Genomic DNA, 52,477 nt, shown 5'->3' with positions numbered 1-52,477 from the left:
TAAGATAGCATAGTGCAAAGAAAAAAAAATTTGATTTTATTGACGTTTCAATACCCTACGCACGGGTAATAATATTACAAAGGATATTAATTTTCATTTACATAATATTTAAGCAATTTTTTACTTACTTAGTTGGGAATTAAAGGCGTGATTCGCGGCCAACGATAAAGTAGGCTCCGCCAGCTAGCCTAATCAGTGACTTGCTGTAGTCAGTTGGTGGTACCGTACCTGCTCCTTCCAGCGAGGATGCACACATCCTCTAACCCGTCTTCCACCAGTGAGTATCGATATTCTATTAACTATTCTGTTTAAATTGGCATTTCAAAACCAATATTTTATTAATTATCTTATATGTAGTGGGTTTGTTAGGTGAAAAAATCTAATAATTATTTTCTAAATCACAACTATTAGTCCAATATTTTTGCAAATGATATTTTATATTACTTTTTCATCATAAAATTTTTAAATTGAATGGTATTATATTGAAAAATAAAACAGTTAAGATTTGCATCAATGAATGTAATTTTAAAATTAGACAATGCTATACATTAACATATATTCTTTGATTATTCTCATACGTCCACAAAGTGTCATTCTTATGCATAGAAATAAATTTTAGTTTAGACTACGTAAGCACTATAACCTAAGAATGTTTTTTGGGTTCCGTTAGTTTACTGTGACAGTCAGTCTAATAAACAAACTTATTTAGACTCCACTCTATGATACCACTACTTAACATGGACTCTAACTGTTAGTTTATTTTGGAAACACTTTGTTTTTTTATACAACGCAGGATGTTTTTAATCTTAGCGCTGGGTACTACTATGAGAAAGGTAACTTAAGTTAGGTTGAAATGATGACTTTTTTTATTTTGGATCTATCACTATACCTCAACTGTTATTCCTTCTTTTCATTACTGTATAATTTTAACTTCATATTTTGTATAGTATTCAACCATATCTTGGTTCTCAATTCTTATTATCTTCCATTTTGGATCCAATAGTACCTCAATTTTGTGACTACATACTTGTTATTGTTATATGATTATTTATTCATACTACTTGAATACATTCAAAATGCATAGTGATGTGGTCACATCTTTTAGAAAAAACTGTTTTCCTCTTTGGTATTGTACAAAATAGTAATTTTAAGTTTTTTTTGAAGAAGATTGGAAGTTTTATGAAAATTCATTGCATATTTCACTGATCAAATTTATCATTATTAGACTGATTTATTACCTAGGATACTTTTCTTCAAAACTTCTGTCTTTTATTAACATATGTTGCACTACTTCTTCATTATTATAGAAAGGTTAGATTAGGTGAGTTATACCGGCAATTCCAAAGATCCATTAAGGTCAATTGGTCTATTGTATTACTGTATAAGAAATTCAGAGGTTGAAAAACCACTTTGAATCTTTGGTCAATTATTATACTTACATAGGTATATGTAATTTATTTGCAAAATCTTCAGTTCTTTCAGTTAAAACTCCAACTCTTTAGCTTTAACTTCGTCTTATCTATACAATAATACTTCGAAGCTTTTATTAAATATATGCAGACCCTATTAATTTAATGAATATTTAATTATTTATTATATTTTCTGTACTTTATTACTCATTTCTATTTCTATTTCTATTTTTATTTTAATTTATATTTTTCATGTGTTAGAAGTTAATTACCCTCACGAGAATTTTTCTAACCGAGCAATTTAAATCAATACTAAAATTTCATTTATAATTTTTAAAAATAAATGCTGACCTTTTTATTTTTCAAATAAAGTATCTATTTGCATTTAGAGAAACAATATTTCTACGGCCATTTGTCATCACTCTCAATTTTTTTGTACTAACTAGTGGGTGACTTAACTGAAGGTAGGACTTCATTTTACTGCTTTAACATTGTCTATATTTTAGGAGTGTAAAATGTAGACAACATTTACTCACGCTATTGATATATATTACACACATCATTTCTATACATACATATACATGTATCTATGTCATGGGTGTAGTCAGGATAGGGATAAGGGGGATAGGAACAATATATTATTCGGCTGATGTAATCAAAAAACAATTTTCTAAAAAAAAGAAGAGCATTGTTTAATAATATATATTATTCCACCACTTACGAAAATAAATCCTTTATAAATAAACTTAAAAAAATGTTTACACAGAAAACTAATAATAAACTATTACTGAATAATATATCAATTATTCAATTATTCTAAAACATTCACTAAAAAGTCCCGAGGCTAAGTTATAAAAATATGTGTCAAAAATGACAAAATATTGACAAAATTCGCCTTTATTCTTTAGGCAGAGCAGTTTTTTCTTTTTTTTAATCATTTATGAAAGAAAGGTCCTCTTTAAACAAATTACTACTTATTAATATCTATTATTCCATTATTTACAAAAAAGTTTCTCTATAAAATAATAAAATAATTTATTGCACTTAAGCTATCCATAAACTACCAATTAATAATAATATAGTGAACTGTTCACTCAATAATTGTAACTACTAATTAATACTATCTGTTTTAACAGGCCATAGGACTATAGAATAGCATAAGGCCAAGTTTGGCCAACCCTGTAGTATCCCTTGTGGTACCTGGCTAACGGCGCTCGTAGAAAAGACACCAGAACATTTGTTCTGGCTTAAGCTAAGATATTACGTGGCATAAGATAACATGACCATTATATTACACATCATCACGAAGAATTGGTAATCAAAACGGCTTTTTAGCTAATTGAGGACGACTCATTCCTGCCTCCATTTCACCTAACCTAACCTAATCAATAATATATAGTCAACTGCTCTATTATTTGTTCTATCAATATACTAATACTCATTAAAATGTATTGTTCTACCACTTACGAAAAAAGGTCCTGCACAAACAAATAAATTCTTGTTAAATTTATTGCACTAAATACTATCAATAAACTACTAATTATTAATCAAAGTATATTGTTCTATCAATTGTTCTATCATTTGTTCTATCAATAAACTATCGCTTAATAATACCTTCTTCTGCTTCTTATTTGGCACTACAGTCCAGTTTGAACCTTGACTTACCTCAATAATATCATATAATCAATAATTTTCAAATAATAGTCCTCTATACATAAACCACACAAAAAGTTTTAAAACTATAAGCTATTAATTAGTATTAATATTAATTAATATTACTTTACATATCATATACAATATTTTGTTAATTAATCAGTCTCAAAAAATTATTTACGAATAATTAATTACAAGAAATAATTCCAAAACTACTGATGATAGGTATTTAGCAATACTCGAAACAGCTGTATGGTCAGTCAAAAATTTACTTAATTAAAATAATATAAAAAAAATTTTTTTTTTGTGTTGTAGTTCACTACATTTCGAAAACTCTGTATTAATTAATCAATACATAAAAAATAAAATAAGGATTAGTGGCTGCTTTAGTCTCCATGGAACTATCTTTACTTATAAAATATTAGAATAACACAGCACACTAATGACCCCTCTCTTCTTTGAATTTTCCTCTTTGAATTTGTATCACTCATACGCTATGGATAGCAAATTACTCTAAAGAATGATTATACATTAAATTGTATAATTAACTTATCTAAATTATTTTTTTTATCGTCAATACTATGACAGTAGTGACTATTTTTACTTTGACAGAATTATTTGGGAATAATTAAACACAAAAAATAAATCTGAGGCCACTGATAATGGGTATTTGGCAATACTCGAAATAGTTGTATGGTAATTAAAGTAAAATAAAAAGAAATTTTTTGTTGTAGTTTTCTACTATTCGAAACCTCTATATTAATATAATAGTTTCTATTAAAAAAAATAGCCATCATAACCGACTTTAAGATTAAATATACAATTATAATGGAAATAAATATGAATAAAAAAAATAAAAATTCAATTAATTAAAATAATATAAAAAAAAATTGTTGTTATAGTTTACTAGTGTTTGAAACCTAATCTCTAATAATTAACTTACCTTATAAACAGCGAAAATAATGAAATAAAAGTGCAATTTCGACTTTCCACAAAAAACATGTATTTTTAGTTTTCCATTTATTAGTTCTGTTTTCTGAGCTATTATAGTTTTGGTTTTAGTTTGTTTTCTTGCCAAACAATAATCATAAATTTTACGAAAATATATGCAAATACATTTCTAGGGGAGACTTGCGATTTCCCATTGTCAACTTCATAAGTATTCGGTACAAAGTCGAATTTGGCTTACAGTTTGACAATGTTGTTGTTGTTGTTTGTGTTTGTGGTACTGTAAATGATAATCCAATGTATTATACTTAATATAAATGTTAGTAAATAAATCATAACGAACTAGATACTTATTGTTTTGGTACATCATTGCTTTGTAATTGTTACAATGTTTTAGGTTTTAGGTTTTGCACGAATCGCAAATGAAACCACGGCTAAAAGAACCGAACTCTGCGCTACAAATCTTAATTTTTTTCTTTTTTCAGTTTAAATATTGACATCGAAATATTATTGGCTTTTAGATACATTCAGGAAATCAATCGTTTACATTAATGCGATTTTATTTAATTTTGCTAATTTACATTAATAAATACTTTTTTAATTACTTTTCTATTTCTATTTTTATTTTTATTTTATTTTTTATTTTTTTTTGTTTGTTTTTGCTTTTGCTTTTGGTTTTTGTTTTTATTATTTAATAATTTATTTTTCTCTTTAAATAAATTGCAGTTTTCGTATATCTTTATTCATTTTATTTTAATATATTCATTAAAATGTTTTTTGTTAAGTTTTTTTCTTTTGTTTTGTAAATACATAAAGAAGTATATAAGCGTTTCATTTACTTTGAGCTACAATTACAACAACACACAAAGACATCGACCGACGACGCAGTTTAATTAATTTTTACTAAAATTGCCAATAAAATGTTTGCAACGGCAACGGCGACGTGACGCAAACGCAGCGGTGCCTATTAACGTCTTGTGCACCAAAATTATTGGCAATTTCAATGACAAACTAACTGACTTACTAAACTCTACACACGTAATTTTTTATTTATTTATTTTTTTTTTTAAATGAACTTATACTCTTTAATTTATTTATTTATTTTTTTCTATTAAATTTGCCATCAAAAGTCTATATTCGGTATTTTTTGTATGTGAATTGTTTTGGTTTTTTGTTTTTTGTTTTTTGTATTAAAATGACATGTAATTCGTGTTGTCTTTTTTATTAAATTGAAAACTGAATTTCAGAATTAAGTCAAATTGCATTTTTCTAAAGATTTATGGTTTCATTGGTGATGGCTTCAAAACTTTATGACGTTTCGCAGAACAAATTTTAACGATTTTATACGATTTCTTATATACTTTGCGGTCAACGATATTGCATTGACATTTGACGATTTTTGTTCTGTGGCTTTAAAATTGTAAATATTTTTTCTTTTTACTTTGTTATGTATACATATATACATACATATATATATATATATATATATTAAATTTATTACTACAACACGTTTTTAAAACTATTTTGCGTAAATTCTATACATCTAACTACATAAAACTATACACTTTTTCTCGTTTATGTAAATATATTTTTGTTTTTTTTTTGTACATATAAATTTTATTAATTTATACTTTCTTATTCTTTTCAATGAGTTTGTATAGTGAGGAATGAGGAGTGAACAGTTAACTTGTAAATCAAGCGAATTATTAATAATATTATTAATATTAAAAAAAAAATAATAGCTCAGCTCTTCAGCATCAATGAACAGAATTTCTATAAATATCAGTTGATTCAATCAGAATTCATAATTATTATTAATGATTACACATTTTGACGTTTTAGTGATGGCATTTGTGTGGTAATCGGATATTGTTGAAATGGAGTTATGTAGTGTACATGGCCATTTTAGAGCGTTTAACATAATCTGTATGAAGTTACAATGATCGATTTTGCCAAGGACTAATTCAATAGCAATTAGAATTACTTAATTAATTAATTGAAAAATTACACAATCCAGAGAAGTCGAAACTTCAATGATAGCAGAAGTTATCATTGAAGTTAATGATCAATTATTATTAAATAGACAATGAATGAGAAATGGAAATGAATAGGCCATACACTTAGACAATCGAGAGATTACATAGCGAGGCAAGCGTTGGCATGGAATCTACAAGGTAGCAAAAAACCTGGTGCACCAGCGAAAATGTGGAGAAGAATGGAGGAAAGTGAGCTACCTAAAGCACGATATATATGGAACGACATCTATAGAGAAGCATTAAATAGAGTCTGGTTTAGAATAATTATTGAGGTCCTATGCATCACTGGAAAATTGAATTATAGTAGTAGTAAGAATGGTCTAAAGTGCGGTAGCTGAAGTATGATATACATGGAACGACATCTACAGAGAAGCACCAAATAGACTTAAATTTAGAAAAATTACTAAAGCGTATACGGCTTCATTGCGGGAAATTGACAATAGAAGTAGTAGTAGTAAACAATAAATGAAATACCATTATTAATTAAATATTATATTTTTAAATATTACATATTAAAGTTAAATTGAAATTATTTGGATATTCAAAATATGAATTCAATTTAAAAAATATTTTGCTCAATATTTTTGTATAATTTGGTTATAATTATTGCCGCCCTTTTCTGTTCGAAACAGATTTCCTGTCAAAAGATATATGGTTTTGAACTATAATTCAAACAACACACAAAGACATTATGAATTATTATTTTATACTGGATTCACACGATTTTTTTTTTAATTTTAACTGTCAAAAATGTTCATTTTACATTGAAAGCAACAACAATTGTCAGCTAAAATTACAAAAGATGACAGCTTGAATTACAAACAAAACTGTCGTGTGAATTTAATATCAATTGTAATTATTTTTAAATATTATTAAAAGGACTTAAACAATGTTCAAACAATCCAGCGCGTGTCTTCTCAAAGCTTGTCAACGAAATTTAGATCTTCTTCAATTGTAAGTTTGGGACTACGTAATCCTAACACTATTTAATATTGAAAGAGTGAAGAACTCCAACAAATACATTCTGAAAGCTGATCGATAAAATTTAAATCGAATTTAATAGTAATGTAGTTGTACTAAGTATGAAAGAGATGAATAAGTGACCCTTTACTCTACACTTGTTGTCTAAGTTTGTAACCACGGTTGCCACTTATGGTACTTTAGTACCAAAATTGGTACTTTTTTTTTTATTTTTTTCGTTTGGTACTCATGTTCAAAAAATGGTACATTTTTGACGACCCAACTTTATTGTGGATATTTCCAATTAATTTTTTTTATAAATGCAACTTTGCACTATTTTATATTTTGTTCATTTATAACACTATGGAAAACACAGAACGAAAAAACAAAAAGGTCCAAAAAAATTTTGGAAAATTTTTTAAACCAATTTTGGTACAGGAAAAAATTTTCAAGTGGCAACCGTGTTTGTAACTGCCTTACTGTATTTTGCATTAAATAGTTGATTGACTGATTAGTTTTTGACTCTGCAATTCCACCCCTTCAACTCCTCTCAATGTAGGTTCAGAAAATTTACATCTATTTTACTTTTAAGTTTAAAATAACCTAAGCTTAATTGACTTAACATTGAAGAAGTGAATAACAGAATCTACACAAGTTTTTTTAAAGCTGATTCATGCCATTTAAATCTATATCTTTTGTAAGTTTGGAACTATTTAAGTCTGTGTTTAGCCAGTGTATAGCATGGAAGATGTGAAAAATTATTTATTTACTCTACAATCACTGATATATATCTTGAAAACTGATTGACAAAATTTACATTTGCGTTGAGAATGCATTAAATTTCAATATTACTAAAGTATCTCTGAATTCATCATGACTTCTTAAAACATATAAAACAATGTCCCGTTTTGATAGAGTTAGCTAGTGTACTTTAAAATTAATTAGAGTCTGGAATAAAAATCGATAAAATTTGATATTGTTTGCCTGATATAATATATTAGGCATGTATCATGATAGAATTAATAAGTCTTTTTATCTACAGAGATCAGATTTTACCTATCGTATTTTCTCAGGTCATACTACTAACGGGTTTCCTAATATGCTATCTCTGTCTACGCTGTCATTTTAACAGTCTTCTACATTGTTCATGATCTTGTCGTAAAAAGCAAAAACTTCGTCAGTAGGAGAATCAAAATAATAAATATATATTATAGATCATCTTATAGAACAATAGATAAAAAATTTTAATTCTCATTTCTGATCCTTACATCACTCCACTGTTCAAATATAAGTATAACAAAAAACAATTAGTTACTAAAGTATAATATCAAAAGAACTCTCAACGATAATAGAAGGTAGGAAAACGTCTTTATCATAAATCTACAACTCTATTATTGTCGAAGATGAAACCTAAACTGATGTGAACGAGTCTTGAAACTTGAATTATATTTTCTTTTTTTTGGTCAAAAATATCTAAAATAGGATTGAAACTTCGAAACCAGGGAAACTGACCTAAACTGATGTGAACGAGTCTTGAAACTTGAATTATATTTTCTTTTTTTGGTCAAAAATATCTAAAATAGGATTGGAACTACGAAACCAGAGATGGAAGTTTAAGGTTGCAGAAAAACCTTAGGATTATTATTATAAATTCCACCATCTTCAAGATAAGAGCAAAAATGTTAAAAATGCTTTTGGACTTTTGAAAGTAACAATAGTTTATTGTTATTCAGATTTAGCTCTGAAAATAATTTGTGGTAACAAATACAAGAAATATGAATACTAAGGGCTTCAGAATAGTATCAACAAAATTTTTTTTTGAGTTTAGCTAATATTATGTATATTAAAACATCAGCTGAATACGTTATTAATGAATGCAAACTATTTCATATAAAAACTTAATAATTTTAGTTCTGTTATACTTAAATTATTAAGATTAATAAAAAAAACGTTGGATCATTTTGGTGCCTTTTGACTACTGATCCCGATATATTTAACATCTGCTCCCATATTGTCTTCAGACATTTACCATCAACGTCTGTCTGTATGTATGTTTTGGCAATTATATTTTAGTTACATTTTCAATTATATTTACTTATCGAATTATTTTATAAAATATCATATTTGTCACATAATTACCAGTATTTGTTTTGTGTTTAATTAAATAATTTGACAGCTTCAATAAATTATTTGCGAGTATAAAAACACATTATTATATCGCTTTTGGGGGCTTTTAGAACCCTCATTACATGTGGTCTCATGTAGGTGAGAAGATTGTTGCTACATTATTTTGAACGTAAGCAGAAAAGACAAGATTTCTTCATTTAAGTGAAAATTAAAAAGAAAAAAGAAAAATTGTAGTACAAGAAGTCACAGTGCTGAAGGCCAAAATGGACAGTACGCATAAAAACTTTCTTAATACTGCAGCTTTTACTGCTTCATTAATATTTTTTATGTTTTTGCAAAATTCTGTTCTCGATAGTAAAAATGCTATAAATTATTCGCTTAAAAATTTGCTAAATTAAATGTATGCATTAATTAATTAAAATTAATTATTATTATAATTGTTTTCTTTTTAATTATTTAAGTATGCATGATTGTCGGAGATATTTTGTTCACAATTGTTGTGCGCGTATGTGTGCATAAATGTGTGTAAGTGTGACTGTGTGTTCTTCGAGTGTATTTCGTGTCTGAAAGTGCAATAATTTTTGCTATTTTAAATATAATTTTTTTTTTGTCAATTTTTGTTTACTTTTTTTAGCTTTACAATTTTTATTGCTTAAAACTATATAAAAATGAAGGTAGTCTATATAACTACACACATACGATTTTTTTTATAAGTTTTGAATATTTTCTTCTATTATTTTTTTGTTTTAGTGTTATTTTTAGTATTAATTTTTTTAGGTTCTTTTTTTTTTGTTTTGTAAAGCCAACATTTAATGCTCTATTTTAACGTCATTTCGACAATTGCTTAAGTCTTTTAGTCTACGAATTTACATTAACAATTAACCTATGTGAAGTACTGATTTCTTTGGTTTTTTAATAAATTTTAATTTTATTTTTTCAAATTTGCTTCTTGTTAATTTCTTTTTAGTTTAAATTAAATAAAAATCTTTTGTATATTTAGCAACTATTACGACCTTTTAACACTAATACATTTACAATTACACTAACATCGACAAATACATTTATGAATGAACATTTACCACTTAACACTACAAATTTCAAAAATGGCGGATTTTTTCAAAACGTCTGCTGGCTTTGAGTCTTCAAGTCTAGGAAGAGTTTTGAGATTAACAAACATTCATTTTTGTTACTAAGCATATTGGAAGTATTTATTTTTACTAATTTATTTGAAATTTTTTTAAGCAAATTTTCTCATTCAATTTAATTTATTTAATTAAAATTTTGAAAAAATGCAAACTTTTCAAATTTACTTTAAATTATCAGAAATAAAATGTATTTATTTTGGACTGAGATTAAGTTGATGTTCGGGGTATACAGACATATAACTATTAATAAAAGTAAGCCATCATTTGGAATTGGCTTACAAATTTTTAAAATTGAAAATACTTTTTATTATAATTAAAAAACATCTACATTTAGTAAAGAATTTATATCAATTTTTCCCCACAAAGTTTTTTTTTATAAAATTGATGAAAATATTGACCACACATTCATTAAAAAACCAATCATATAAATTTATTTCTTCATAATTCTTTTTTTTTTGTTAAAATTTGGTTCCTCTAATATACTAATATAGATTATTTTACCTTCTTGAGTGGTTGACAATATATCAAGCTTAAAATATTTACAAGTATTCCCCAATCGTCTTATCAAATCTTGATCCTTAACTTTTATACAAAGTAAATATATATCAATACTTCAAATTTCATAATAAAAAAGATTTTGACATTTTTCGATGTCTTATCTTATCTTCTTCTTCTTCTTGAGTTAGTGCATTACGCACTTTTACTCTATAATGACTGGGGGGTTAATCACTACCCCACACTAGGCTTTAACTAGGCTAAAAAATCATATCATTTATTTGTCTTTTAGTTGATGACGGACCTTAAATCAGCATATCTTCCTGAGAATGGCGGGGTTAAGTAGCGTATCAACTTTAGTGAATAATTTTAAAGCTCTGTCTCTGATATATTTTTTCACTGAGTCAATCCTAAGATCTCTATGTATGTCCGTAGATCGATGTGCAACAATTATTAGGAAATGTATTTACTATGCATATTAAGTGAAAGTAGAAGAGAAGTAAACTAAGGTCATGTTTGAATGCTTATCAATTACTAGGGAACGGATTCACTATTCACACCCAGTGATAGTATGAAAAGTATGTCTTCAAAGTATATTACGAAGAGTACTGTACGATAGTACTGTTCCCATCTAGTGATAGTACGAATAATGTGATTCTATTTTGTCATTGCCTACCAAATTCACAATTTTTCGGCATTTTTTATTTTTTTTAATTTTTATTAGGGAACAGTTTTACTATTCACATCCAGTCATGGTACGAAAAGTATATCACTGGAGTACATTATGAAAAGAATAGTACGATAATAATATTTACATCCAGTGATAGTACGAATCGAGTGAAATGTGATTAGTTTATTTATACCCTACCAATTATTAGTGAACAAATTCACTATCCAGTGATGGTACGAGGGAAGTTGGTAGAAAATAGATATTGCCGTTTTTCAATGAGTGACCATTATTAGGGAACAAATTTATAATTCACATCCAGTAATAATATAAACGGTGTGAACAACAGTCAAATTTAAATAATAGCCAGTGTTTAACAATTACTAGGGAATGTATACACTATTCACATCCAGTGGTGGTGTAAGGAAATTAGACAAGGAACACTAACGGAAATTTTTATTTATTTAACTTTTATTAGGGAATAGTTTTACTATTCACATCCAGTGATAGTACGAGGGGAATGAACTGTGATTAGTTTTTGTCAATGCTTACATATTAGTAGAGAATTAATTCCCTGTTTACATTTAGTGATAATATGACGAAAGTTGGCAGGGAACTCATTTTATAATTTTTGCATAAGTAATATTATCAAGAAATAAATTCATTACTTGCAACCAGTAATGGTAAGTGAAGAGTATGCAAAGGGAACATTCTATAATTTTTGGGTGTGTAACAATTATAAGAGAACGAATTTATTAATTTTATTACTAAATTCCAGTGATATATGTAGAGTGTAAACAAGTAATAGATTTTGACAATTTCTAATGTCTAGCAATGATTTGGGAAATAATTCATTAAATTCAATATTCAAAAATAGGTTAGCAATTCAACTATAGTTAGCATTACAACTACCTATAGTAGTTCAGTTGTGTTAGTAAGTAACCGTAACCGAACAAAAGACAACGAAACAAATAAAAGGAAATGTATATTTCCGGTAAAGTTTGCTAATGTCAGATGGAGGTATGGAGTAGTAGGTGGCGTATCCTTAACTAACGCAGATCAAAAACGGATAGCCGTATACAATATTATTAAAAGTCTCACCTATTTATCATCTATAGAACCACATTATTGAGATAGCAGCTTATATTGATACAATATATAGATGATGTAGTGTCAATATATATATTGATATATTTATGTAGACTTAGCATCTACATATAGATGGTAGATGCTACGTTGACACATTTAATAACCTTCCAATAGCATCTATCTTTGTTGTATTGAAGAGACAACTCTTATGTTAGTTATAAGAAGTAATCAGCTTTTTAGTCTGGCGATTATATTATCGAGATTAGGTAAATTTTTTAGAAAATTGGAAATTGGAAAGAATTATGTATAATAAAATGTCATATAAACAAATTATGTTAAAATAAATAACCTTTATGGGTAACGTACATAGAATATAATATGAATATATATAAACGTTTTAAGACTTAACAATTTTGGGAATACTCATGAAGATAAACAGAGTAGCGGTGATAATATATAGTAAATAATGGGAAATATAGAAAAAGAAATTTTATTTATATGTATTATATTTTTAAAATTATTTTTTTTGTTTTGAATTTAATATTTATTATTTACCAGATTTGTTTGTGAGGAGTAGATCATTGAGACCTAATCTTGAGATTGTATCAGAATGATATTGGTTCTTTAAAAGCCATTCATTGTTAAAAATTTTGATTTATTAAAATAATTTTTATTTATAAATTTTAAATATACTCAATTATTATTTTTTATTTAATATTGAGTTATTTTTGAAAGTACTAAACACTTTTCCTACACCAACTTAGTTTTAAATTATTATTCATATTATCTTGATATTTTTGAAATTTGTTTGGAACTATGGCGGGCGATTTGTCTTGGCATCAGTACGGGTGTGCACGGGAAGTTTTTATTTAATTTCAACTCTTTGTTTTTTTATAATTTTTAACTTCACAATTATTTATAGGAATTTTAAATTTCTCATTTTAAAACTACATTTTATAAATTTGACAATTTCTTTAGGTGTATATATTGTTTTATAAATCAACATAGAACATTTCCAGCATGTTCCATTTTAAATGTTTTACAATTTAAATATATATAATTTTTATATTCTTATTTTTGGTTACGTAAAAATGTTATAAAATAAAAAATCGAAAAATTATATCAAAAATTTCATAATACTTCAATTCGACATCTCAAAAAAAATGTTTACAATTGTTGATTAAATGTTGTTGTTCTTTTTGTCCTTCTTGCTTAAAACAATTTTTGGCAGATTGTGTTTTTCTCAATAATTAATTTGTATATGTATATAATATATGTTTCTTAATACTATACGGATTTTACTAAATAAACGCGCTGATTTTCATAAATTTTTCTAAACGAAACTGCACATTTTGTGATTTAACACAGAATTTTTAGATGTCAAAATAAATCGTTAATGCCGACGATTTTCGCAATCAAAAGTTTTTTTTTCGTGTATATTTTTGTTTTTTTAACTCTCTTTGGACTACTTTGCGCTATGATTGGTTACTTTAAACTTAGTTTTTAGTTTTTTTTTATTCAACTACGTGTACTTACACAACGACTTATATATTTCTAAAAAAATCTTTGCTTAATTGAAACTATATATGCATTTTAGCCAACTTCTCTTCTACGTGATGATCTATCGATTAATGATTTCAAATTATTTAATAAAAAAATTAATTTTGTGTATATATAAAATATATATAAAATCTACAAAATTATAAAAAATTATTTAAAATATATGTCAATATTGTCATTCGATATAATATAGAAATAAAATAATATTTATATATTTTAAAACACTTAGTTCATGTTTTGTTTATTTTTAACGCCTTCGATCCTTTATGCATATATAGTTTTATTCTATATTAAGGGTGGGGTAGTTCACTTAGCAGGTTCATATACTCTCAACAACAGTTTAGAGTGCAAAAATGGCTTTTCTTTCAAATTTAAAATATAAAATCGCCACAATCCATAGCATAATCAAAATCTTCTCCACCAAGATCTTCAACTCCAGTTGAATGAAAATCAAAACCACCAATGTCAGTGTGATAAACAGCACCACTACAACCGGTGTCTATTAAATTAGTGCAATGAGTTGTGGGCAGCGCATGTAAAGTGAATGTATCTTCACATTGCGACCAGGTTAAACCTTATAAATAATTTAACATATATATTAAACATTAATATGTATTTAAAAAACTTGTTATGGTGTGCAACTAATAATGTTATTTACCTCCACTCCAAACTCCATTTGGCAAAGTAGCCCAACCCCAACCATGTCCCCACGGCAATACACAAGCCAAGGAGGCTTTTGAATCAGGTTTTTTGCTGAGTATGGCAACAGCTGCATCACTCTTTACCAAAGGATTTTGACTGAACAATGCTCGATGACTTGCCAATGCTGGATGGGAACTATTATTAGACAAAGCTTTTCGTTGCTTAACTTCGGAAGACGTAGCCGCTGTAAGAAAAATGCACTAAATTAAATTCATATAAAAAATGATTTAAAAATCATTTTTACAAAAGAAAAATTGAAAGAATAGGATATTATCTATTTCGGAAAACAGTACTTCGAATAGCAATTATTTCTATTTGAATGGAAAGGAAAGATATCATTCTTATTCCTTACAAGTATTTATTGTCACTTGACAGGACTATTTTTTTTTGTAATATGACATTTTTGTATCTGTTCGTATCTTTACATTTACATTCAGCTTTATTCATTCATTTTTTCATCAGATACTCTAAAAAGTTTCTGTTTTGTCTTTGCAATGTGAGACTTATTATCCTTAATTATTTGTTAATTATCACAGAAAAAATATGTTGTTGAGAATATGAAAGGGAACGTAAAAGTTTTAATAAATGATAATTTTTGTATTTAATTGATACTGAGTAATAAATTTACATAGTAGTTCTTTATAGATATTATCGAGAATTTTTATCTAATTATCTAATTAATAAATATTATTTAAAAATAATTATATTTTATTTTTATATATTATTTTTAAAAAATAAAATTGTTTATAGATAATTTTATTTTTCCTATATATATAACTATATATTAAATTATTATATTTAAGAATTTTTTATATCGTCTGCATAACCAAGGGATTAAAGTCTGCATGTTGAAGATAAGGATTTTGACTAGTTTTCGCATTTGACTAATTTGACACTTTCAGATTTCAGATGCTCCATAGCAAAAATTTCTTAAGTCTGATATTTCAAACATGTGCAGTAATTAATTAATCTTACTTTCCTTGGCAAAGGTATACTGTATATATATACTATATACTATATATATACTATGTATATATATAGTCTATATATATGTATATATATATATATATATTTACTATGTATATATATAGTCATATGAGGTGAACCCACTTGACAACAGTATACCAACAACAGTATAACAGTATATATATATATATATATATATATATATATATACTGTTATATATAAATATATATATATATATATATATATAATATATATATATATATAATATATATATTATATATAATATATATGTATATATATGTAAATATATAAAGGTATACTGTTGTCAAGTGGGTTTACCTCATATGACTATATATATACATAGTAAATATATATATATATATATATACATATATATAGACTATATATATACATAGTATATATATAGTATATAGTATATATATACAGTATACCTTTGCCAAGGAAAGTGAGATTAATTAATTACTGCACGTGTATATATATATATATATATATATATTTATTTATTTATTTATTTGTATATATGTATATATATGCAAAGTCTGCATATATACATATATATATATATATATGCACACATCAAAATTTTTTTAAATACCATAGAACGTGACTATTATTTTAAGTATCTATTTGTTTTTTTTTGATACTATTTAGTGCTACATGATATGGGAAAAACATTTTTTATAAATATTTCCAACATTTTATCCATTATATCATGGCTGTCCAAAGCATTATGTCAGGGCTGCATGCGACCCGCGACATGTTTTCTAATCTAATCTACGCAAATTTTCCTTGGGTATATTTTGTTGTTATATTATTTTATTTTTATGGCATTCGTATTTCTATGAAAGTGGGTTTTCTACTATGAGTTTTATAAAATCAAAATGCAGATCATCGGTCTTCACCTGGCCTGGCAACAACTAATATTAATAATATTAATTATAATAGAATTGTAAGAGATGAATTAATGAAGAATTGAGATAATTAAATTTAAGAGTATTGCCGTATTTTTATTTCTTTCTAAAAAAGAAAGCATCAACGTCTTAAATTTGTTTCTGCGGCCTTCCAATCTATACAGTGATTTATATTGGCCTGCAATCGTATCAGGACTGGAGAGCCCTACATTATATGATTGTATTGGCAATTAGTACAAGTACAATTGCCTTTCATTTTATAAGTCTAATAACTGTAAATTTAGTTTGCTTATTAATACATAACATGAAAATTAATGAACTTCATTAATTAAAACATTTTAACATTGTTAAATGATTTAAACTATTTATATGAATTTTATCTTCATTATATGAAATATCTTCACAAGTGTTATATACTTCTCATACAAAACAGTTTAAAACATATATATATGTATCATGTTGGTTTATACAGATAGTATCTTTCAGGCCCTATGCTCCACTTAGGAGAAAAAGATGGCAGTACCATAAGTAAGTACGTAAGTATCTTTCACACCACTTTCTGTCCAATTATTTATGTGAATGATATTGGGTCTCATTGAATTCGTTGGTACAAGTTGTTTAAAAATAAGATTAAATACAAATTATGATATTAAAATTGTGAGCAAAGATTAATATAAAAGGACATCTTGTACATGTCCTAGTGAAGTAAAATAAGCAAAAATTTCTACCCAAAAATAAATTTAATTTTCTAACCAATAATAAAATTAAAATGAAAATTCATTTCTCCACACACAATGTCTTTTTCTCTTCTAGTTAAATCAGTTTAAATTACACGTATATGATATATTTTTATGGATATACGAGTACGCATAGCCATAGTCATCTCGTAGATATGGTAGTACCAGTACATACAAGTATGTTACTTAATGGAACAAAGTACTATTAGTATAATTTCGTTCATGCACTCATGTCGGTAATTGAATTTTCATAATATACTTACGTCGTATGCGCACCAACGGCCTACGTAACACATTCATTAGGTGTGGCTTATCAACGACTAGTTCTATCTGTGGTGGTGGTGGTAGCTGGAACGAAAAATGCGGCCAACAATTAAAATCAAACTTCGACACATACATAAAAGCACACAAATGTGCATTGTTAGATACATTCCAAAACAAAGATCAATATTTCACTTACAGTTTTTGTGATAGCATCAATCCATTCACTGCAATTACAATAACAACAAGTAGGAGAACAAAAATAAAAAAATGGAAAGTGTACAACAATGTTAACAAGGACATCAATGCTTCATATTACAACGCGAAAGTGCAAATGTTTTATTACCTAACTTCCTGTTCAGATTTCGCCAGCATCCAATAGACTTTTGAACGTTTTCTGCGTGAACCTAATGCAATCAATTGTGAAACGCTACAACCTTCTGGCAATGGAGGACGACGCGGAATTTGGCCAGTCCAATGTGCAATGGCAAGCATTTCCGGTGCTTCCTTAACTAGTATTTTACCAGCAGGAGAGGACCTGCCTGGTTCCTGAAGTTAAAATATTTAATATATAGTTTATTGAAATGACGTTACTAAGTATATTTTGAGTAGAACTTACTGTAAACCAGGCCATAGTAGAATCGTCATATAAAACAACCCATTCTTCTGACCAGCGATTCCAGAGAAGTTGCTCTATTAATATTTAAATAAGAATTAATGTTATGTATCTAATATTTTTACTGGATTTAAAACTATTATTATTATGTTAATATATTTAGTAAATGGGAATGGAAATAGATAATTAATTTCAAATTTATGATATCGTTTCAATATAACACAGCAAGTGAATTTGTTAATAAGCTTTCACAGCAAATTAACAAAACTCCAATAAAATGCGCGAACATACGAGTCAAGTACGGTTTTGGGTCAATTAGTTAAGGTGCGCTGACTCTGAGCTTTAAATTTGGCAGGGCACGAGTTCATTCCTTAGTCCTTGCAGTCTCAAAAAATTATTTACGAATAATTATATACAAAAAATATTTCCAAGACCACTGATAATAGGTATATAACAATACTCGAAACAGCTGCATGGTCAGCCAATTAATTAAAGTTATATAAAAGCATTTTTGTTGTTGTAGTTCACTACTTTTCCAAAATTTCTTTATAATTAATTTCTTATAACTAAACCTTTAACTTTTATTATTATTATATAAATAATATGTTTGGGAACTATAAGAAAAAAGATTTTACCGTATGAAACCATTAATTATATACTATACATTATGCTTCAATACCTTTTAGATCGAAATACCGAGTCTAACGATCTTTCAACATTTGGATACTTTTTAAACAATACGATTTATCAAGTCCTCTAAAATATACCTCAATTTTTTATTCTACTTTATCATGTGATGGAAATCTCTTTTCCTGGAATAATATTTTCAAACTTGAAAACACATAATAGTCACTGGGAGCCAAATCTGGAGAATAATGTGGGTGAGAAAGCAATTCGTACCGTAATTGATTTCAATTTTTTCATAGTTTTCATTGACCTGTGAAAGGTGTGTTATCCTGCAAAAACAAAAGTTTTTTCTTCGACAAATGTGGTAGTTTTTTCTTATTCTCCTTATTCAATCGATCCAATAATATATAGTAATCTGATATTATTTTGCCTTATTCCAATTAGTCTATAAAAATTTTATTTCTATTTAAACCCCAAAAGACGGAAGCCAAAACTTTTCCTGCTAATTGTTGCGTTCGTGGTCGTTTGGGAGCTGTACTCCCAGACTCTACCCATATTCTGGTTTGTTGTTTTCACTGAGATGTGAAGTAATCACAGGATGAAGTAGTTTCATCAATTGTCACTACTCGGCGCTCACAGTTGGCGCAATATACCGATGCGTGTGTGAAGAACACCGTGGTGTGGAGCCTTCACAGCAGGAATCCACGTAAAATTCTGGACCTTTATGTCAGCTATATTGTGCATAAACATTTTCAAAGCAAATTCAGCACCCATCAGCTTTTTCATACCCAAATATTGTTGTAAAATATTCAATACACGTTCATATGATATATTTGCCATCTATACTATCTAACGCAATTTAATTTTTGAATCATCCAACAAAATATCGTGAAGTTTTCAATGTTTTTTTCAGTTGTGATCTGTTTTGGACGACCCGGACGCTCTTCATCAAAAACACTCGTACGACCACATTTAAATTCAATTTTTCAATATTTTATTGTTGTTAACGATGGTGGCAGATTGCCGTAAGCAGAATAGTTTTCCAATTGAATTGCATCATTGTTCATTCCTTTTAAATGGAAGAATATTATTACTGAACGATATTCAATTTTTTCCATTTTATAAAAAATCCCCAAGGTGCACGCACTATCTTAATTATTTGCAAAATGCTAACCAAACATCTGATAAAGTCGAAAGTTTCACAGATAACATTTAATACTTGCCCGATACACAAAATATAATTGATTTTGTTCTGGCGTTGCCACCTATTGTGAAGTCAGGTAATTATCAATACATAAGTAAATAAAAGCAATACTTCAGTACTATATTGTACTATAGTATTGTACTAATATTGTACTATATATGTATCAATAAAGTTGATTTATTGTATGAGATTTGTATTAAGTAGACTAAATGGTTTATTGCGACTTTGCAGAATGACGCTGAGCAATACCCGTAGCTCCGTCAAGGTAGGATCGAGTCTCTCTGAACCTTTTGATACCGTGCGAGGCTTTAGACAAGATGATTCCTTATCATGTGACCTCTTCAATTTCGTCATGGAAGTGATCATGCGCAGGGCAGGTGTTCATCGTAATGGAACAATATTCTACAAATGTGTCCAGCTCCTTGCTTACGCCGACGTAAGATCTTTGGTCCTCTACAAGTTGGCGACGAATACCGCATTAGAATGAACCACGAGCTGTACGAGCTTTATCACGACATTGATATAATTCAGCGCATTAACATTCAGCGGCTTCGCTGGCTTGGTCATGTCGTGTTAATGGATGAAGACGCTCCGGCGAAAAAGGAGTTTCAAGCAGTAGTTGGCGGAAGAAGACGTAGAGGTAGACCGTTGCTCCGGTGGAGTGATCAAGTTGAGGGAGCACTAACTGGACTTGATATACGAGACTGGAGAAGGCGCGCACGCAGCAGAGGCGAGTGGGGAGACATGCTGCGTCAGGCCGAAACTCGGTAACGGGTTGTTATGGCCACATAAGTAAGTAAGTAAGTAAATGGTTTATTGAGAGCTGAGGTTTTTGGGTCTCGCAGATATTGTGTGGCATTACAACGGGTCAATACGACTACCGATGTATAAATGTATAGTATCTTAACAATTGATAATTGATGTATAAACTTAATAACATATTAGAGCCATGTTATATAGGCAATCATATGACGAATGATCACGGCAATTTTATACTTTCTTTGCTCATGATCACAAGGCATTTTATGCACAGAGTCATATCACAATCGTCAATTTGCTAGCTTTACTACTACTTTGGTACGTTTTTATTCCGCCTAATTTTAAAGAGTAATAATTTTTGTATTGCATGTCCAAAAATACTCATGTATTTAGGCACGCATTCTAGTTTTTATTACTGAGCAATACTATTTTGGACAACGTGACTAGGCACAGAAAATCTGTTCACCGTAACCAACTTCAATTTTCTGTCTCAATTGACGAAATTTATGTTTTCCTATAATTTAAAATTTTTTATTTTACATTAAAAACAACAACAATTTCACAATTGAAGTGATTATGACTGTCTACAAGACATAGCCTTCATCGATATCGTGGTCTAACACTGTTTCGAGAACAAACCAGAACTGTCATCGAAGACATTATATATTTAGGTTAAAGTTTTCTATATTAATAAGATTATTAAAAGTAGTAATAATACAAAATGTTTAAAGTTAATTAAATGAGTTATTTTACTTACAGTAAAAAATTACTGTATAAGTGATGTTTCCGTAGTCGACATACCTATTTCGAATTTGAATTTTTTTCAGTGATAAAGCTTTTCGCATTATGAATATATCAACAATTAAAATTGATAAATATAACAACAAACTACTCCAACAATCATCAGTAGGAGTGAACATCTACAACCAAATATCAAAATTTTGAAAATACGGAAAATGTGGCATAAACCGTCAATTCTTATTGATATAGCAATAAGATGATGACATTCTTTTTTTTTTGATGATGAAGTTGAAGATATGAATGTGGAAGTTATGCAATTTAACTGGTGCCACCAGTCATACACATCCTATTCGGGTGTGAGAAGTTTGTCTGATCTGTAAATTCATGTTTTGATGATGTGAATCAGCTATCAAGAATCTGTAAGTTTTTACCAGTGGACTTTTTTGCTGTGGGTTACGCGAAAAATCTCATATTAGCAGACAATCATCTAGCTCTCGATGCTTTAAAAACAAATATCCGTTCATTTTTGGCCAAGTTATGTGCAGAAAGATCAAAAATTCTGAAACAAAGCATGAGGAGATTATTCAAAAATACAGATATGTCTATATATTATAGATAGATCTATAAATTAACACAATAAGAAAGTACGTCGGAATTACAGTTATTTATATAGTTCTACAAATTAACATCATAGAAAGCGAAGTTATTAAAGACAGAGCATGAAACCATAAAAAAAATATCTCTAAAATTGATGAGCACTCAAACCCTATAAATACAACATTGAAATATCTAAATAATTATATCAATGAACAACTGACTGTATGCCGACATCTTAACACTCATAAATGATAAAAAAATTAATACAGTATTCCAATACATCTTAAATGAGGTATGAATAAATGTCGACTTATATTCGTAAGTAAGAATAAAAGTTCTCAGGAAGACTACTTCAAAAAAACCACTTAATCATTGGTAATATATAAGTTAAATCACTATATCTCCATTTGTGGTAAAAAGTATATATAGTATATAGTAGCGATCTTGACAACTTATTAAGTAAATATTTATAATAATTTTTAGTACAATATGTGACATTGTCACAGGAATGACTTTTTCAATTTATCATAAGTAGACATAAAGTTGATCAGAAAATTAATTCTATTAATTAAAATGTTTCCTTCTTAAATAAAGAAGTTTGGTGATTCTCTGTAGTGGCCGCGAAGCCCTAAAAATAGTTTTCATAAAAGTAATATAATCTTTATCGCAGCAGTTAAGTTGTATTCCAATGGGTTGCTTTTTGCCAGTTTTTGTAGAAAACTGTAAGCAAAAAATTGCCTCTTTATCTGTAAGGAACTGCTGTGTCATGTCAGTGTGAATTGCACTTATGCTGATTTAGCAAATTGTCACAAAATCCTGCAAAATTGTGAAAAAAAATGATGAAGGGCCATTTGAAGGTAGTTTCGAAAGCATAATTGCACAAGTAGTGAAAGTAAAATGAATGAAATGCAACTAAATGGCGGAACCGTAGATGAGAAGGGCTTTCGCGAAATTTGCTTCAGTTGTCAGTTTTGAACGCCTTACAATCAAATAATTTAAGGTGAAATATAAGATGCGGACAAAGCTAGCCATAAATAATTCACACATAAGTTAGAAAATAACTGCAGAGCAATTGCCAAGTAGCAATCAGGGTCTTTAGTTAAGCAACAGATTCAGATATTCGAAAATCAATAAAGAAATCGTTGTCTAAATTTAAATATACGGTAAAATTTTAAGAGATAAAGTGGTAGTGATAAAAAAGTTATATCAGATCGAAATAAAAGGTGTAGTGAAAAGAAAACCATTATTTTTGCATAAAATTGAAGGCTTGTTTTTCATAGTTAGAATGATCCGATTTAAATCAAATATGTGCCCTTTTGTTCGATAACTTGTTACCATTTTAAAGATAATGTCATTATGCCTCTCTCTCTCAATTTTCACAAGCCTCTCTTGAAGCAAATTGCACAGATGGTAATCACTTAGTGCCAAGACTGTACTATAAGGCGGATGCATAAAAACTTACCGATCAGTCAATCAGGTTGATCAGGTTTTGGATAGTCATTGATGTCGTCAACTATGTGTGTGGCCTGGCATTGTCCTGATGAAACACAATTCCTCTCCTATTGCCCAAAACTGTCCCTTTCTGGGCAGGGCAATTGCTTCTTTCAGACAGTTTATTTGTTGGCAGTATAGTACCAAGTAAAGAGTTTTACTGTAGAGGAGCAGCTCATAGTAGAGATTCCCTTCCAATCTCACCAAACACTCATCACAACCGTTTCAGCGGGCTCACTGCGATTCATCCACAACCGTTTTCGCAGTTTTTAGATTTTTAAAAATTATACTCAATACCAACATCTGTATTCAACCAGTATCCCATGCTTCTATGTGACGTAGAAACACAAAATTATGATACTATTAGATATTATCTGTTGTGATTAGGAGGAAAAACACACGCTCGACCGGCAAAACCAACAGTCTACACATCACATTCCTATATATGTGGGTAAGGCATGTTTATAAAACCAGACCGGAAGTGGTAAGAAATACATTTTTTTAAATATATGTCATACTCGTATGTCAAGCATAGATAACAATTATATCACAAGCATTACCACAACTAATATTAATATTCAGTTAATATATTAATATACTGTCATTAGAAAAAGATATAGTTCCTCCACTTCTCCAATAAAATGATCATGTTCTGAAGACATGCAAATAGTTCAAGATTTTTCAGATAGTGTTTTTCACAAGTATTTTTTATTTTTAACTACTAGTCCATCAAATCTGTGTGTATTACTTAGGCCGTAGTTAAGTTTCTGTTGTTACGGCTTCTTTATTTTCTCAGGACTTTCCCAGGGCCTTTCACTTCGATCTACTCTTCATTTCTATCCGATTGGGTATGAGAATTTTTGAGAGACAAGGATTTTCAAACTGTAGTTTTCTATTGCTCTTATAGAACCTGATCGCTCCCGTTGAGAGACCATAAGTAAACTAGAATTATCGTTAATTTATTCATATTTATGATTTTATTTTATTGATTGAATTAAATCTGTTGGCAAATTACCAATTTCGACTGGTGTGTATTATCTTCTTTTACCAGGGTTGGTGTTCTATTAATTGATAAGTACCACAAGTAATAATGCATTTTTTTATTTGCTTGTTTTTTGCTTTATATTAACTATAAATTATATATACATATTTACAATATAAATTTCGATTTTAATTTGAGATTTAAACGACTAAACGTTAATTACGGATTTAATTTGTGTAAAGTTTTAACGTTACACTTCTTCGCCGCTGTACATTAACGTACAGCTGTTGTCTCCATCAACTGTGTTTGTAGTGTGTATAGTGCTGTTTATATTATTCATATTACTCGGATAATCTAAAAACTGAAGGGGTATTCGATTATTCGATTAATCGGTTAGAAACAAATACTCCAAAGCTGAAAAAAAAAAATTGAATTTTTTGTGAATTCGAATCTTTCGAATATTTTGATTTGCGATTATTATTCGTAGTACTACTTATATATTTATTTATGTTTTTAAGGTTAACTAAGAATAAGAAACTGGACTGCTAGGTTCTTCACCCTAGTAGTCCTCCGTATATCTACTATTCGAAGACTTCGTTAGCCAATGTCAAAGCGAAACACAGATTTGTATATGCATGAAAAAATTTGTATTTTTTGTTTTTGTTATAAAGAAAATGCGATTTAGTGCATTAGCAAAATTGTGTAAAAAAAAATGGATATTTAAAATTAAATTTAGTTTTAAAAAATATATATATAACGGTTTTCGTTGCATATTTATAAAGGGTTTCTGTCCAATAATTTTATCCGTTAATTTTTTTCCATGGTTAATTTTAAAGGTTTTAATTTGTAATTTCATTTTTTTTAAATGCGATTTTTAAATCGAATTTTCGATAAAATAATGTTTATAATAATAACAAAAATAATATATTTATAAATGCATAAATATTAATATTGACAATTTTTTACATATATTTTTATCTTTTATATTATATTTCATATTTTCATTAACATAATTTCTTTAATATAAAACAAATAAATAAATATTTATTAACAAGTAAATAAAAAACCTTGTAAACGAAAACCAAATTTTTTTTTTGACTCCGGAGACTTTGTTTGCCATCAGGTTATACTCGACTTACACGAGAGTTTTGTTTGTTATTTTAGCTGAATTTTCATTTTGCATAGAAAGCAATAACAATTGACAGTTAAAATAACAAACATGACAGCTAAAAGTAGAAACAAACTCGTGTGATTACTCGAATTTTTTAAATAGTTCGTAAAATCGAATATGAGCAGCACTAAAATGAGCAGCACTAGTGTTGAATAAAATCATAACATTTGGAGCAGATTTGCAATAACATAGTTTTATTTATTTTCTTTGTTTATTGTTCACTTTTGTCTTTTTTGGAAAAATAGTTTTTCATAGTTTTCTTAAAAGAAAGCACTCAAGAATCGATATTTGAACACACCCAGTAAGTATTTATTTTTTTTGCGATATCTGAAAAATTAGGTATTGACGATATATATATTTTTACAAGTTCGTTTAACTCTAAAGCAACGGAGCACTCGAAAATACGTCTTCACTTTCCAATAAATATATTGTTCAGTACTGTGTTAATAAGGATTCATAATACCTGTATAGACAATGCCGTTAAAATATAAGGGAAAAGATACTGAATTTCCATTACCCAATTGTAATGAAATTTATCCAAGTAAATGTGAAAAATGTTATGTTGATGAAACTCCTGACAAGCATCGATTGCCAGTCACAAAAGGTTTGTTATTGAAAGATTTAAAAGAATTTTCAAATGAAACTGTGAGACCAACTGATATACGTTTACATGTTGCGATTATTGTCACAGCAAACAAATTTTTATTATATCCCAGTGATACACCATTTATGTTACCTATGTTGCACATCTGCGATATCTGTGAATTAGATTTGGGTATTTGGAGTAAAAGTGCAGGATGGCCATGGATCAAGTATGGCATTAGAACAATAATGGAGATTCGAGATGATCCTGAGAGAGTTAGAGCAGTACGAAAGTTTTGGCATTATGTAAAACTTAAACAGGAAATGCAATTTCCAGATTGCTGAGCATTTGTTTGCGCTCATGACGATAAGAAGGTTAGAGCGATTTGGGGTTACCCCGCTACTGTTACTTTTGGAGAAGCAGTATTTGCGAAACCTTTGATTGATGCTTATTCACAATTGCCCACGAACACTTCACCATTTGCTTACGGTATGGAAAGCGTAACTGATGGACCGATGAAAATTAGATCACTTTCATCGGAAATGGATTATATTATCACAGTTAAAAATTTTCAAAATTTGATAAAACCGTTCCTGCCTGGCTTATTGAGATTGCATTTGATATATTACAATTTAATATTGATTTTGTTCATTATAGAGGAAATGGAGTAGCTGATGCACGCAAAATGGCACACATGTTTGACACAATAAAAGACTACTTCATCAATACACCCATACGAACAGCAAAGGGGTTAAGGTTTAAAAAATCAAGTGGTATACCCAGTGGTAGCTATTTTAGTCAACTAATCAGTTCCATTGTAAATTGTCTTGCTTTAACGTATGCAGTTTTACACATTACATACGAACTTCCAATTAATTCTGTGTTTCTTGGAGATGAATCTTTTCTAACAACAAGAGTCGCTCTGGATCTTAGTGAAGTATCTAAAATATTATTGAATCTTGGGTTAATTTTGAATGAAAAGAAATCAATGTCATCTACTAATATCGACGAATTAAATTTTCTTGGTTATGAAATTAAAAATGGAGTTGTCAAGAACAATCAAGATGATCTTGTAGCATCATTAAATACTCCGGAGCGCCCTGATCAAAGTTGGAGTGAAACTGCATCGCGAACATAAAGCATATATGTTGCTAACTTCGTGATGAATACTTGAGTAAGTTTAAATGAAGACATTTTTGTTTAAAAGATAATTGTAAATTTGCCTAGCGCTTCAGAGTATTTCGCTGTGAATCATAAATGGTTCAATGGTTTCTTTTTCAGTAAAGAAACGTTCCGTGCGCGTTCATAAGCTTATATTAATATATTTATATTAGTCAAATATACGAATATATATTAGATGTATAGATACATATATATAAATGTAGGTAAATAGATAAAGTGTTTTTATTTGTTACTAGGCTTAGATCGTTTATTTAACACATAAATTTATAAAAAATTTTTTTAAATAAAATAAAAAATTACACTTTTTAAACAGTGTTAAATATTTAGTTATATTTTAATTTTTATACAAAATTTTTTATATTACAAATATTTTCGACTATTGTCCGTGTATAATAATAATGTATAGTAATAAATAGATATATCTAAAATATATTGGATGTAAGTTTTGATGGAAAAAATGTGTCAAAAATTAATCTATGAAATAAGCGAATGACTATGCTTATTTAGCTTCGAATTGATAAAGCTTCAACATTACTGGTATACATACATACTGTTGTAATGTAAATAATATATTTTTAATGAATAATTTTGTGTGAAGAGTGCTTAAGTTTCGGTATCGCTAAACCTTTTTCCTCACTTATTCTTTTCATACATTTTTTGGTATGTGTTGATGTTTTCCACCGAAGGCACTTCACATCTTTTGCTAGGTTACCCATATCAGATAACAACAATTGAAAGCAAAAAATTTTTAATTTAAATCTGAAATTAGAGTAGAACTACTAAAAGCTGAAATCGACGTTTGAATTTGACAACAATAATATTTCACAAGCCAAAGCCTAGCAAAAATTTACTTGGTATTGACAAGAACAATGAAGTGATTACAGTCAATATTTCAAAACGAGATGTAAAATATTTATATAATATTACAAAAAGTGAAATACGAATAAAGTTTCTTTAACCTTAAATGTCATTTCAGTTATGTTCTTCACTACAGGATGAGATCAAAATACAAACTTAATGGATGAAGTTAATACGATATTTTTTCTATTGATGTAAGCAAAATGCAAGCAGCATGTATAGGACACTAAACTGTAATTTGTTAAAGTTTTCTATTGATTATGAAATTAAATAAATTAATAAATTATATTAACAATGTACTCTATATTTTAATATTTGCTGTATATATGTTAATATTTTTTTGCTTGATATGTAATTTTTGTTAGGAAGTTAGATTACATATTCGTTCCACAAACAGCCTTAGCCACTTGTCAATTTCGACGACCAAGTGTCGTTTAATACCTCCCAAAGTGATTTCACAAGCAGCTCCCCGCGGGTTACAACAAAAAAATATTAGATATTCGTTTATTTATTTCTTGTCTGTATATTCTGGCTTTAAACTCTACTTTTTTGTTCCATTAACTCCCATTGAAGCATAGGAACTCTCTATGAACCCTCTGAACCGTATTCTATTCGGAGCTGCCGTGTAGATATCTTTCCATGAGTACCGCGCTGATATTAGTTCGACATCAATTGTCCTTTGCCATGTTCTTGAAGGGTCGTCAGGCTGGGTTCCACTTTAGGGTTTGCTTAGCGATAGAGGAATTCGACTTGCGTAACGTATGTCCGATCCATTGCCATTTGTATGTTCGCTCTTTTCCACAATCCCGCGTTAGAGATGCGTTTTGGCCACTATATTTTGAAGATGCATCTTAGTTAGTTTTAAGCAATCCATTTTATTTAATAAGAATATATATTGAGAGAGAAATCCTTTTTTAAATTGCTTCAGTGTGCATTCTTGAGTTTTCAAACTATGAGTTAAATATTTCTTATAATTCATTTTCAAGAACATTTTCATGTTCTTTTATCTATCTAAGATATTCGCACTAAATTCTAATGAAAGATAAAAATCTTTTATGTACTTCAATGAAAAATTTTTGGTATTTCGTTCTGTACTCATTTCCATCAAAATTTCAATTTCAACTTCACTTTATGACAGTGTCAATACCACTTAAAATTTTAACGTTCATTATTGCTGGTGACATTTTTAAAATAGCTTTGCAAACTGACTTCTAAAAAAACACACACTCAATCTTTTCCTAATAGGTTTTCGCTTCGATAGCTTTTAAGGATGGTATAAGATTTTTCATAGAAATTAATTTACCAAAAAATTTCCAAGTAAATTATACAAATTCTTAATACAATAAACACATTTATTTTATAAAAAACTTGAATGAATAATAAATATGAATAAAAAAAATGATAAAATGAAATCTCTGGATGACTTACTTTTATAGCGCAAGAGATATCCTCCTTTTATTTGTTTACCGATATTTCCTAAAAATGGAATAAAAGAAAATTTTGTAAATTTTCATATTTTTATAAATTTTCATAATTTTGTAGAAATTTATAATTAAAAAATTATAAAAACCAAAAAAAAGCAAAGATAAACTCATTCTTAATTTGTGACAAAATTCAACCTTAAACAAACTTAAGTATAATTTAACCTCAACTGTGCATCCTTTTGGATTAATATCGCGCTAGAGAAAATCCTACTTAAATTCCACAGCAACTTAGCCTTCATTTATTCAGAAGCGTTCAACGCCTTAGCCAACAACACTCAACACTCAACACTCAACATCCAACATCCCATCCTCCACACTAGTATAGTATATCCCACAAATGCCAGCATACACAGAAGCAAGCGCAACATACACTTAACTACAAACATTTACTTCAGCGTTACACAATTTTATCTACCAATAATTACGGTTCTACACAGATACGCACATTTGTTAAAATATATGATATCTTATAGAATTTATGTAGATATATTTTTTATTATATTTTATGTACTATATGGTATACAAGTATGCTATGTATCTGTTGGTGTGTATTTGGAAATAGCTTTTGCTTTATGCATACTCGTATACGAAACAGTACCAAAGGCGTTTCTTTTACCATTCAGTTCCCTGCATTCGCTTAGAGTGCTATTCCTAGTTATGCACACAATCCCTCTGCATTATCTTCCTCTGCACCCACTTCTAACATCACACACCATGAGAATGCAACGAGTACCCAAACGCTTTAGCTGCAGACAGATCTCAAGTGTCGCTACACTGAAGCACTGAAGGACGCTGGGCACACAAATCGCAAGGAAATCTGTTAAACTGTATCATTTTACACACATGCGGGTATGGCATCAACCCAAATGGGACAGCTAATGCCAAAAGAATATGTGAGGACTTTGTACGTATAAAAAATGTACAAGTTTTAAAATACATATGACATGAGAGTAGCGTGGCAGTGTTGGTCAAGAGAGACTTTTATTTCCTATATAATTTTTTAAAAACTATCTTGGAAGAAAAAAATAATAAATTGTAACAACGAACTGTAGGGTAAATCTACATTAGTAATATATGAAAATGTCCTATATATAAAGAATTAAAAATTATCTAAGAAGTTAAAATAATAAATTGTAAACTACCATTATTAACTACTACTTGCATATAATATCATTAAAATATGATAATATGATATATATAATATATTACTACCATGGCGGTTTTAAATAATTTAATTAATTTATTATATTGTTCAAACAAATTTTGTAATTCAGCGATAATCTGTCGTTTAGTACTCATATTCAGTTGACACCGTCTGTTGATTTGTTCGTCAGTATTTCCCATAAAATACCATATATCTGAAGATATTTGTGATCGGCATTTGGCAAGGGTAGTAGTGATCCAGCATGGTGATAAATTTACTTTTGCGCTAACGATATTTGTTGCTCCGAACGATGTCATTTGGAAGTATGAATTGTACTTGCGTATATTTTTCAAATAATTTTTTGATAGACTTGTTTCACCTGATACTAAAGTTAATAATGGCTCAGATGGTGAACGAAAGTCTGGTAACTTTACTTTTCCACCTGCACAGCACATACCTGATGTTTCATTTTTAAATTTTTGAGCACGACAATACTTACACTTTCTATCCATTTTTCCAATAATTACACTTGAATGAAGACTGTAATTGTAAAGGGGATTGTAATTGAAACCACATGAATTCAAATCAGCATGTATCGTTCGAATTCGATTCCTTTGCAACCTTGCTTGCCTCTGTTCACTCGTTTCTAATGAACGAGCAAGAGCAGTGTGAACTCGATCTCTCTTTCTTGCTTGCTTGCCTCTGCTCACTCGTTTCTAATGATCGAGCAAGAGCAATGTGAACTCGATCTCTTTCTTGCCTTGCTTGCCTCTGCTCACTCGTTTCTAATGATCGAGCAAGAGCAGTGTGAACTCGATCTCTTTCTTATTTTGTTTGCCTCTGCTCACTCGTTTCTAATAATCAAGCAAGAGCAGTGTGAACTCGATCTCTTTCTTGCCTAATTTTTCTCTGCTCACTTGTTTCTGAAGCTCGTGCTTCTCTTCTCCTTTTTGCTTGATTTGTAGTTCGACCAATGATACTTCGCTTTGGTGGCATAATTATGGTGTTAAATAAAACGTATTTCCCTCTGATTTTAATAAATTGAATTAAATAAATTATTCTATTTCACTTAATATATTTGCTCAAAACTAAACTAAAACACACACTGTACGAATGTAAAAACCAAACTGACTTCTCACAATATATTTCTTCTTCTCGAGGATTGCTGGATTGTTTTAAATGATATTGGAAATTATATTGCAGAATACACTTTCACCAAAATATTACTAATTAAATGAACCTAGAACCCCAACTCTGATTTTAATAAAAATTTGCAAAAACCTTTCCCGGAATATACCTAACAATTTCTCAAATTTTCACGGTGATTGGATTTATGGTTTTTGAATCCATCGAGTACAGACATACAAACAGACAACATTCATTTTCATATATATAGATTAAAAATTATCTTAGAAAAAAATAATAATAAATTGCATAACAACGAATTGCATTTACCCTATATTATACATACATATATGAGAATATCCCATATATAAAATTTAAAAATTATCTTAGAAATTATCTTAGAATAATAAATTGTAACAACGAACGAGTCTACCCTACATCATTAAAATATGAGAATATCTTATATACAAAAAAATAATAATTTTAAATTTAATTATAATTAAAATCAATTTTATAATTTATTTTATTGTGCATAGATAAAAACTGATGGCAAAGGTTCATCCCATTCAAAGTTATCAATAAATTGTATATATATATATATAATATATATATATATATATTATATATATATATATATATATATATATATATATATATAATATATATATATATATATATATAATACCTATACAATTCATGTACAATTCATATATACATATACTTATATACATTTTATATAATTTTTATTGTTAACCAGAAAAAAAAACAAATAAAAACGTTTTTAAAGTATAATAGTTCTTTATTTCTTTGGAAAATATTTTTGGGGGGGAGGGGGGTAAAGAACGGAATTTGGTAATCCTAAAAGTGGGCAATCGATAACTGCAAATCAATTAATGTAGCTTTTAAATCTGTGTTTTTTCAATTAATTACCGAAAAATTTGTTTTTCAAATTAATATAATGAGGAATTAGGTTTTAACCAAATTAATAAAATAATTTTATTAATTATTTGATTAATAACTATTCCATTTTACTAATTAATCTATTAACTATTAATCGATTAATTGATCACGCTCTGTTTTTTAACTTTATCCCTGGAATATATATCAATGTATTTCAAGTTTAAGTTACTATAACAGAACTAGCTTTTAACCATATTATATTACGAGTGCTATTCTGGAAGCAGCCACTGACTAATTGATAAATATAGCTTGAAGTTCGTATTATTTTTCATAAGTTTCACTGAAAGATATATCAATGTTGGGGTTAATATCATTTAAAAACAGGTTTTAACCTAATTATATTAATAGCGATATTAATATGTTATTAACCTCTAACATATTTGACTTAATTATGCTGCTTTAGTAGTCTTATATAATTTGATAAAGTTGTTTTAGTCATAACCGACATAATTTTATGACAATGTAAATAGCAAGTCATAAGAACATGATATAAATAATAATAATAATAATTAATAAGAATAAGTAATTAAAAATAATTTAACAAAAAAGTAGTACTAATATTATTATTATTATTAATAATGAAATTCTTTGCTCATGATGTCTGTCATGATTGCCTATATATTTAATTATAAATATATAAATTATGAGATATATATATGGCAAAATTATATAAAATGTAAAAAAAAACTGGAGATGTAAGTAAAAAGCGGTACAGGAAAAAAACCACATTTTGTGACATCTTTTGTAGAATACAATCACAACAAAATGGTTTATTTTAAGACGTTTTTGTTATGACTGCTGTCACTAACGAAATTACCAGAACAGCACTTTATATAACTCACTGTATATAACTCACTGTATATTACGTTATTGAAGATAAGTTAAAAGTCTTCATTACTGAACAAATTACCATCGTAGTGCTGTTTAGTTTATTATATATGACCGTGTGACAGTTGAATATCAGCGAGTGGATCATTATTTAATAGTCTTTTTTAGTAAAAGTATTAATAATAATACAGGGTGATCAAAACAGTACAATGTGTATAAGGTTTTTAAACCTCAAGCATCAGTTTCTTTTAACTTCTCAACAAAATGAATTATACTTCATTTTTATAGGAAATCTTAGAACTTATGTTTCAAATGGTGGTAAAGCCCGATCCGTAACCTCGTATATCCATAAGAGAAGTTTCGCTACGCATATTAGTTCGTGGAGTCTGTGTGTCTACTTGGAGAACATAATGACAAGGATCGTTCTGACATTTACCAAATTAAATGCAAACAGACATTTAGAAAGAACAATTTTTTGGCATATTACCATCGCAGGAAACGCAGTAAATTGTTACAATTTAATATAAAAATAATGAATCTTATATTAAATTTATGCTCAACGTAACCGACTTACATATCCTACTACTTTTAATATAATTCAAAAATTCAGATGAAGTGATAACATTTGTGATAATGAGAATCCCAACAATATAATTGAAAACATCAAGACTATAAACCAAAGTGCAAATGGAAATCGAAAACAATCAATTAATTCAGAACTTTTAAGAACGCTTTTAAGAACTTTAAGTTCTAAGATTGCATTTTAGTAGGTATAAAAACTAATTGACTCAAAAATTTTAACCATATGTTGATATAATATTAAATTATGGATTAAATTTTAATCCAGCATAATATAAGTTTGAAAGGTGTAAGTGCCTAAAACTCTTTATTACTTTAAATTAAATTATTGTAATCCATATTTGTCTTTACTTTAAAGAAATAAATAAATAATTAAATGAATAATTAGTGCGTAAACATTTCGCATTTTGGACTTTGAAATAACCTGAAACAGATCCATTTCTTGTCAGGAAATTCATATTAAATTGTGTAAAAACATCCCATTTTGGGCTTTGGAGTAACTTGAAAAATACTTATTATTTTCTAAAAAATAATTTTCAGCAATCTAGGTCATTTCTGTTTAAGACTATTCATATATCAGTTGGCCATGGTTTAAGGATTGAATTGAATTGTTTTTTTTATTTCAAAACATGATTACTGATTTATTGTGGCATTGGATATATAATTTCAAATATGAAAATATGTTTTTTTCTTGCCGAAGTGACGCATCTTTATGACAAAAAAAAACCTATTTTAAACTTAGACGGATTCAAAAAGTAAAGAAGAGACAAGAACAAATATTTATTTAATTTTTTTTCGCTGTTTCGAGTATTGCCAAGTACTCATCATCAGTGGTTTTTTTTAAGGAAATAATAGAATTTCCTAATTAGTTTTTAGTCCGTATATAATTTGTTTAGACTGCAACTGCTAGGCTTAGAGCTCGTGCTTGTCAAAAATTGTGGAATATGCAACACATACTATATTGTGACACAATCCATTTGTTAAAAGAAAAATGTAAATTATATAATTTTATAATTACTAGTTTAAATATCCTTTATTAATATTTTGCATTATAAACAACTGTACAGAATAGTTTGTGGCAGAAAATAATTAATTAATTTTTTACAAAGTGTGAGAATGCCTTTAGCAATATGGTTATTTATTTTAACGATATTTTATATCAATAAATATAAAAAATATATGTATAAAATTCACCTTTGAACCTAAATTGGTTTTTAATAATTTAATAAAAATTAAAAACATTTATAATTTTGCTCGAAAATTTTATTAATTAATATACAAAGTTAAACAATATTGAATAATATTCAATAATGAAGTAAAAAAGATTATTTTTAATTATTTAATTTTTGAAACTTAATCAAATTTAAACTTAAATCCAAAAATATTAGTTATTGAATATATAACTCATACGCTCCGTTATCCACACTTTGCTTCTAAGTAAAACGTTTAAAAATAAAAATTTTCGTGAGTTGCCAAATAGTTTTAAATTGTAGAAATGTTTTAGTTCTACTTTCAAACTACCATATTAGTTTGATGGAAGGTTATAGATGAGACTATCATTACATATTAGAACTCAGTTGTAGTAAGTTCTCTTTTATAGCAGATGAGAGGTTGAGAACGCTTTCTAATCCTACCTGAAGAATAAAGAATGAAGAAATACTAAACAACTACTTTAATACTAAATAAAACAATATAAACGAACTCAATTTATAAAATTTGGAACTGTACGCTCTACAGCATATTTGTAGGTGCTATATAACGGAGCCCTAAATGGCTTAATTTTTTTTAAGTATAAAGTTAAAAATTCCCCAACAATAATATTTCGAGACTCAGTTATTTAATATAAAAAAATGCTTGGATGGTAGTTTCTATTCTATATGGGACTCACAGGGTTTTCGTATTTGAAATCTATATATACGCGGTTAGAATTACTATATCCAAAGGTATATTTTCAATTGGTACCGGTGGAATCGTATATAATTTCAATGTGAAAGTTTATTGTTGCATTATACTCATATACGTTTTAAGAATAAAATGGTGTTGAGCCTAAATGCTAGGTGATTCTGTTAGAAAACTATAGACTCTGCCTTAAAGTAATTTTTATTGTATACACATAGAAGAAAATCCTCAAAAGATGAGATTTTTATTTATATATATGTCAAATGATTGGAAAGTTGGAAAATTGGAAGATTATTCCGGAGACTAATTTTATACTACAATAGCAGCAGAACTACTATTGAAAATTACTGAAATAATAAAACTTAAAAAAAAAAACAAATTACAGGCGGCCTTCAAAATCAGTTAAAAAAAAATCAAATCCATATATCTACCATTTCTACTATAACTACTTAGCATATCTAATCTCTGGTAGGTGCTACAGCCACATCCTTAACAATTCGAGAATGCCAGGTTTCTCTTAACGTATTAGCAAGACGGTTTAGTGTTAGACTCAAATGGGTTTATGGACACAGGGATATTTCGGACAAATACATTATAGATAAGCTTGCTGAGGCAGCTACTCAGTTCCCTGATAATTTTTTCTCAGATATTGATATGTCATTTGCAACGGTTAAACCGGTAATCATATAAAAATATTTGAGCATAGCTAAATAAAATTGGTTAGATGAACGTACAAGTCAGCTGCTTCAACTAAGGCGTGACCTACTCAGAACCATGTTATCGGTGCTAACGGGTCACTGCATACTAGGAAGACAAGCTTTGAAATTGAGTATATAGTATAATGACAGTTTTCATGATTCTAACTCTGCGGATGAAGAGAACTCTGTACTCCATCTCATGTGTCAGTTTCAATCATTGGCTATATGATAAAGTTGTTATTCTGCAAAATTAGGAACTTGGTTTAGTTTATAGATTTGACTCTTTGCTTTTCTTCGCTACCCGTACGCTGATTTCTAGTCAACGTATGAACAATGCTTATCCGCGGGATCTCAATAGTTTAAGTAGAGTTGAGCTCAAGTAGTGTTTGGCTAAAAGCCTACCACTACAACTTAACTTAACATATCTTAAAATATCTGTAAGTGGTTGACTTAGAAGAACACAAGAACATATTTGAAAGATATCATTGCGCCACTTTAGAATGGGCTACTTTAAGATAGCAGTAATAGTTCATAATAAAATACAATGTCAAGCAATTTATTCATTTATTCGCATTATTTTAATATGAAAATTGAATGGAAAGCTTAAAGGAAACTCAGGCGAAAGCTGTGTCTGTGAATCTTGAACAGAAATTGAATTATTAGCTCAATTTTCCAACGCCATTATTGCCAGAAAAAGATTGCCAGATTGTATCTATTTAGCTGCAATACTTAGTCGTGCACTTAACATTTGACTGTAGTGCGCTTATTTAAATGTTAAGATGCGAGGAAACGAACACAAGAAGTTCGTTGCAAAAAACAGTTCGAATGCAAAAACAACGCCACTTCCAAGTGCACACCCACACTAGCGCTGCGAGAGGAGGAAAGCATATACACGAACATAAAATATAATTCACTTTCACTTGCGTTTTCGATTCAAGTACAAAGTTTTTTTTAATGCATTGCTTTGTTGGTATTTTGTCTATGCACGAACTACAATGTTGCATTGCAAGAAGAAATTTAGGTTGCCTTCTAAGCACCAATACATGTGCAATATAGTTGCCAATGCCTGAGTTATGTTTAAGGGAACAAACAACCCAACATGAATTTAGCATAAGTACACAGAGTAGTGTGCATTCGTAAATTTGCGCTTTTAATAATAAAAAAAATTGTTAATGATGTTTCGTTATATTTGCTTGTTGGTGTGAGTTTGTTTTGTATGTGTGTATGTGTTTTGGCTGAGTTATACATGCAATATACATGACTTGTGTGTGTGTGTATTATTGTATGCCTGTGTCTGTCTGCTTAACAGTGAATTCATTGAGAAAAATAAGTATACCCCAGAATTGAAGAAAAAGCGTTGTTGGCACCCCATCCCCCAACTCCCGTATACGTAACTAGCACAACACAAAACAGCACAGCATAGTACTCACCCGTTAGTTGTTGTGTATTCACTGAGTTTCGTGGCTTCACTTTGGAGCACATGGAAAACATGTTTGGCAGCTTATATCTCAACAAATTTTAATAAAAATTATTTATAAAAAAACACCAATTTCTTTCTACGAGCTTTGCTTAATAATCCTTAAGAAGTGTGGAGTTCGTCCTTCTTCGACAGAGAACACTTCATACAATGGGTGTGCGTGTAATGGGTGTGGGTTTTTTGTTTTTTTTCTTTTTTTTTTTTGCTTTTTTTGCTTTTTTTGCTTTTTCGTATCTTCAGGTGTCGAAGCTTTACACAATTTAATTTCAAAAATAAAAAATATTAAATAAAGTTTGAACTCAATTATGTACGCAAGAAAATAGTCCGAAACACTTCCAAGGCTGGCGACTCTTCTTTCCTCCTGTCCTGTCCACTCACAACATTTAAAGCAGTTTCAGTTTCAGTTTCAGTTTTCCGTTTTCATTGATGTCACCCGAGTTTGGCACAAAATGACGTCGCGTCTCAACTGAGGCAGAGTTTTAAATTCGCATTAGTGTAAGTAACGAATTTACAGTTATTAACGAATTTTAATGACCAAAAATTTCCGTTCTTAACGGTTTTGGTTTCTTTTCGTTGAAATTGTAGAAAAACTTTGAAAGTCAAATAGGTACACAATGAGCGTTTGTTTGGTCGAGCAGTTGGTTAGGCGTGCGGTATTTGTCTCTTATCACTAACGACCAAATGTGTTGGTGGGGTTGGGTTTGTTAATGTTCTTGCTGATGCTGATACTGGTACTGGTATTGCTGCTATTACTGAGGCTGAGACGGAGACTGAGACTGCTGTTGATGTTGCTGATGCTGATGCTGATGCTAAAGCTGATACGAATCACAATGAGTTCGGTATTCAATGAGGCGACTGTATGAAGCAACGCCTTTTCTGCAAAGTGTTTTTGCGCTTCTTTCTTTTACTGCTGTGGTTGTTTTGATTGTTTTTGTTGTTATTGTTGTTATTGTTGTTAGTATTCCTCGTTTCCGTTACTGAGCGATTAAAGGCTACGCATTCGGGTGGTGGGCTAGTGAAATTACCGCCGAGAAGGTTGTGTGAAGGAGACAAGTAGAGGTGGGGCAGCTAATAACTTTTAATTAGATTTTTTTTACAATTTCAATTTATTTTATTTTAATTTTTTTTTTAGTTTAATGCAGCTTCTATTATTTTTTATAAACACTATCAATTTTTTTTTTATGATTGTTATATATATCAAATGTTTTTAAATTATGCTTTCCCTCTTCTTGGTATTAATAAATTTTTATTTCTAGTATTTTTACGTTGTAATTTTCAATTTCTTGAGACGCGAATATTTTTTGTTTAAAAAAAAGTATTTATTTATTATTAATTGTTTTTTTTTTTTTTTTTTTGAATTATTTTCGTTTATGTGCGATTCTGTTTAAGTGTGAATGAGCCGATGAATAGAGCACAAATGGCAAAAATCATTGGCAAAACGCGCGATTTTCCGTCTGCAGTTGTCACACCTCAGTTTGTGTAAACGGCCAAAACTTAACTGACAGCTGCCATAGCAGCCAAGCTAGCCAAACACATTCACTCCCACAGCAGCAGCAGCAGCAGGCAGGCAGGAGCAGCAACGTAATAGCAAGAGATGATGCAAAATTGTGTAAAGGGAAAACAGAAGCTTTTAGGTTACACTACGGTCCGCACACATGAATTCAAAAATCTAACGGCGAGAGCACGTTTAACTTTACTGAGGGAATAAAATCAAATAAAATTCCTTTTACCTTTTACTTATACATGTGTGTGTGTATATGTCATCATTACGCAAAATGTAAGCAACACAAACAATATAACAACAAATACAACAAAGAATACAAATAAGAAAAAAGAATAACAAACACCAATAAAATATCAGTGAAGTGGCTTGCATAACGTTAACATAAGTTCAGTTCAGCATCATATGAGCGCATTTGTATGCCCGTTCTACGTCCTTCAATGTCCTATGCTGCGACGGCGCTGTTGTGGCGGCAACGACCCGAAAACATATGACATCGCCAGTTTGTTTGTGGATTCAGTGTTGATGTTGTTTTGATAAGCAGCGAACAGATATCAAGAAAATAAGAAAATATAGTAAGTAACTGAAACACAAGAGAGAGAGCAGCAAACATAGCAGCCTTTTATTTCGCTGCTTTGTTGTTTTCACAATGAAAGCATGTCCTGTTTAAGTAAAAGCTTCAAGCCAAAACAAAAGCTCAAAGCTGTTCGGCGCATATATACCGTTTGTTCCGTGTGGAAGTAGGTTATAGGTTATACGCCCACACAATTGCAGACTTGTTGTCGTGATTTAGGCTCTGCTTTTTTTTCGGTTTGTTGCAGTCGCTGTTATTTGTTGTTAGTTGTCGTCTGTTGGTGTTGGTGTTGTGATGCTCTTGGTCAATGTAAATCTTCTTTCTGATCGAATTTTTTATATTATTTTGTGTGTACTTGAATATAGGAAAAACTAACCTAAATCACTTGGCAAGCATGTATATACAGCAAAAAAAAATGTTAGTAATTCTACATTGAGGATTATCTGTAAGGTGCGTTAATAATTTGCTTGTTAAAACTAATTTATTTAAATGAAATAATAAATTACTTAAAAATTAAATAATAAATTTTGACTAATTTAGTAATATCAACATTACAGTTTTTTTTATTAAAAATATTTTGTTTTAATCAAAATAAAAGTTTTATTAAAATATTTTTATTATAAAAATGATTTTTTGTATTGTTTTTGTAACCAAACTTTACTAAATATGTTTTACTTGTGAACCAATTGGTCAAGATTTGTTGATCAATTCGTTTTTTATATTATAATATCTAAACTGTAGATAAAAATTTTCTTTTAATAAATAATACACTAAGAAATTAATAATAAAAAAAGCATTTTTAATTTGTTTTTATATATTAAAAATATATTTTAATAAGATTTTATTCTACAATAGTAATAAGATTTATTTTTCTAAATAAAGAAAATTTATTTTAATAAATTACATATAACTAAAAATTAATGATATGAAAAACATTTTTAAATTTTTTAAATTATTTTTGTATATTTAAAATATATTTTAATAATATTTTATTTGAAAAAAATTTTATTTAAATAAATAATACATGAATAGAAATAATGAAAATTATTTTAATATATTATTTAAAAATACAAATTTTAAAAATTATTTTTATATATTCAAAATGTATTTTAAAAAGATTTTTTTTTGTACGATATTAATAAGATTTATTTTTCTAGATAAAGAAAGTTTTATTCAAATAAACAATACATACCTAGAAATTATTGATAATAAAAATCATTTCTACATTTCAAACTTTTTGAAAGCAACTCGAGCTATGTTCAATTTTACCTATTTAAAATTTAATTTCCGAGAACTAAGAATAGAAGATATTCGTATAAAGTCCACACAAAGTCTTAATTAAACCAATTTTACTTTTCAATGTTATTAAGAGCTCATATACTTTATTGCGTTTTCGATATCTGTCATAAACATCATAAGTTTCACACTTTATCCATTTTCTAAAATATTAATACAAATATCCACAATTTGAGCAAGAAAAATTGTATCAATATATAGATTCCAAAACCACCCGCTTCACTTTAAAATGTGAGTCACTTTACACATCACACATCCCGACTTTTATCACAAACGTACATCATATCTTAAGTTATATATTTTAATAATACCAATGTAGTATTACCATTAGATAAGTATAATTAAATCTATACGATAAAATCGTTATCAACGCTACAATAATTCTGCCTCATTTAACCATTATCTTCATTGATCCCGATGCGAGGCAAAGCAACTGCTTTGAGTGCACCTATACTGAAAACGTCCTGATATATGCAATTAATTCCCTACAATCATTGTCTGATCCAGGGCAACTTTAATCTTTTCACCTATTCCGACTGGGAATCAATACCCACTGTTTGAGTGCAAGCACATATACTGAGCACATCCTAATCTACATCTTGATTCTTTAACTATAACGTTTGCCCGTTCCGGACTGTCTAAAACTAGTCTTGTCACTGATCCTAAATGTGAGTCTAAGCTATTCGTTTAAGTTCACCTATGCGCAATTCGTCCTAATCTACGTTATTATTTCAATAAAAAAGCTGTCTGCAATAGGTCTGGAGTCAATTCCATAATTTTGTGTGAACGCACCTCCGCTCAGCACATCCTGATCTACTCTACTCTATTCTTTCACTACAATGTTTGTACGGTTCTGGTCGTCTTTAATAAATATCTACACCGATTCCAATTGCAAAACCAACGTTTTTTATTTCAGTATACCTATGTTCAGCACGTCTTTATCTAACCTATTCTTTCACTATAACCTTTGCATGGTTTTGACTATCTTGAACTTCACTGATCCCGAGACGATATCATTCATTACCCATACCCATTCCTTGGCATAGAACTACTTTAATTAGTCTCTTGAGTGATCCTGATTGCGAATTAACGCCTTAAATTTCAGTGCTCCTATGCTCAACACATTCTGCTATATGCTATCCTCCCACTACAACATTTACTGGGTTCTGCTCGTCTTAACGTAGTGTGTTCACCAATCACGATTGAGAGTTGATGTCATCCATTTCATGACACCTGTGCTTAATCTATTTAACATGAGTGTTGTTAGGTAACACTGACAATAAAATCTGTCATAGGGTATATTCCAAGCAGATTTCTCTGCAATCATAAAAGCACGGGGCGGTACGCAGAACTTAGATCAGTCATTGAATAATCACGGAGCTTATGAGAAATACACAAATTAGTCAGTGAGATGGGTGGGACTCTGCAGAAACCCCCCAGCTAACAAAAAGTAAAAGTGTTCCGATGCACTAACTCGGAAAAGGCTCAACAAACAAGCTAGATGACTGAATACATAAAACAATATATTTGCCGTCAGCAATATATGCTGGTCTTCAAAGTATAATCGTATAAAATCATTTGAATAACTTATTATCAGAATACAACGGAGTTCTTATTTCATTGGATCATCTAATGACCATCTATCTAAATGCTCACTGATACCTACTATTGAGTAAAAATACTTTAGACACTAACTTGCTTTTCATCTAGCAAAGAAGAAGAAGGAATGACACTTCATCGGTTCTGATACTAGCAATACTCAAATACGATTTATATGTCATAGTGCTTTCTTCTATGCATCCAAGGGTCGGATCCACATAACACGACAGTTATCTTATACAGCAGTAGCTCAAATTTTATAATATGGTTCTTCGGTAAAAAATCTTTGACTTTTATGCTGAGTTCTACTTTTAATTTATTCTCATGTAAACTGCATTCAACTTCTTCATATGATGCTCCTCTCTATTCCTAAGAAAAATTCTATTGTTTTACAGATTTAATTAAAAGTATTTTTATATTTAAGAAAATCTAATTTGACCTCAATACTTCACATAAAAGGTGAAAAGCACAAATACAAAAATGTTTTAGTAGTTTTGGAAAATATGAAAAAATTCTAATAAAAAACAAGTTCACTGTTGTCATGACTGAGATTCTTCAGTTGATGCCTAATCATTTTGGTTCATTTGATTATTCATGAACATTTGAACATGAACGTTTGTACGACACCAGCTCATTCCACTCTTCTAACTCTCAAAGCTAAAGGAATTGGTGTCAATGCAAGCATGTGTTGCACTGTTGTATACCCATAACTTCTGTTGACCCTGACACAATTTCATTGTTTTTCAGAGCGACAAATTGAGCGCCAGGATAAAATCTTCTACACAAGACCATACTGAAATCCATACTGAAATAAATGACTTTTATATGCACGCATAAAAATGTATGAAAATAAAAAAATGTATGTATCTAAATAGAGTAATCAAGGTAAACTGTTTTTAGAGAAATAGGCGTTTTTTTATAGGTGGTTAAACAATTTTAATTTCATTGTAGATATTAAAGTACACAGTACATAAACAATGCATATATTTATATAAAGTTTGGTGATTTGATCTTAAAACTACACTAAATATTTGATATTCCTTTCTTTCTGTACATACCCTAACTTAATTTATATATACTTTTTGTTTTTTGCATATTTTGCTTAAGGCTACTCAGTTTAATAAATAACAATTATTAATTATTAATAATTTACATTATAGGCTTTTTCGGAATTTTCCCTTGTGCACTTAGGTGCAATTTTTTAAATAGAAAAAAATACGAAAAACAACTAAAATATTTACATAGTAAATCTCAATAAAGTAAAAATTACTCATCCAACACCGTTCGCAACCAGCTATCGCGATGTTTAGATTTCTTATCGGTAATCTTTTCAAATATTGTAACTCCCTTTTTTGACATAGGAGATGAGTTGGTTGATTTCGGTAATACAATTCCGGAATCAAATATGCGTTCTCCGTTTGCATTGATGAGTGGCAATGTTGATATTCTATCAACTGAGTTTACTCTTTTAGAGGATGAAGAAGATGAACCATGTCCAACATGTACATTATACTCTCGCCTGCTTGAGTGTTTTGAACTTTGATTTGATCTTGATGTAGTGGGTGGAACTAAGGCATCCATTTTTAAAGACATTTTGTCGTATTTTCTCTGCCATTCAGCCGCTTTTGATAAGGCTTTGGATGATGTGTCAGGACAATTATTATTTACATTGTAAAGTTGCTTTGTAAAATCATTTGTACTTAATTTCATCTTGTTCGGACGTGATGATGATTCCGTTTTCGGTAAAAATATATCAGACCTTCTTTTCTCTTCTACTGATTCCGATTTCAGCGCCGCACTTGATGTTGTCGGTATATCGTCTTTCTCAAAACCCTTCGGCATACTCTCATGTATAATATTTTGCTGTACCGACTTTTGTAATAATGCTTCATGTGAATTCAATTGTCCCATTTTCTTTTGTGTTATATGTGCTGCTATTTGTGGAATAAAATTCCGTTTTACTGGCTCATTTGTATTTTGTACAACTTTGTTAGAATTTTGTTGTATTGAGGGATCGATTCTTTGTAATAAAGTATCAACTATCCTATTTTCCAAAGGTGATTCTTTTTTAACTGGTGCTGTTGGCGACGATAACTGAATATTTGCATCCAAGCGAAAACTATCGTTTAAATTTTGTTTTGCTTTATTCAATATTGTGCAGTCCATCTTTTGTAAAAGTGTATCAACTGTGCTATGGTCACCTTCTAAACATGGTCTAATTCTGAAATCATCACATTTTTCGGCAAAATTTCTTACATAAGAATCATCTAATAACGTTTTCCGACGTAGTTCAAGCTCAGTATTGTCTATTATTGCAACTGATTGCGGTTGATTATACAATGTTGAGATGAGCCGCGGTCTTATTTGTGGTCTTGCTGCTGGTAATTTTGGTGGAGTACCAGCTTTTGCAAGTGCAGCCTTAGTTTTGCTCCAAGCAATGCGATACGCTGCTCCCTTTAGCGTTTCTGTATCGTAACATATTTTAACTTTTGTATTATTATGCTTTTTATCCAACTTTGGTCTTTGTACTGTTAAGTCTTCCTCAGAATTTCCAACTGTATGCCTCCGTTTGGGTACACGATCAGTGCTCTGCTCATAACTTTTACTAATGCTAGGCATATCGTAAACAAAATCTTTATTTTCCGGTTTTACACGATTACGCATCGGTCGCTTTTGCGGAGATTTTGAGGGACTTTCAGAAAAATCTGCGGTATGTTGTGAATGTGATCGTTTTAGCTTCTTGCGTTTACGTTTACATTCGATATGCGGTACGGGCTTCTCTGGAGTTGTTGACGCGGAAGATTTGCGTTTATTTCGTTTGTCGTTTGTTTTAATTTCTTTTGATTCTGTACAGCTTTTTTTGATTTCATCATTTAAAAGTAAAATATCCCCATCCACATCGTCTCTTGTGTAATGAACTTCATGAACTGATACATATTCAACTGCCATAGCCTCGCGATCGCCAGTCATCTTATGTACAAAGCCAAGATGATTAACAATATCATAGCGTCGAAACGCGCGATAATTGCATAGAGTGCAACCAAATTTATTTGCGCCATAATGATACATTGAAATATGACGTCGAAGATTACTGAGTGCACTAAATTCTTTATGACATAATTTGCAACGACAACGTACAAATTTTTCATCAGGTGAGCAACGAGATTTTCTTCTAGTTACCTGTTGATTCGTACTTTCCGGTTTAATTGTATCAATTACAGGAGCCACTGGTTTTTCTGCTTTTTCTTCCTTGTGAAGTTCTTTGTCCATGCCAGAAGTTACACTTAAGTCTTGTACTTCGTTAACTGTATTATTAACTTCAATACTGGGAATGTCATTATGTGATGCATTGCTTGTATTTTCTGGTGAAGCTGCTTCAATCTTTATTTTAGTTTTAACGACATCAATTGCATCACTATTTTGATTAACCGTGTCACTATCAGGAATTGGTGACTTCACTTCTTCTTTGATATCTACTTGTGTTGAGCCACTAGTGCTTTCGCTTTCTAGTAACTCCATATTATCAAGTGATATGGTTTGTAGACCAGGTTCAAATGTTTTCTTAACCAAATTTGCAAACATTTCATTTAATGATTCAATATCTGTTTCTGTTTCAGTTTCTGTTTTTATAATTGATTCGGAATTTGCTTCATCAATTTTATTATTTGAAACTGATGTAGAGCAAACCACAGCAGGTTTTTCTTGAGATTGCAAGATATTGTCTAATTTATCTGGTGGTTCATTAGCTAGTTTGGAATTCTCTAATTTTTGCGCTTTTTTGTTGCAAACTGAAAGGTGTGAATAAGATTCTACTTTATCAAAAACTTTTTTACAATATTTACATTTGACCAGCTGTCTCTTATTCTTAGGGGCAGTGCTTTCTCCAACACTCGCGTTAGATTCTGGTTTTGATTTTTGCAACGGTTCACGCTTTAAACTATGAGTTATTTTATTATCTTTTTTAATAGCAGCAGAATGTGGTTGTTCTCTGTAAAAATAGAAATTTCAGTTTATTTTACATTACACAAAAAAAAAAATATAAATTATAAATTGTAATTTAATCTTACTTATGATCTTTTAGCATATGCTGTAAATATGCTGAATACTTTGAATAATTCTGCGGACAATGATTGCATTTATATTCACGTGCCAAATGGACTTTATCTATATGAGCTTGTAAATTTGTTACTGTCGTAAATGGTATTTTACCTAAAAATGAATAATTAAGTGAATTGATTGTACAGAAAATAATTGAAAAAGAATTAATTATTTTATAGTGAAATTAACTTACAAACATTGCATTTTAATTCATCTTTTATGTCAGTTGTTTCCTTAACATCGGATCTTGTTGTAATTTGTTTACCTTCTGCGTCCACAACTGTTTTTGCATTAATTATATTGTTAATCTCATTAACTTCTGTTCTGATTGATTTTGAGTCTGCTCCGCCACGTTTTAGTGTTTGATACACGGCATGACGGTTATTAGGTACACTTTCCAGTTGCAAAACTGTGCTCTTGGATTTATCCGTTAATTTGTCTCTTCGTAATCGATCAATAACACTATTTATATTTTTATTACTTCCGTTTACTGTAGGTACATCAGTTCTACTCTCCGAAGTTGCGGTATTTGATTTTTCTTCTTTTTGTGTATCGGAAGGCTGTATAATTACAGTAGATGAATTATCCTAGTTTAAAGAAAAACAATTCATTATTAATATGTCAAACTAAAGCTTAAATTAAAGAACTTGATATATTAAAAATTTAATATTTAACGTGGAATAATGTGTAGACCAATTAACTACATATTTCTTAAGATCAAAATCTTTTAAATTATCAAAATCTGTAAGACTAAGTAAAACTATTTTTAAGAATACAAAAAAAAACGCGTTCGAATTTTTTCTATAAAAATTTACTATTTAAATTTAATAATTTTTTTCAGTTTAAAATCTGCGAAGTATTTATGTATTCTAATAAAACCAATAAAAAAATTAAAACTCAAATGTACGATCGTTTTAACAAAAAATTAATTAACTTTCCAATAAAGATTATATGATTTATAATCAAATCGATTTTTCTTCCAACATATAAAAATTTTAATTTCCTTCTCTCAAATTAATATAACAATTTCAATATTTATTTTACTTTTAAACTAACACAATATAATTTTTCTCTGCAAAAGTTATTGTTATAAATTTGATATCTGATCATTAATTAAAAAAAAAATCTGTATATTTGATGTTGCATGCTAATCGGTATCTACACCTAGAACGACACAACACGACAGTATATATATGTAGAAATCGTTTAAAATAGAGTAGAGAGTTATTTCTATTTTATTTAGTACTCACTGCGTATTTGCTTTTGTAATATGTAGCGGAGCGATTGCAGAAGGTCCTTTTATGACTTATAAAGTTGACAAGGCTGCGAAATAAATTTCGGCATATATAACACTCGTAGATAATATTACATTCGTCTATTAAGCACCGACGCACCTGTTTTCGAAAATTTATAATCTTATTTAGTAACAAATTGCTGGCTGGTACGCTAAATAAAATTACTTACTTCTTCGTTACCATTTTCATAAGCTCGCTTAGCGTCTAAAAAAGATGAGAATGTAGGACGTAATGGCCGTTGCACCAGGCTAGGGTCTTGTGTTAACTCTTCTTTTTGCATATTTTCTATAATGTTGTACGTGCGTTTTGTCATGTCAATAGAAAACTGCACTGTTTTTCTTTCTAATATTGGAACGGTGGCAGTTAATTGCTTATACAATAAACATTTTATCTTGGTACGCACACACAAAGTATATATTTTTAATGATTAATAATCATATTGTTTGCATTTTCACACACTTTACTTAATATATAATTAATATATATATACATAATTAACTGAAGCAAAATTTCCTTCCACTAAATTTTTCGATAACCTTTTATTTTCTTCCTATGCTCTAAATACGATTCAGTTGTTATCGATACCCAAAAAGTGGTGACACCAAAGCAGAAACAGATGAAAATGAAACAAATAAAGTTTGTAAACAAAAAACGTAAAAAAAAAATTACTAACTTTGTACGTCATTTATTTTTGGCATTTATCAGTTTACGACTTATCAAATAATATCTTGCACTAAAAAGTAAACATTAAATATAACGTATTACATGTATAGCTCAAATTATAATTTGTAGAACAGTGACAAAGAATAACAAAGGAGAACTACGAATTAAAGCAACAAAGATTTGTAAACAAACCGATACATTCGATGTACAGTGGAAGCCGCTGAACAAAATTGTAAAAATTTGGGATTCAATTTCGTGGAATTGTTTAAATAAGTATGCATTTATAAGTAAAATTACTGTTACTCCTTAGTAACAGTAATTTACAGACTACGGAAGCAATGTATGTATTTAAAAAAAATTTATGTTATTATTTTGTATGTTTGTAAAAATATTTTTCTTATTTTTCGGAGTAGTGGAAATACTAGAATAGTAGTGGCAGGTAGAGATATCTACAAAAATAATTTTTAACACCAGCTGTTTTTGCGAACAGGCAGCAAAAAAAATCAGGTTTTGTTCCATACATTGGAATAATATTTAATAAATAAATTAATTACTAACTATTTTTATTTCATATAGAACAAAAATGGATGACACATGCAATTAAAAATCTGCTTTAAATGTTGTATAAATAACATTTTCCATAATTAATTCTCTGTAAACATGAACTAAGTAAAATTTTATTTATTTATTATTTTTAGATTATATATTTAATTAAAAACGAGACTTTAGATTATATATTTAATTAAAAGCGAAACTTTAAATTCTATATATCTAAATAAAAACAAGGCATCATTTATTAATAAAATAATATCAACTGAATCGGTAAAAACTATCTGTTTGGTAATTACTCTACATATGTTTGTATGTTATACATACTGGGGTTTCTCAAGAACTGGTCTGCTAACATCTGCCGATCTTCGACAACTACCTGCACGAATTTATAATATATTTAACATTTATTTATACATGTAGGTATATGTAAATAAATTTTAATATATGCATTTATTAAGTTCATTATTTTTATATAGTTTTTACAACACATGTAAAACTTCTATCTTTGTTTTTTATGATATTATTTTTAGGAAAATATTGGTATCGGCCCTTGCAAAAGTCACCGAATATTTTTCTCCTTTTAGTTGAAAAGGCTAGCCTATATAATTGAATAATTTTTTCAAAATATAATTGAACGTACTTAGTTACACTAGCGGGTTAAAACACAATCTTTCCTTATTATTTCTTTTTTTAGTGTTCACAACATGATTTTTACCATCTCTGAAATTTTTAATATTTTTGATTTAAAGAGGGTTTCGAAAAATAGTGAACTACAACAACTAAAATAATTTTTTTTATATTATTTTTATTAAATAAATTTTTGGCTGACCATAGACCTGTTTCGAGTATTGCCAAATGTCCATCATTAGTTTCAGTTTTAGAAATAATTCTTAGATTTAATAATTCGTAAATAATTTTTTGAGACTGAAAGTACCAAGAATCAATATCGTGCCCTGTTAAATTTGAAGTTCAGAGTTGACGCTTGGATTTAGAAATAATTTCTTTAAAATTTAATTTAATGAATATTGATTAAAAACTCGATGAAATCATATAAATTATATAAATTTAAAATTAGGTCAGTTTCAGCAAACAATTACCCGGAATTTTTTTTTTCTAAAACGGTACGAATCACAAATGAAGTACATGATATGGGCATATTAGCTTTTAAATTTTTTTCAAATTATTTCTTTTGATTTTTTTCTTCCAACACTTTGTTTCCATTTGGTGTTTGTTTTTAGAATTGCTAAAAAAAGATCAACTTCTAGTTTACCGCATTGTTATTGGTTTCTGTATATTTTGATAAGATCACACCTATTATTACATTGTTCGATTTAGTTATTGTCGTTTGAAACATATACCCTGGAAATCAAATTTATAAAAGCATGTTAAAATTTATAGAATAGTTTGAAATTGGATAGGAAATATGATGGAGTTTAAGATATGAGTATGGGATCAGAGTCATAAAGAGTATGTTTATGTTCTATAATCACTTGTTTTCACAAATGACTCTTCCAAGAAAAGGAAAAGCTGGTATATATTTTTCCAGTCCAGTTGATACAATTAGAAGGATAAAATTTTTCACAATTGTGGTTTAGTTACATCTTATAGGTAAGACAAAAATAAACTCGAATTATGTTTGTAGGTCAGTTATAATCAAAAAAACTAATCATTGATTTAAGAATTAATTTGTTTTGTATATAATTTCCTCTATCGACTTTGTGATACAAATTTTAATATTTGCACATATTTTAAATTTTAATGATAAACTAGCAATTCAATTATTATTTGAATTGTTTTGAAGTTCGAATATTTTATCGCACGAGTATATTTTTCCTTTGCCATTTAATACAGCGTACTATTCTAACATGTTTCAACACAAATTTCGAACATTTGTTGTTTTAAGGTGCATCCACACCAAAGTGAACGCATACGAACGAACGATATTTTGCAGATACGATTATCTGAGAATGTTCGTTCGTTCGCAGCGTTCACTTTAGTGTGGATGGATCTTTATGTATTTGTGTAAAACAAACCAAAAAGAAAAAAAAACGTAAAGCAAATTGGCTGTTTCGAGTAGTTCGATCATTTTCGCGCCCCTCGAACATTTTCGAAAATTTAAAAGATTTGATCTAAATGTTGAAAATTGAATATACTCTAACAGTGGGTACACCTCATTATTCAATCACTTGAAGTATTCATATAGACT

The 52,477-nt window shown here is 29.1% G+C and overlaps 3 protein-coding genes and 1 long non-coding RNA gene across 8 annotated transcripts; 2 read left to right on the top strand and 2 right to left on the bottom strand.

Moving 5' to 3' along the window:
* Window positions 1-14,323: 14,323 nt before the first annotated feature.
* On the bottom strand, window positions 14,324-39,815 carry LOC119680338. Of its 2 annotated transcripts, none has more exons than XM_038093104.1 (8): window positions 38,647-39,815; window positions 29,928-29,975; window positions 18,308-18,381; window positions 18,035-18,237; window positions 17,888-17,915; window positions 17,691-17,775; window positions 14,748-14,975; window positions 14,324-14,663 (listed from the first exon to the last, which is right to left on the bottom strand). In XM_038093104.1, the coding sequence occupies exons 1-8, from the start codon at window positions 38,705-38,707 to the stop codon at window positions 14,461-14,463; spliced, it is 930 nt and encodes a 309-aa protein (XP_037949032.1). In that variant the 5' UTR covers window positions 38,708-39,815; the 3' UTR covers window positions 14,324-14,460. The 2 variants fall into 2 exon arrangements, with proteins under 2 accessions (XP_037949032.1, XP_037949033.1); XM_038093105.1 differs by lacking the exon at window positions 38,647-39,815 and adding an exon at window positions 31,627-32,186.
* LOC119680339 lies at window positions 25,994-28,765 on the top strand. Of its 3 annotated transcripts, XR_005252460.1 has the most exons (4): window positions 25,994-26,177; window positions 26,244-27,296; window positions 27,353-27,633; window positions 28,618-28,765. XR_005252460.1 is itself a non-coding variant. In XM_038093106.1 (2 exons), exon 2 carries the CDS (start codon window positions 26,351-26,353, stop codon window positions 26,801-26,803), a length of 453 nt encoding a protein of 150 aa, XP_037949034.1. In that variant the 5' UTR covers window positions 25,994-26,177; window positions 26,244-26,350; the 3' UTR covers window positions 26,804-27,786. The 3 variants fall into 3 exon arrangements, 1 of the variants encoding a protein (XP_037949034.1); XR_005252459.1 differs by lacking the exon at window positions 28,618-28,765 and having other exon boundaries at window positions 27,353-27,786; XM_038093106.1 differs by lacking the exon at window positions 28,618-28,765 and having other exon boundaries at window positions 26,244-27,786.
* A 4,773-nt stretch (window positions 39,816-44,588) lies between the features above and the next one.
* Window positions 44,589-49,504, bottom strand: LOC119678523 (zinc finger protein 800). 2 transcript variants are annotated; one of them, XM_038090390.1, is made up of 6 exons: window positions 49,226-49,504; window positions 49,012-49,155; window positions 47,955-48,348; window positions 47,731-47,872; window positions 47,506-47,651; window positions 44,589-47,451 (listed from the first exon to the last, which is right to left on the bottom strand). In XM_038090390.1, the coding sequence occupies exons 1-6, from the start codon at window positions 49,367-49,369 to the stop codon at window positions 44,930-44,932; spliced, it is 3,492 nt and encodes a 1,163-aa protein (XP_037946318.1). In that variant the 5' UTR covers window positions 49,370-49,504; the 3' UTR covers window positions 44,589-44,929. The 2 variants fall into 2 exon arrangements, with proteins under 2 accessions (XP_037946318.1, XP_037946317.1); XM_038090389.1 differs by having other exon boundaries at window positions 44,589-47,651.
* Window positions 49,505-49,511: 7 nt separating this feature from the next.
* LOC119678524 lies at window positions 49,512-50,407 on the top strand. The gene is made up of 4 exons (XR_005252342.1): window positions 49,512-49,796; window positions 49,849-50,059; window positions 50,133-50,226; window positions 50,296-50,407. It is a non-coding gene; the product is annotated as an uncharacterized LOC119678524 (long non-coding RNA).
* The last annotated feature ends 2,070 nt before the right edge of the window (window positions 50,408-52,477 follow it).

Source organism: Teleopsis dalmanni, chromosome 2 (assembly GCF_002237135.1).
Source record: "Teleopsis dalmanni isolate 2A chromosome 2, ASM223713v2, whole genome shotgun sequence".
NCBI lineage: Eukaryota > Metazoa > Arthropoda > Insecta > Diptera > Diopsidae > Teleopsis > Teleopsis dalmanni.
The sequence above is the reverse complement of the archived record's forward strand: the minus strand, read 5'-3'. Positions and strand labels throughout refer to the sequence as shown.

Excerpts from the sequence above, each read along its gene's own strand:
- LOC119680339 (XM_038093106.1), top strand. The coding sequence starts at position 26,351 with ATGCCGTTAAAATATAAGGGAAAAGATACTGAATTTCCATTACCCAAT.
- LOC119680338 (XM_038093104.1), bottom strand. The coding sequence starts at position 38,707 with ATGTTTTCCATGTGCTCCAAAGTGAAGCCACGAAACTCAGTGAATACA. Across the intron at positions 29,976-38,646 it reads GAATACACAACAACTAACGG|GAAATATCGGTAAACAAATA; the intron begins GTGAGTACTATG and ends TTCCATTTTTAG. Across the intron at positions 17,776-17,887 it reads TTGATGCTATCACAAAAACT|CTACCACCACCACCACAGAT; the intron begins GTAAGTGAAATA and ends TTTTCGTTCCAG.
- LOC119678523 (XM_038090389.1), bottom strand. The coding sequence starts at position 49,369 with ATGACAAAACGCACGTACAACATTATAGAAAATATGCAAAAAGAAGAG. Across the intron at positions 49,156-49,225 it reads ATGAAAATGGTAACGAAGAA|GTGCGTCGGTGCTTAATAGA; the intron begins GTAAGTAATTTT and ends TTTCGAAAACAG. Across the intron at positions 48,349-49,011 it reads ATTACAAAAGCAAATACGCA|GATAATTCATCTACTGTAAT; the intron begins GTGAGTACTAAA and ends TCTTTAAACTAG.